This window comes from Apodemus sylvaticus, chromosome 9, assembly GCF_947179515.1.
Source record: "Apodemus sylvaticus chromosome 9, mApoSyl1.1, whole genome shotgun sequence".
Lineage (NCBI taxonomy): Eukaryota > Metazoa > Chordata > Mammalia > Rodentia > Muridae > Apodemus > Apodemus sylvaticus.
The window spans coordinates 6,261,063-6,333,151 of NC_067480.1; positions in this window are offsets into that span (position 1 = coordinate 6,261,063).

Below are 72,089 nucleotides of genomic sequence, written 5' to 3' on the forward strand. Positions count from 1 at the left end.
CCATGCACAAGCACACAAAATAAATGAATGCATTTAATTTTTAAAAGATCAGTTACCAAGTGTTCTATCAGTCTCACAGAATGGATGCAGACATACTCTGAGTCAGTATAATAAATATTTTTTTTTCTTTCCATCCTTTGATCTCTCTGGGTTCCTGCTGCCAGATCACTAGAGTCCTGTGCTGACCAAGTGTGTCAAAGTCCTAATCCCCCAGACTCAGGCCTTTGCTCTCCCAAGTTATTCCTTTTATCTGGAGCCCCTTCTCCCCAGAGAACAATGCAGGAGACACTCACAGCAAACCTTCCCAGAACCAGACAACAACAAAATGCTCCAAAATCTAGATGCTCATAGCATCCAGAACCTCGGGTCATGAGGCAGTGTTAGGAGACAGAAACATCTGCCTAGTGTCCTCTTGGTGAAGTGGCAGGAAGTATCCAATGTCTTTCATGGTCACAGAAGTGTCTCCCAGCTTGCTCATAATCATCATAAGAATTCTCATGAGGAGCATTCTGTGGGGACAGTGACTACCCATTCTCTGACTGAGGGTCCAATACCACATATCTACATAGGACATATGACCTTGAGACTCATCAGCTTCCTAACAGGGCAGAAGGACAGAGCAGTATTGCCCAACCCCTGCCTTTCTTCTCCCTCTGTCCTACCTAACATGGGACCTCAAACCCCAGAGAAGCTATAGCCGGACTCCTTTGATTTGAATACATTTCTGCAGCAAATAAAGCCAAGGCCTAGCACCAGGCGTTTGAATCAATTCTAAAACAGCTGCGGGCTTTGCTCTTGTTGTTGCTGTCCATTCAAGGTGGACCTTTAATATTCATACCCATTTCCCTCCTATGGCCAAAATATCTTCTTAATAAGGCCCCTGTGTCCATCTCCCACAATGCTGCTAATTCAATATTGCTAAGTACCAGGTTTAACAAAGCATTAGATGGCCCCCTGTTGCTTGCAGAATGCATTCTGATGTCTGCATCCCCGAGGCTCCAGGGACGGCCCTACCCCACCTGCTCCACAGCTACCTTTTAGCAGTTTACCTTCTGCCATCTTCAGCAGGAGCCGGCTCTGTGCTTCCATTCTTACCATGACTCTGTCCAGCATCCCCCCTACTCATCTTTCCCACATCTAACATGCTCTCCCTGCTTAATCACAACTCACCTCGGTCACTCAACAACTAGTATTCTAAATCGATACTTGCAATTGCCCAATTTTTTGTGTTTCTAACTCATAAGTAGCAGTGAGTTTCCATGGTGGTGGTAAGATGAAGTTGTTTGCTCAAGATGGGACTTCTAGGAAAAGCTTCCTGAAAAGTCAGCCACATGTGCCTGGCCATAAAATAGAAAAGATACTTTTGACATTTTACTATCTTTCTTCAAATTATGTATATATGAGTATTTCTGTATGTAGGTTTGAATAAGTGAGTACACTCACCACAGAGTCCAGAAGAGCGTGCCAAATACCCTGGAGCTGGAGTGAGGTGTGGTCATAGATGTGCGTGCTGGGAGTTGAACCTAGGTCTCAAGAGTAGCAGGAGCTTAGCGACCGAGCCGTCTCTTCAGTCTGGTTATACAGGATTTAGATACAAAGGGAAAGCAAGGGGAGCAGATGTGGTGTCTTCAAGACAGATCGTGTGTGTGGTCTGTTTTAAAGATGGGTCACTTCTGATTCTGTGGCACCACCTTTAAATGATGTCATATACACAGTTGGGGTGAGCCTGGGCCTGAGCTTGACTTTTCTGTGAAGCTGAGTGCCAATTCTTTCTCCCTTAGACTTTTTAGCAGTTAAATATTGAGGATGATGGGTGTACAGATGCCAGGAGGCATCAATAACAGTTATAGAACCTGATGTAATAAAAGGAATTAGAAACAAGCAAGAGAACATCCCAATGCAGGGGACAACTGGAGCTCCCAAGACAAAGAACCAAAGCCAACTAAGAGAGGTGGCTGGATGCACACTAAAGATTCTTTAAACACAGACATGGTGCTCTGTTGTGCAGCGGAATCCCCGATCCTGAACGCCACTGCCAAAGGGCCAAGTTTTCAAGGCAAGCTGTTAAGCTTCCATTAGCAACTTGACAGCTGAATCGTCTTCCCATGGGTAAAATAAAATGATACTTAAATACAGTTAAATTATTTTAAGATTACTTTGAATTAACTTTAAATTGAGTAGGGTTTCTGGGCTATTGTAGTGAGAATCACAATTATTTTTTTCCTATTGTTTCTAAGTGGAAATGTGTTTCGAATGGCAAACTACAAACTTAGAAGTAAACTTCTAGAACACACAAATCTGTTTTTAATTCTATATATTTCTGTTGTAATAGACTTAGAGGAGTGGTTCCCAAACTTCCTAATGCTATGACCTCTGGGTTCCTCAGATTGTGGTGACCCACAACCATAAAATTATTTGTGTTGCTACCTCGTAACTGTGTTTTGCTACTGTGAATCACAATGTAGATGCCTGTGGTTTCCCATTGTCTTAGGATATCCTTGTGAAAGGGTTGCTGGTCCCAAGGGGGTCACTACACACAGGTTGAGAACTGACGCTTTAGAGCCTGGAAGAAAATGATACCCAGAGAAAGAGGCTTGAGAGCTTCTGGTGAGCAAAATGAATGCATTCAGGTGCTAACCTCTGAATCCACTGGGTAAGCCAAGCAATGGTCTGTGTGCTTGACAGGAATTCTCCCAAGCATGAAGCAGACACTTAACACTGAAAATGACAAGCATTTCTTAACAGAGTATAGACGGTGGACCCATCACACGATCTTGGAAGCTACAGAAAGAGCATTCTGTGACAAAATATCAGAGAGAGATTTGGACCCAAGTGGGCTTAGGAGTCCACGAGTCTTTGGGAGACAGTAGATGACACTTCCCACTCAGAAAGGTCATGAACTACTGGCCCACACTGCAGTGCACAGTGCCACAAAGTTAGACACTGAAAGGGCACAGATGCCCTGTTAGTGACATTCACAAATATTTGAAGCCATCAAGGTATCAGGATATGACACGGGGCTCTTTATTGGAGCTTGGAAAGAATTTTTTGGAATCCCATTCAAGCTTTTGATATAAAGGAGGTCACTTCTCTCCAGGCTGCCAATATGAGCTCTGGCTGTCAGTGTGCCAGTTGTTGCCTATGGAACCCACAGCAGAACTCTGGTGCCCCCTCATATTTACAATCTTGTCACCTTTCTACTTGACAAATGACTTAGGAGTCAGCCCCATCTTAACCCCTAATCAAGGCCTCTAATCTTAACCACAGCTGCAAAGACCTTTTTGGCCCCTTGATATAATATAATCACAGATTCAGGCTGTCAGAGTATGACTTTCATTGGACGGTCATCCCCCTGCCAGACAATATGCACTATTCCTACAGAAACTTTATTTTAAAAATCAGCACTTAGTATAGATTGTATAAAAATGAAAACAAAACTGATCACTAGCTTTGATGAAATTTTATCAAACAGTATATGGCTGGTCATACAGACCAAACATAACGTGGTATTCAAATAAAACCAGTTCAACCCACATATTAACAGAGTGTGTTTTTATTATGGAGTCATGAATGGTATAGAAATTATATGTAAACACATAGCAGGAGTGTGACCTAGGTGACTAATTTATTGCTAAATGGTATAAGCTTTAAGGACGTGAGAATTCTTAGCACTGCTTTCTGCAGGGTGAACCTATAGGGAAGTCTTAAAATATGCATGTTCTTTGACACATAAATTGCCCTTCTAAGAATTCTCCTAAAGAAATAATAATGGAAATGGTTTAAGCTTTCATTACAAAGAACTTCCAGACGGCATAACATTTGACAGTAAAAGATTAATGCCATCTAAATATCCAAAAGAGAATGGTTAAATAAATTATACTTTATTCACACAGTGAAATGAGATTTGGGGTTCTGACTTGATAGGGGACCTGTGTCTCCCAGTGAATGCGGGGAGTGGGAATGACACATCTCAGAGCATCTCCATAGCCAGTGAACGGGAATCCAGGACAAACTCCCAGTGGTCCAGCTGCTTACAGAAAATATCATTTCCCCAGAGTAGAGCACAGATTTATTGAAAGACTCTAGACCACAAGAGGCTCCCAGAACCTAAGAGGAGTGTCAGTAGCTTGCCCCAAATTCCCAAAGAGCCAGACACTATAAGACTGTGGTTGGCATTCCTGCACAGATCAAGAACTGAAAACTAGGCAGATAGAAGAGCGAGTTCATACCATCTCCTGGGGACTTTTAGAGGAAATCCTAGAGAAGATGAAAAGCTATAGACAGGCTGGGATTTGTCCTTGCTAACAGTAGACAGAAGTAGACATTGACTAACAGATACAAATTATATTTTTGCATGAGTTTTTGTATTTAAGCACAAAAGGTTCACATGTTGAATAAGTGATTCAGAGACATGTACAACTGAGGTGGTAGTTACTGGGCAAATCTCTCTCTTACATTCTCAAAGAAAAGAATTCAGCTGAGACATAGTTTAAACAGAAGTTTATTTTGTATAGAAAAATAAAGCAAAGAAAACTGAATAGTTTGACAGAGAGAACACGAGAGAGAAATAGAGCTGATCTCTCTCTCTCTCTCTCTCTCTCTCTCTCTCTCTCTCTCTCTCTCTCTCTCTCTCTCTCTTCTCCACAGTTCATTGTTCTGTCATGGAGTGGATGTCATAAGTATCATGGAGTGGATGTCATAGTCAAATGGGTAATGTGGCCCTGGTTTCCCTCCCACATCATGGAGGACTATGTCTTCCTTTCAGAGTCTCTCTTTCCATGGTCTTCTTTCCAAGGCCCACAAAGGGGAAGGGAAGTAAGGTCACAAAGTCTATCATAATGAAGCCATAGTCTTCTGGGAAGCGGAACTTTGTTTGTTGCCCCCAGGTAGCAATTGGAAAGTGCCCTGGGGCCCTAGGTTCTGATGTAGTGGGAAGACCCTAACTATGGCACCAAGGGTGTCTAAGCACAAATGGCCACCAACAGATGCAGCTCTTCTTGTGGCTGTCATGTCTAACTGCCCTTTTACCCACTCTCAGTAATTGTAAGATATGTGACCTAAGGAAACTGTGTTTTGGGGGATGTGCTATTGAAGTAGATATTTGGGCCCTTCATTACCACCCAAAGACAAGCAGCTCTTCTCTGCCATGTGCTCCCCACCACAATTTTCTGCCATGCTCTAGGTTGAAAAGCCATAGAACCAATGGAAAATAGACTGACTCTTCTAAAGTCATGAGGCAGTATAAGCACCCTTCCTCCTTTATGTTTATTTATTGATGATAGAAATCTGATCAACACAGTCCACATCTGCAAATGACATTACTAGAGGCTCTGTAGAAGTATCTTCTTAGATTTGACCATCATGATCATAACTTTATGGAAATTACTCCTACTTTCCATTTATTAAAGAAGGAAGTAGTAGTTGAGTGTGGTCACACTTGCTATATCACAACATTTGGCTGTCAATGCAGGTCGATCAAATTCAAGGTTATCTTGGGCTTCATTGCAAGACCCTGCCCAAAAAATAGATGATAGATGGATGGATGACTAGATGATACATAAATAGATAGATGATAGATAGATAGATAGATAGATAGATGATACATAAACAGATAGATAATACACAGACAGATGATAGACAGATGATACATAAACAGATAACACACAGATAAATGATAGATAGATGATACACAGATAGATGATAGTGAGAGAGGATACATAAACAAATAGATGTTACAGATAGATGAAAGAGAGATAGACAACAGACAGACAGACATATAGATGATAGACACATAGATAAATGGAGCTGTTGAGTCTGATGTGTGAGAAACACTAGCTCTGTATAAGCAGGAGGCATAAGGCAGTTTCTAAGCAGCAACCCTGTCCAATGGAATCCCCTAGAAATTGAGCACTGTGATTCTATTCAAAGATTGGAGTATGTGCAGTCTGAATCCATGGGCTTATGCATGTAAGCTCCACTTTGCATTTGGTTGGTTGGGAACCCCACCTTATGGACACTGCTTCCCACATTCGGGGTGGCTTTTCCCCCACAGTTCATGCCATTGTATCTGGAAACACACCACCTACAAGTGTGTGTAGGCTAATTACTTTTCTTATTGTTGTGACCACACACCTGACAAGAAGTGCCTTTAAGGAAGAACAGCTTGTTTTGACTGGCAGTTTAAGTGGATATAGTCTGTTATTGCAAAGAAGCCAGGGCTTTCATAGCATGAAGCAGTAGGTCACAATGTATCACAGGAAACAGGAAGCAGACAGGAAGTGGAGCTCCCACTATCAAAGCTCAAAGACCACTCCAAGTAACCCATTTCTGAAGTAGTAGTTCTTAACTCGTGGGTCCTGCTCCCTTGGGGGTTCACCTATCAGATATTTACGTTATGATTCATAACAGGAAGAAAAGGATTTGATGTTTGGAGTTACCACAACATGGAATAGTATATTAAAGTATCACAGCACTGTGAAGGTTGAGAACCACTGTCTTAAAGGTTCCACAATTAACCAAAATAGGGCATAGGGTGGCCAGTGGGGAACCAAGTGTTGGAATACATGAGCAAGGGAGAAAGTTTGTATCTAAATCACATCATTGCTGTGACAGTTTGTATCCAAATCACATCATTGCTGTGACACTTTCCTAGCCTCTCTTGACTCAAGCTAGTTAATTCTTTTTCTTTTTGCTTCTCAGTTTCTTTTATTTCTGCTCTACTGTTTACTAGAGCCTTCCTTGTACATGTTTTGAATTTAGGGCTCTCCCTTCCTTCCTAGTTTCTTAAGGTAGGCGTTTAGCTTACTGATTTAAGACCTTATTTTGTTTTAATTATGTATGTTTATAGCTGCATTTCCCTGGAAGCACGGTTTCTGCTGCCTGCCATAAGTTTTGAATGCTGTGATTTAATTCTCTTTCAACTAAAAATATTTTCTAATTTCCCATATGATTCCTTTTTTGATCCATTGGTCATTTAGGATTGTGTAATTTTCACATATTTGTGATTTCCTTCTGTTACTGATTTTGCCTGTAATTCCACAGTAATTGGAAAATGTAATGTGTACTATATCAATATTGTTATATTTGTCAGAGCTTGTTTTATGCTCTAGTGCATGACCTATCCTAGAGAACAATGCAGTGAACTTGAGGAGGTGTGCCTTGCCTATTATTATCTGCCTTTCTATTAAATTATGCCAATTAATTCACATTATTTTGGTTCATTATGTTGGGCACATATCTTATTGTCCCCTATATTCTGTATCTTCGTGATATCATGAAACAAATTGCTTTCTCTAATGTAGCAATTTTAATATACTGTTTTGAATTTGCATGGTACGTATGTCTTGGAATATGTGTGGGCACATGTGTGTACCACTGCCTGCACATGCATGCATATGCATGGAATACATAAGTTCTGAACCCAGAGCTTGCCAGTTTGGTTAGTCTAGAAGCCAGACTACTCCAGGAACCCCAGTTCTGCCTCAGGCAGGCTGTGACTGCATGTATGTGTCCAGCAGTATTTAGTGCTAGGGGATTTGAACTTGGGTCCTCATGCTTGCCTAGCAAGCCCTTTTCCTGAGAAGTCAGCTCTCCAGCCTCATGCGACAGTTTTTAAAGTGCACTTTCTTTGCTCTGGGTGTAGATGGAGACACCCATATCCCTTTCATTGCTGTTTTTCTGGCAAATCTTTATTATTCATCCTGCTTGCTTATAATGTTGCATCTAAAATTCCAAGTTAAGCACGGTGGCAAGGGCTGTAATTCTGGTACTGAGACATTAGAAGAAAGATGACGGAAAGTTTGTAGTCAGCCTGAGCTATATAGTAAACCACAGCTCTGAAAGAATAACAAGTTAATTTTATATAAAATGTATCTATTGAGCAGCTTAGATTATGGTTTGTCATCTGTCAGTCACTAATTTTTACTTAACATATTTAATGTTAAGTGAACATCTATCTTCACTTACAACAGTCACTTACAGTCCTGCCATTTTACCACTTTTTTGTCCCTTTAATACTGCATTAATTGCATGCTTTCCTGTATATTTTAAGTTCCTTAGTAGTTGCTCATAAATTAGTATTCTAACTTAAACCAACGCAGTTCTACTTGATTTGAACTCAATCCGGATTCCACATAGTGCCCATGGATTCTGTTCTCCTTCCTTCATCTGTGGTAGAACTGTCACATAAATCATCTTTGTGCATTGTCACCGACGTGTGCATCCTCCTTTGAATCACAGGAGGTAAGGCGGAGTAACAAATTCAACATTTACATCATCATGTTATATACACCCATGTAGCCAGTTACCTTCAGCCACTCTCTTCGGAGTTTCCTATGGACTAGAGTAGCTACCTATATCCTCTCATTGTGTTTCCAAACTCATTGTCTTGTTTCTTATGGAGCAGGGCTTTGCTAGCCTCACAGTCTCCCTTCTCTACATCTGGTCACGACTTTCTCTCCCTCTTCCCTCTCCTCTCTTCTTGGACAACATTGTGCACACACTGGCCCATTTCCCCCATCTCGGGGTCTCCCCAGCTCTCTTCATGTTTGCTCCCCTTTTCCCTGAGCTGTGTAATCTCAGTGGACCAAAACAAAACCTTTGCTGCTTCCTTCTATTCTGATAGTTCAAAATTCGCTGCTGAGCCCTCGCATGAGGATCTTCACTCCATTTCCTGTACTTCTGGAGTGCAGGTCTTTGTCAGTTTCTGTGTGAGTGTGTGTCTGTGTGTCTGTCTATATGGATGTGTGCACAGGTGCTAGCTTTGTTGGTTTTCTCCATATATTAAGATGCCCGGTCATTTCTTTAATGATTTCTAGACAGTGATTTTTAGTTCTGTGGATGCAGCTCTTACTAATTTAGAGCCTGTCTTATCCAGCTGACATCCGGGACTCCTCTATAGCAAAAGAGAACAAAACAGCCCTCTTGATTGTTTTATTTCTGTGTGTAGCTGCTGTGGTTCTGGTTTATTTCTGTGTCTTGTATATTTCCTGAAAACTGCAAATTTCGATAATATAATATGATAGCTCTGGAAATAAGATTATCACCCCCATTGGGGATTAGCTTTTGCTGAGATTTTGTTTTGCCTTCCCAGACTTTCCTGGACTAATTCTGTAAGTCTTTATTCCTGTTTGTAATGAGCAGCCATTGAAATCTCTGCCTGATTAGTTTAGTGCCCAGCATATGTTGTGCAGAGAATTTCTTTAGTGGTTTGATCAAGTAAGCCATCTACCTTGTGCTAATGATCTCCTCCCAGATATACTGAATACTTATAAAATATGCCTGTGGGAATCAGTCATTCATTATTTATATACCAATTCAGATTTTAACAAATAATTAAGAAATCCTTTCTTATCATACCTATTCTGCTAGTATAGGACCTTGAGATCAGTCAGAGGCGAGAGGCAGTTGTCTTTCTTGGACACACACATACCCCCTTCTTGTGTGTTGCCTCTTGCATCATCAGAGTAAAATGGAACTTTTCAAAACTGAATTTTCAAAGCAGCATAGGAAATTGTGTTCTCTCAATTTGCTTTTTAAATTTCTGGCCAGGCTTTTGTCCATAACAACTGCAGTACAGCTGCTGACAGAGGTGATGCTCAAAAAAAGAAAAAGTAAGAAAAAAAAAAACACTACTGATTTTTTTTAACACACTGGGGTAAAATCATAACTGCCTTATGAATAAGAGTGGAGAGGCTAGTCAAACAGTGACCACATTAGAGAGAAGTCATCAAACTACCTCCTCTGGTGGTTTTTAAAGCCATTAGTGTTCTGAAGTGAGAAGATAAATGGGAGTAGGTCCTGTTTAAAAGACACAAACCTTACTCTTCTCAGCCTAAGTCTGAAGGTTCCATTGATTAGACAGGCCTGAGGAGGTGGAATAATTTCAGTAATCTCTCTATTGTTCCTATTGTTTCATAGAGGTGTGGGCTCTGTGAGTCCTCACTCCGCCCTCCGAGATATCTGTTCCCTGTGTCCCTTTGAGTCCAGCGTCTTTCTGTTTTAAGACCATCTGATGCTTGTTTTAATCGTGTGCAAACTCAGACTATCACAGAGGAAGACCTGGACTCTTGGAGAGACAGCAGATCATACACTAAGTAGGAAGCCAGGCGCTAGTCAGGGGACCAAGCGGGTAAGGCACGCTCCTGGCATTGGGCTACACTGTGATTTCCAAAGAAAGGAAGTAGTCAGGAAGGGCAAGGAGGCTTGCAATCTGCTAACTGCAATAATTCCAGAGTCCTTCATTATCCAGATTGTTCCTAGTTTCTGGCACTAGGAACCTAGAATGGAGGAATAGTAACCTAGCATATGGCAGGCCTCGGAAGCAGGGGAAGTGGGGTATGGACTATGGATCATCGGTTGATGGGTTTGCACAGGGGAAGTATTATTTCCAAGTGAATTTCTTCCTGTTGCTAGAAACTGACCAGCACTGAGAGGGTCAGCAAGTCTCTGACATGTCAAAGCATAGACATGTCATGTTTGCTACTCTATAATATCCATGTCTCTCTTGAGAAATCCAAGGAGCCAACGCCCTTAGAAATATCCCATAGCTTTTCTGGGGTCCCAGTCCATTCTCAAGGAGTAGCCAGAGCATGGGTAACAGGTCTGTTTGGTCTGAGTCCCCTGCACTTGTTTCTGTCTCCCCCTGCTTTCTGTCGGGTGCCAGTCTCCCTTATCCCCGCCCTTCCTCCTGCAGCAGCATCCAAGGCTGAGGGGCTGTGGTCTGGCATCTTGCCATTTGTGTTCTGCCCTGTCTATGCCTACAGAATGTAACTCAAATATCCCTGCCCATTCTTCACTCCCTCCCTCAGTTGCCAGCTTTAACTTTGTTTTTAATTCTGCCCTCCGTTGGTTTTACCTCCTGCATTTGCAGCTGTCATTGTCCAACAGCGCTTGGCCAATTCCCGGTCTTGTCACTGTTATTTGTAAGGATTTATAGGCCTTCTGTTGTAAAGCTCATCTTAAGCAAAGCTGTAATATTTGCACATGGACTGGGAACTAAGAGGAAAGAATCAAGTGGGCATCCCCGTTTCCAAAAGTAGTAACAGTCAGTAGCAAATGTAACCTGTGTGATTTGCCTTGATTTCATCATTTTAACAAAGATAAAGGGTTTGTTTCCCTTTGAAAATGCTACATAATTAAAAGATGAGGTCTGCATCTAATTGTGCCCACCATGAAGAAAGGCATCCAAGCCACACAGAAAAGGAGATGGAAAGAACCACGGGTGTCACATGAGGAAAACCTAACAGGCAGCAGATGCATGGGTTACCGGTCCCCTACCTGCACAGACCTTGAAGATGAGCTTGTCTCTAAGGAGAGATCATACCACAGCTGGGAGAATCCCAGCAAAGAAACAAAGACAAGCTGCTGCCAATCCCATAATTCCAAGCCTGTTTCAGTAACAATAAACACGAACTGAAAATCAGGAATGAAAGCTTGTGACAGAACATGTCTTTGATGGATATGATAGACTCAGAAACCAAGCTGACTCTCTTAATATTTAAAGTGAATAAGCGTGTCTCTGGCCCCATGGCCCTACTTGGGGAAATTTTCATAATGTTGCTCCTGACAATGTATAAGGGCTGCTAGTTTGTAGTTCTGATGGAGTGGCAGGGAATCAATCCTGAATTTGGGTGTAAAGGCTGCGTGGGCCATACACAGAATCACCAGCCTGGCTTAAAATTCCATGCCATGCTCCTTGAGCCCGGGACTTTTAGATTTGATTAAAAAAAAATCACAGAGAATGAATGGCTTGGATCCCTTCCTGAGGGGGTTGCTGGCTTTAGAGACCTCATTGACGAAACAAGAAAGATTAACTCTACTCCATTCCTGATATGTGGTTCTGACTTACGTTGGGTGAGCAATGAAGTCTGGATGTGTTTACATAGACCACTGATTGGGTTTCCTGAATGGAGACACCTGAAGAATGGCAAGAACACACTATGAAATGTATCTAATGTGTGCTTTCTCTATGCATAGTATTTTATAAAAATAACTATAAAAACATACCTATCAGAGTTGTCTTGAGATACAGCGGAACAAAATATGGGAAGAATCAAGTGATATTTGCTATAAAGGCTAGAAAGACATTTGTTAACATTTGAACTTTGAATGACCAATAAATTTACTACAACTATAATTTTCATAATACGATAATAAAATATAGAAACTAAATGTTTGCTACATTTTGGACCCTGTTATGCTCCGTGGCTGTCACTGGCTGCTCCACTCCCTATGTGACATGGTAGAAGGCTTCAGGAGACAGGGGTGCGAACATTTGCTACTGTAGAGCAGTCGAATGACGTCTATATGAACTAATCACTTCGATTAGCAGGGATCCATCCTCATCTGAGTCTTGCAGTTAGCTGATACTGCCCCTCTTGGCACCTAGCACAATCCCTTTTTGAGGCACTAGCATGACCCTATCCAGTTGAGAAGACAGCAGGCTAAGAAGACACCCCTCCCCCCCGGAGGCCTGTGATGCATCATTCATTCATGAGAAACAGACCTAAGTATTACACGTACTGTGTGCTGGCTCCTGCAGCACCAAGCTGTGCTGTGCTTTCTGTGTCCGTTTCTCTTTTAATCCCAAAGGAACTTAAGCTTTCCAGCATATTGTTAGAGGCATATTTTAGACCACTCCTAGAACAAAGTAACTAGGAATATTCCACCATCGCCTTATGCACAATTACATGTGAGTTCTAAACACTTGTGATTAGATTTGGAATGGTCCTACCTCCACGATATAAAGCATTTGAAAGACTTTCTCCTAAATCCACACTCGATCATCAGTGGGGACAACAGGCCCTCAGAAAAGCGGAGAGAAAATATTAAGAGCACACTCTTTAACCAACACCATTATTGGTTTCCATTACGTTAAGTCTGGGGTGACACAAAGTAAAAAGATGGCTTATTGCATGATTAATAAAAATAAATGATTAGTGAAAAGGTTCACGTGCTTCTTTCACAAAGTAAAGGCAACTGCATTTTTCTGTAAATATATGAACATTGAATTAAAGGGCTTTCTGCAGGGAGACTCTTCCAGGTTTAATCTACTAAAATACAATGCTAGACTTGTAATAGTCACGATTACTGCTTGTGAAAACTTTTCCTTTAAAAATGCTAATATAAATGTTTATATCATGAATGTGAACTTTCTTAAGTATAACATTTTAAAGAAATTTATTCTAAAAACAAACAAAAGTCATTCATAATCCCATCACGGTTGTGATTTAGAGTTCTGACAGATCTATTTCCAGAATGCAAGGCTCAAAACGGGTGGGTGGGGTCTCACAACAGTTGACAAGGTGTAAATTATACATACAAGGTAGGTAAAATTTCTCATAAAATAGTAAGATTCTTTTGTTTGAATTTTAGCAAATATTTAAATCATGACTATAAAATTCATCTCTCTGTATTTTATCACTGTGTCTCCCTAAGTCCCTCAAGCCTAGTTAAAAGGTATTTTAGATGTGAGCATACTGTTTGGAATAACAAATACCCAGAATAGAAGCAGATATTCATTAAATACCAAAGAGTGGTAATCAAATCCTATGAGGTTCCTGAATCTGAGTTCTAACATTTCCTGGCAGGGATGGGTATGTGCAAACCCTGAAGCCTGTCCTACCCAGCCATGGATTTCACACACATCCCCAAGGGTCCTAAAGCTGCTGTGGTGTGACTGAGTGCTCCAGAGGCATCTCAGTGATGGGAACGAGATGCTGGCTTGCAGAACTCCCAGCTAATGTGCTTTTAACAGGGTCCATACTTCCCTTTGGAGAAAACGAATGCCAGTTTCCCTTAACTCTCAGAAAAATGCCCTGAACAGAAAGCACGCCTGACTCATCCACTGGAGTTTTTGAGAACAAATACTGAACAGGCTAAGGGAATCTGGTGGCTCCAATTATGTGAACCTTCAAAACAAAATCCGACAGTTTCACAACAAAGGCAAGTAGATGAGGTGTCTTGGGTTAGGGAAACCAGTTGTGCTAGGTGGTCCAGTTTGGAACTAAATAAGCTCCCTTCAGGACTTACCTGAACAATATGCAAACGTCACAATGCTTCCTGCAGGGGAGAGAACACGTTAAACCCTTGACATCTGGCTTCTCTGGAAGTCCACATGGGGAACCAAATGGAAGCCACAAGTGGACCTCTGGAGCTCCAATTGCATCACTGGACAAGCTGAAGGAAGGAATAATGAGGAAACCTGTACCCATTGAACCATGAGTCAGTGTTAAAGCAATGCTGGTGTCTTTGTGCCAATCCTTTTGCTGTTTCCGCAAGTATTTATTGATAATTCCCAAAATGGATGCAGCAAAACCTTCCTTCCTATTATGGTATATGAAGAAATGGATATCTAGAAAATGTAAAAAGCTCTCAGAAGGAGCCGAGCCATCCTCGAACTCCATCTCCACCAGAACTGTGGAGAAAGCTCAGTGGGCCTTGTTCAGAGTGCTCTGGTCCCGTTGTTACTGCGGCGAACAGTGCTGAGGTCGTAATTTTAGGCATATTTGGGAAGAAAGGTTGAGAAATAACTGTCAGATGTTATCCTCTCCTAATTTAGTATAGTGCGTTTACATTTATAATAATATATGTGAGATACCTACGATTTTATCATGCTTTTCAGAAGTACGTGTGCTTTACACACTACGAATTGCTTATTTCTGGAATTTTATAGCCTTCTTTAAGGGGTTGGTGACTGAACCAATAGAAGTCAGGGCTTCACGAGTGTACAGCAGGGCTTCTTCACTGAGCTATGCCTTCAGTCTTTGCCTTATCCACTCTCCCAAGCAAGAAAGGTCTTGTGGAGGTCTTTTATTCTAGCTGTTTCCACTCTCACATTCCTCTGAGAGGACCCTCCTTTGGCTGTAACCCCTGCCGGCCTTGTCAACTGGCAGTGATTGGTTCAGACTTGGTCATATGATTCAGGTTTTGGCAAATCAGAATAATCCATATTATCCTGTATCTTGTGGCTGCTGAACACGTAACCAAACGCAACAGCAGGAAACAACTGAAATTCATTTTCTGGAGACCAGAAGTCTGTAATCCGTTCACTGACTCAGCCTAAGTTATGGTATCAGTGGCCGTGTTCACACTGGCGGCTTACGAGGCGTTTTCCACATCCCTAGCCACCTATCTCTGCCCCAGTGGCTAAATGAAGCCCTCTCATTTATATGTGGCCTCTATTTACCCCTCTTCTGAGGACACTGGTGTGGCTGCATGTGGGCCCTCTGGTATAATCCAGAGCAGTCTCTCATGTTAGGTTTCATAATGTAATCGATGACTGCAAAGATGCCCTTTCCTTAAAAAGCAGCATTTGCTGGCTCCAGGGACTACGGTCCACCATCTTTGGGGGATACCTCTCAGTTCATCCCACTTGGGCAGAATTATGAGCAGAAGTCTATGTGTTACACCATGACCAAATATGGCTTGCAGATGAACGAAGAAAGAATTTATTTTCTCCTGTGGCTCCAGAGAACATAATGCCGCGGGAGGCACGGGAGCAGGTGGCTGCAGCAGAAGCAGATAGGGTCCTGAGAGTGCGAACTGGTAAGTGGGGGGAGGCTCTAAGGTCCCCAACCCTATCCCCAAATGACAGACTTTCTTCAGCAAGCCCCACCTCTTACAGGTTCCACAGCCTCACCAAATAGCGCCCCCACCTGGGGACTAAGTATTCGAAGGCTGTGAGGTGCCATTTTCCATCCAAGTCACACTTGGCCTCTCATATTCTTTTTATTTATTTATTTATTGAAAAGGGAAGTAAAGGGAAGTAAAAATACTTTATGATAAAATTATAGATTTACATGGAAAATATTTCAGATAAACACGTTAAAATTGACAATTTTCATGGAAAGTTAAGGAGTAAAGTGGTAGACATGTAAAATATTGCTAAGTTAATTGAAATATGGGATAGAAACATTTTATGATAGTATTGAAGATTTACATGGAAAATATTTCTGATAAAATTGTAGAAAAATGTAGAAAAACATGTTAGAATTGAAGATTATCATGGAAATTTTTATATAGATATAATAATGGTAGGCATAAAAGTATTCCTAAATTGATTAAAAGTGAAATTATAAACATTTTCCGATAAACTTGAAGATTTACATGGAAAATATTTCTGATAAAATTGTAGAAATATATAGAAATATATGTTTATTTATTATATGTAAGTACATTGTAGCTGTCTTCAGACCAGAAGAGAACACCAGATCCCCATTACAGATGGTTGTGAGCCACCATGTGGTTGCTGGGATTTGAACCCAGGACCTCTGGAAGGAGCAGTCAGTGCTCCTAACCTCTGAGCCATCTTTCCAGCCCCAAAAAACATGTTAAAATTAAAGATTATCATAGAAATTATATAGATAAAATGATAGGCATAAAGATAAGTCTAAGTTGATTGAAGGTGGAATTATAAACTTTTCAGATAACATTGAAGATTTACATGGAAAATATTTCTGGTAAAAATATTTTACATGGTAAAATTCAAGAAATAAATAGACAAACACATTAAAATGGCTATTTCATGGAAATTTTTACATAAAAATGGTTGATGTAAAACCTCTAAATTAATTGAAGGTGGACTTAGAAACATTTGTGATAAAATCAAAGATTTACATTGGAAACATTTCTGATAAAATGGAGGAAGTATATAGAAAGACATTAAAATTGAAGATTATCACAAAAAATAATGCATAGACATAGAAGAATTATATGTAGAATAATGCATAGACATAGAATAATGGTAGACATAGAGGAAATTATTAAATTAATTAAAGAGGGAATTTCAAACATTTTCTGATAAAATTGAAGATTTACATGAGAAATATTCATTAGTCTATGTCTTTTTATTGGGGAGTTGAATCCATTGTTGTTAAGAGATATTAGCGCCCGTAGGATTTGCTGAAGAAGGCAGAGGCAGGAGGATTACGAGTTCGAGGCCAGCCTGGGCTACACATTTGCCTGGTGGTGGTGGCACACGCCCGTAATCCCAGCACTTGGGAGGCAGAGGCAGGCGGATTTCTGAGTTCGAGGCCAGTGTGGTCTGCAGAGTGAGTTCCAGGACAGCCAGGGCTACCCAGAGAAACCCTGTCTGGAAAAAAAAAAAAAAAAAAAAAAAAAAAGGATGTTCCTTGACTATGATCAAGGTCCGTGACATAAAAAAAGAGATATTAAGGAATAGTGATTGTTGCTTCCTGTTATTTTTGATGTTATTTTTATGTTTGTGTGGGTATCTTCTTTTGGGTTTGTTGGAAGAAGATTACTTTCTTGCTTTTTCTAGGGTATAGTTTCCCTCCTTGTATTGGCATTTTCCATCAATTATCCTTTGTAGGGCTGGATTTGTGGACAGATATTGTGCAAATTTGGTTTTATCATGGAATATCTTGGTTTCTCCATCTATGGTGATTGAGAGTTTTGCTAGGTATAGTAGTCTGGGCTGGCATTTGTGTTCTCTTAGGGTCTGTATGAGAGCTGCCCAGGATCTTCTACCTTTCATGGTCTCTGGTGAGAAGTCAGGTGTAATTCTGATAGGTCTGCCTTTATAAGTTACTTGCCCTTTTTCCCTTACTGCTTTTAATATTCTTTCTTTGTTTAGTGAACTTGGTGTTTTGATTCTTATGTGCCAGAAGGACTTTCTGTTCTGGTCCAGTCTGTTTGGACTTCTGAAGGCTTCTTGTATGTTCATGGGCATCTCTTTCTCTAGGTTAGGGAAGTTTTCTTCCTCAATTTTGTTGAAGATATTTACTGGGCCTTTAAGATGTAAATCCTCGCTCTTGTCTATACCTGCAATCCTTAGGTTTGGTCTTCACATTGTGTCCTGGATTTCCTGGATGGTTTGAGTTACCACCTTTATGCATTTTGCATTTTCTTTGACTGTTGAGTCAATGTTTTCTATGGTTTCTTCAGCACCTGAGGTTCTTTCTTCTATCTCTTGTATTCTGTTGTCGATGCTTGCATCTATGACTCCTGAATTCTTTCCAAGGTTTTCTGTCTCCAGAGATCAGAAATCACTTTGTGATTTCTTTATTGTTTCTACTTCCACTTTTAGATCCTGGATGGTTTTTGTTGAGTTCCTTCACTGGATTGTTTGTGTTTTCCTGTAATTCTTTAAGGGCTTTTTGTGTTTCTTCTTTAAGGGCTTCTGCCTGTTGACCCATGATCTCCTGTATTTCTTTAAGGGAATTTTGTGTTTATTCTTTAAGGGCTTTTACCTGTTGACTGATGTTCTCCTGTATTTCTTTTTTCTTTTCTTTTCTTTTCTTTTCTTTCTTTCTTTTTTTTGGGGGGGTTGGGGTTTTGGGGGTTTTTTTTGAGACAGGGTTTCTCTGTGTAGCCCTGGCTGTCCTGGAACTCACTTTTTAGACCAGGCTGGCCTCGAATTCAGAAATCCGCCTGCCTCTGCCTCCCAAATACTGGGAGTAAAGGCATGCACCACCACCGCCTGGCTTTGTATTTCTTTAAGGGAATTATTTAAGTCTTTCTTGAAGCCCTCTATCAGCATCATAAGATACGATTTTAAATCCAACTCTTGCTTTTCCGGTGTGTTGGTGTATCCTGGACTTGCTGTGGTGGGAGATCTGGGTTCTGATGTTGCCATGTGGCCTTGGTTTCTGTTGGTAGTTTTCTTGTGCTTGCCTTTTGCCATCTGGTACTAGTTGGTATTCTTGTCTCTGGCTGGAGTTTGTTCCTCCTGTGGGCCTGTAAGCCTGTGTCCTTATTCCTCTGAGCTCAAAAGTGAAAGCACTGCTGGGAGATCTCTCTCCTGGCGGGCTATGCACAGATGGTGGAGTTTCCTGGCTCCCTGGTGCAAATGGCAGTGGGCAGGAAGACTTCTGTCCCAGCTGCTCCACTGATCTTAGACCCTGTGTGCTCCTAGCTGATATCCTCCAGAGAGAAGGTAGAGATCTCACCTCTGTGCTCAAAAGTGAAAGCCTGCTGGGAGATCACTCCCTCCTGGTGGGCTATTCACAGAAAGCTATGGAGTCTCCAGGTTCCCTGGTGCAAGTGGTGGCAGAAAGACTTCTGTCCCAGCGGCTCTGCTGATCACAGAAGCTTGGTCTCTCATATTCATTGCCTAGGCTCTAGGGTGTGAATCTGTGTTCATCGTGCCCTGCAGAATGGAATCTCTGCCCATGAGTGGGACACACAAGAGAGAGTAGACCAGAACGAAATGATGCACAGTCCTGAGGGCATCATTGTAAGATGCAGACCCCAATGCTGAGCCCTCTCTAGGTTATAAATTATTGTATGCATCCTTTTTGTTTTTCCAGCAGAAAGATCAATATAAATTACCACCTACAGTTAGCATATTCTAGAAAGGCATATCACAGTGGAGGAGACTGAGTTCCATCGACTTAGTGAACTGGACATTCTCTGCTTGAACTTAACATGCAGGAATTCCTGTTATGGCCGTCTATGCTGAGTTGCGACAGTCGAGTTCTTTTTCTTTTTCTGCTTTCTTCCAGCCCTGAGATGTCTCTGACCATGGCTTCCCTCTGCTTGGCTTTCAGCACCACCTGGCTCCTGCTCTATTTCTTTTTCCTTTCTCACCTCAAAGGTCCCCTAATTGAAATGTGGCAAAGCAATTGAAATGTGGCACTTCAGAGAATTGCTGCCAGACACGGTGGCCTTCTGTCCAGCCAGAGTCTTGTTATAGAAGGAGACAGTGTGTGCTGGTCGACGCTCCTTTGAAGCGAATGGAGAGGAATCCTAAGACGTTGCACAGTTGTGTCTAAAAAATGAAATAAGGAATGGTACGCGGGGGAGTGCACCTTTTAGAACTAAATTTTTGGACATAAAAATATTCTGAGGTAAAATACATGCCGCAGATATATGGATTTGAGGTCGTGTGAACCGAAGAAGCTCCAAGCTCAGGCAAGAAGGCAGCTCTGATTGCCCTTTTCCTCACTGGCCTTTCTTAGCAAGGTGGAGATTCATGGGCTGAGCAGCCAGACACAGGAGGGCGCCTGCAGAGAAAGTCCTCAGGGCCTCTCCTCTCAGCTCCCTTCATTTCCTGTGTTTATTAGTGAACGGCAACTCCAGATCTGCTTGTTTTTCATATACACGTGTGGTGTGAGCCATGGACAGAGAGGAGATGCAGTTGGCTAGGACCACAGATGCTCCCGGCGACTTGGATCATGAACTGAGTCTAAAAATCCCAGCCTCAGATGTCTACCTTGAGGAGCTAACATCCAACTTCACAAGCCAAGACTGGGGAATTATGTGCTATTAGTACCTTCAGGATGAGTTCTAACAGTTGGTCAATAATAGATAACGAGAGGCCAAACCTGCCCTATCTTAGGACCAGCCTCTATCTTAAAAGAAAAAGAGCGTGAGAATTTGACCTGTAGCTGAACCCAAGCTACTCCCAAGTTCCAGGAAGGACCCCATGGCCCATACCCCAGAGTTACTCCCTAGATACTTCCTAGCAACAGTCAATCAAAGATTGGTCTGATTGTTTCAGATGTATTTCCAGCCCCTTTGTGATTGCTTGTGATTTTGCTTCAGAGCACTCACCTGTTGGATTAAACCCCTTGCTTAGTTGCCATTCCCTAGAAAATCTCATCCTGATGAGGTCCCGGGCTGCTCCACCTTCCGGTCCTGCTACGTCTGGGTTGGCAGAGAGCCCAAGCTCACACTTGTAATAGAGATCCTGATGCCATTACACAGGAGTCAGCTCCTTCGTGGTCTTTTGGGGTTCACAAATGCTTCCTGGCACAACAATAAAATATGAAGAAGTTTCTCAAACTACTATATGGTTTCATAGTCATCCAAAGAGTCTAGAACTTGAGAGAAGCGATGGCTCTCAGCTCCTTAACTAACCCCTGTGTTTCAATGTCAGGCGGGCAAACAGGACAATGCCCAGCTGGTAAATGACAGGAAGCAGCATCCAAGAAACCTGCAGGAGCTAGTCGAGTTGGGATGGAAGATGAAATCCCAACAGAGAGCCTCTTTGAAAAATTTTTTAAATATGAAGAGTCCCAGGCTCTGTCTCAGAAATCTAGCATCATCTGTGGTAGGAGAAGAAGCCACAGGAGATCTAGCAGTTGAGCTTTCAAAGTTTAATGACTTCTACACTCGATCAGTGTGATGGTTTGTATATCCTTGGCCCAGGGAGTGGTACTAGTAGAAGGTGTGACCCTATTGGAGTAGGTGTGTCTCTGTGGGTGTGGGTTTTAAGACACTCACCCTAGCTGCCTGGAAGCCATTATTCTACTAGCAGGCTTCAGATGAAGATGTAGAACTCTCAGCTCCTCCTGCATCATGCCTGCCTGGATACTGCCATGCTCCCACCTTGATGATAATGGACTGAACCTCTGTATCTGTAAGCCAGGTTCAATTCAATGCTGTCCTTATAAGAGCTGCCTTGTTCATGGTGTCTGTTCACTGCAGTAAAACCCTAAGACAATCAGCTTCCAAATCATCTTATGCTCCAAAGAGTATTCACTTTCCCTTTCTAAATGTGTGTTTGTGTGTATCTGTGCATGTGCATGTGTGTCCTCGAATACATTTGTGTGCATGTGATTGTGTGTGTATGTGTGCATGTGTGTGTGTTGCATATTCATGTATGTGTGTGTCTGTGTGTATTCCTGTCTGTGCATGTGCAAGTGTGTCCTCGAATGCTTTCCTCTGTATGTGCATGTGTGTGTATGTGTACATGTGTGTGTGACCGCTCGTGTGTATGAGTGTGCACATGTGATCATGCTTCCTTTAACAGCCCCATATGGTTATACCAACCATGGACATCATAGCCATGCTTTTAGGTGAACCCCGGTACCTTCACAATCAATGTTGCCTAATAACACATTTTACTCTTCCAGATTGTATCCTTTCATTGAGTAAATTTAAGAATACCTTAAAATTGACTCGTCCTTAAATGTATAGTCAAATTTCCAGGATAAGATGTGTCAAGCGTTTAACAACTGCTCTAATACAGGTGACATTGTAGGACGCTAAGATGCGAACAGTCTTCATTCTGACCCCAGGAAAGCTGGCCCCACCCCTAAACCAGCTTAGTTGTGTGACTGGGGGGAGAACAGGGCAGATAGAAACAAGAACCCACAAGCTAAGCCAAGCTGCAGGTTTCCCTCTGTTGCAGGTTTCCCTCTCCAGGTATGGAGGGTGTTAGGCGCATACGCGGGGCTGGGGAGACTCTGGAGTCGACTCAGACCTGTCTTCCTTTGTACCCATCGTGTTGTTCGTAGACTCCACAAACACCAGCTCCATTCTCTGAGAACCCTGGTATTCTGTGTTCACTGAATGCTTTGCCCTTTTGAGAAGGAATCTCGGCACCCTTATTAATCGCCCCTCATTTTGGTAATCACTGTTCTTTTGTCTGTGTGGGTATTTTAAAAAAACAGGAAAAGAACGTAAATTAGTATTATACGTTTTAAGGCCTGCATTTGTATCCATCATAAACTTTAATTTATACTTTGGCCAAATAATTTTAACAGTTGCTATAAAATCAGTTATTTAATAATAGTTTTTAGGGCCATGCTGAATGCAGCAGGAGACAGGCTTAATAGCCTCATGTCCACAACAAATTTCCAGCTATTATTCAGACATCCCACACGCCTTTGACAACTCTACAGACCAGTCAAATTCCTACTGATTGCATTATGTGAATCTCACTCACAGCTAGCCCACCACGTGCATGAGTGGGTTTTTATTGAATACATCTGTTTTCCCAACCACAATTTCTCTGGTTTTCTCAGATCCACATTATAAAAACTAGTTTTATTGTCAATAGAATGATTTCCATAATCACATTTGCACCCCTTCCGAGGACATCTGCAATCCAGTTCTAAAGCACCAAGAGGAAAATGTGTGTAAATGGAATCCTTTTAGCATTTACATGTGTGGTCATAAACGCCAGAGCAGATTTGCAGGGGAGCAAGCGTATTTCAGACATATACCAAGATAGTTAAGAAAACTTAAAATGGGCAATTTGAGAGACAATGCAAAATAAAATTGCACAAAAGGGTAACTTGCTCTCACTTTGTGAAGACTTGCTTTTCAAAATTATGTTCATTTTCTGAAAAGTATGAATGCGCCTTTAATTGGGTTATGTAAACTTGGCTAATTTTGATTATCTGAGTTTTAAGGGACTAAGATTATTAAATTCAGCTAAGCTGAAGACTCCAATTATCTCATTTATTTTTGTGTCCTCTGTAATAAGCAGTTACGGTACTTGGCACGTGGAAATAGAGGACCAACAGTGTGTGAATAGATAAATATAAGGAGTGGTTCTTTGTGCAGCTGTTGGCCATCAAAGGTCTCGGCATGCTAGACGACCACCCAGCCACTCTGCCTTTCCAAACCTCAAGAAACCATTCAGCTGTCTTAAACTTGGATTCTTGGGTTACCATGTGTTGCTGCTGAAAGCTGGGTCTTTGTGGAACTGGGAGACCAACTAGAGGAAAGGAGTTTCAGTCAGAGAGGAGCAGAAAATCTTGGCTGCAGCACGGAAGATACTGCAGGTTTTGTTCTGATTGGTGGCTGTTGGCATAGGTAGGCAGGACATCCTTTGTGATTGGCTAAAGAATTACATTTGGTTTTCTCTGATTGGAACCAAGTGAGAGGGCTGCTATTTATTAATCAAGTTCTGGGTCTTGAGGGCGGGATATACAGGAGTTTTGTGGAACTTCCTGAAGAAGTTGCTAGAGGAGAATAGTCAGATTTTCTTCAAACCTGACTCACTTCAGGTCGGCTTCGTAGACAGACTATTCTTCAAGGTGCCTTGATTCTTTGGCTGGGGCTGTGGATTGTGGATCTGAGTTCTATTTTGGTGAATAGTCTGAGCCATGTCCACGTGTGTATTTAGTATCTGCAACACCAGAAAAGAGATAAATTTTACCGTCTAATCAACAGGAACAAAAAATTAGAAGTGAAAAATTATCATTTGTCCCGCGGGGCAAAAATACAGCTTGGTAAAAATAGTTATAAGCAGTTATAGGGAATGAGTAAATTCCCTATACTTATTATAGGGAATACAATAAATATAATTACAGAGTAATGTAATTATATTGAAGTGACACAGGCAGGGGGACTCTTACAATGCATGTGCCACTTGCAACACAAATATGCACATACATTTCTGATGCCTAGAGGTGGTTCTTTGCAACTCACTTGGGTCATTCCTTCTAGTGTTAGGCTCCCACTCATGGCCGGTACTCAATGCCCCAACCATACCACGCCCCCAACCACACCACGCCCCCAACCACACCACGCCCCCAACAACACCACGCCCCCAACAACATCACGCCCCCAACCACACCACGCCCCCAAACACCTTGCATGACAGAGCCAACATATCACTGGCCTCCTGTCCTTTCAATTTTGTTCTGTCACATTTTGGGTGGACAGACATGTCAGTCGACGTCATTGTGACACTCAAATGGACACATGCTCCCTGTGATCATCCTGCCTCTGTTCACAGGGTTTGGAGTGACTAGTAGGATTGTCTTTCCATGGCTTTATATTTCTGATCCTTTATCATCAGTCTGTTTCAAACTGAATCAGCAAATATTTAACTCCTCTCGGTGTTTTTAAGCTAGTCGTGTCCCTGAAGTCACATTGTAAGCGATTTCCCTCATCAAAATCCCACGCTTATGTCCAGCTGTTATCCCGGGATTTTCCTCTACTGTGATCCTGTTAATTCTGTCTTTATTTATATTGAATCTCTCGTATCCCAAATTCTTGATTCTTTGTTTATTCCTTTGGGGTGCAGAATATCTATAGTGTTTTCCTTGGATGGAGTTAATTTTTTTCCCTGAAACTTGGCATATTTAAACGTGGCTTTATCTTACTGCCACATTTGCACTAAGACTAAGAACACAGTTCCCCAGAGGACAGTATTTTCTTTCAGGATTTTGAAGGCTGTGTTCCACTGTTTTCTGGTCTCCTCATGGTAGAGAGAAGTGTGAAGTCATTCTGTCTCACAATCGATTTTATGGGACTGTGCTTCATTTTTCTTGATAGGAGTCTGTGCTTTTGAAATGCCACAATGGCGTGCTATGATCTGGGGGGCATTCTCATATACTGTGTGGGCATTTGTAGAACCATTTAGATCTGGAGGCTTGGGCAGGGCTTTGGTCTGTGATTTTATTTTTTATTTTTTATTCTTTTTGGTTCATTTCCTTAATTACTTCTTTATTGTCTTCCCCTTTCTTTCCCACTCACAGTTGTAATATTCTAATCTCTCATATTTTCATCCTATTTTTCATCTCTTGCTTTCGTTGTTTTCCTTCTGGGTCAAATAGAATTTATCTATTTTGCTTTTTTTTTTTACCCTTTCAACTGAAGTGAAAAAAATTTTTTTTGCTATTGTAAATTTTAATATTTAAGAATGGATTTGTGTCTGAATATCCTTTTCTGGTGGCTTCCTTTTTTTTTATTTTAAAAAACTCTATCACATTGGTCTTGGGATATAAATGTTTTTTAACATTTCAAGTGTCTGTACAGTCTCACATGGCAGGGTTTATGGCTTTTGTCCTCAACAGTTTTCCCCAAATCCTAAAGGACACTGATTTTCCCGCAAATATTAACGTGAGAACTACTTAATCCTTAATAGTTATATCTTAGTATAGTATTAAGCAGATGAAAGTGAGGAAGTGTGGGGCATTATGGGATGGATATATTCTGCGTTGTGAGCAAGACTTGTCCCCTGTAGTAGCTGCTGGGTGTAGGGGTGTGTGTGTGTGTGTGACTCTCATACCCTGGTGTGAAAGTCAAGAACTTTGCTCCAGGGCTCCTAGGATAAATCAAGGAGAATCGGCATTTATCCAAAGGGGAAAGGTCTGGTGTGGGATCTGAATGGGGAGGGGGCTGGGCACTTCAGCATCCTTTTCAACTGTCAGTTCGGCCTATTTTCAAGATAGTGAACACAGCTGTGCCTTGTTCCCACCCTAATGTAGACAGCATCTTTCATACGTTGCCAGGCATTGAGCGCTAGTCTCCAGCCACAGTGCAGGTCAGGTTTTGGTTCTCCTCAGTGATGTGGAAGAGGGTGACTTGGGGAGAATTTTTGTTTCATTATAAGCATTCTTCAACAACCCTGTTACACAAAGCTTATCTTGGCCCCCTCTTCCTGGGTTCCAGCAACTTCTGAGGCACAGACCCAGATACTTCCTGGGTCTGATACACACTACCCATGAACTCATTACCCTGGGTTCCACTCAGTTCCTTCCCATTCCGCTCTGCCCCTGTGTTCCCTCCTTTATGCTGTTGCCCTCTGGGCTGGTCTTCATAGATTATTTAGCTTTTCTACTTTACATCTATTATGATTTTTTGGAACTCTGAGGAAGGGGCAGAGGGGGGGGGGAAATAAAGGAGTGGGTTTGATCTGCATCTCTAATCTGAAACCTTGATAAGTTATTTGTCTTTTCTGTTCTCGGCACGTTTTCCAATAAAAAGGGGATAACATGGAGCCTCCCAGGTGGATCGCCAGGTTGTTCCTAGAGATTTTAGGGTCAAGGCTGGGTCCTGACCGATAAGCGAACAAGCTAAGCTCAGCTGCTCATCCTCTATATGGCAATTAAAAGGGGACGGACGTGTTAGTGAGTCCCAGCAGAAGAAAACCTTTGCACTGTGGCGTCGATGGAAAGAGGAGGAAAGAAAGGGGTCCCAGGCCATCTCTGAGTTACTGCCCTGCTGCTGATGGTTGAGTAGAGGACAAGAGGTACACACAGCTAAGCGTCCCTGATCAAGGTGTGGGGTCGTGACCTCACTTGCCTGTCATTGTCTTGGCTCTGGTCTCTCCTGCATGATGGTCTGGTAAGTGGGAGGTTTCTCCTGAGCTGTCCCGCAGAACTCAAACCTTTCCCAGCCCTCAGGGTGAGACTTCCAGGCAAGTTCCCATCCCTTAAACTACATCATTTCAGGTAGTCTGCTGATCAATGGAGAAATGCGAGTCTCTTCACAATACCTCTCCACCTGCCAGGGCAAGTATACAGTACTACTTAGAAGACTCAAACTTGTCTCTCTGAAATTTTATAGTCCAAGGGGTACGTCCCTCATTCAAAATCTTTAAGTCAGAAATGCTTTAAATATGAGATTTCCTGTGTGTTGGCATGCTGGCTGAAAAGCACTGCCTTGGTTTTCAGAACAGCGACGCTCAGCTGCTGAAGTATATGCAAACATTCCCAAATGCGGAAAAACAGAAATCTAAATATTTTGGGTTCCAAGCACTTTAGTTACAGGGTACTTAACCTACGTGCAAAGTGTTTAATGTGTATCACGTTTATTGATGCTATTTCTTTTTAAAGGACTAAACCTGGGGTCCTACCCACTTTTTACTTTAATTTTGAAACGTCCGTATTAAGTTAACTGTGTTGGCCTTGAACACACTCCATTGCCCGAGCCGGCTTTGAGTTTGAACTGGTGTATTTCAACCTCATGCCTGAGCCCTGTTAGGTAGCTGAGGTTATAGGATCCACCTTTTGATTCGGAATGCCTTTGATTCTCAAGTTCAGCTACTCTGCAATATTGATAAACCATTTAACCTAAGTGGTTCTGGAAGCTTTGTGAAGGGTAATTCTGATGATCAACCAGCTGGGTAGATAGCTGCTTACGGGATTAGCGAAACCCAGTTTGGGTGAGTCTTGAGGGGCGTTTCCAGAGATGGTTAACTGAACAGCAGAGGTGAGGGGTGGGAGAGACCCCTACCTTGCATGTGGGCACCAACATCCCATGGGCTGGGGTCTGGCGCTGAATTAAAAGAGAAAAGGATAAATCCTGCAGAGTACTGGCATTTCTCCGATCTCTCCTCCCCATCTAGCTAAGAGGTCAAATAGCTTCCCTGCCATCATGGGCTGAACTCCTGGAAATCTGACCCCAGATTAACAGTTTCTTCCTGAGGGCTCTACTTACCCAGTGGTTGACCACAGAAATAGGAGAAGTAACTAATACAGAGCTCTTTTACCCTGAGCTCAGGAGGACACCTAGAGCCATCGGGACGCCCAGAGACCAGGTAGACTACCAGCGCTAGACTCAGTTCCGGTTGCTGATTAGAAGTTTGGGTCACTTGACAAAAATGACAAGGTCAGAGTGTGCGGTGGTTTGAATGAGAAACGTCCGCCACAGGCTTATGTGTTTAAAAACTCGGTCCGTAGGTGTTGGTGCTATTTGAGGTTATACAACCTTTAAGGAGGTGGAGCCTTGCTGGAGGAAGTACGTCACTGTGGGTTGGCTTTGCAGGTTGATAGATTTGGCAACCACTTCCTGTTCTCTTTCCTTTTGCTGTATGCAACCAGCTGCCCACCTACCTCTGCTGCCATGTATTTCCAGCCTGTTAAGGCCCCTTCCTAGCATGATGGGCTCTCCCTCTGGAACTGTAAATCCAACAAAATCCCGTTTCTCTCCCAATTACTTTTGGCCATGGCGTTTTATCATACCAACAGAGAAGTAATACTGGCAGAAATAAGAACCTAGTTTCCAGGACTCGGTCAGTTTGTATTCTTTTAATCTTTAAAGATCTGAGGGGCGTGGTGATACATACCCATAATCCCTAGCTCTTGGAAGGCCGAGGCAGGAGAATTTTGAGTTCAGAGTCATCCTGGTCCATAAATAAATAAACAAATAAATATTTAAAAAATAGGTTTCAAACTAACAAGGGACTATCTCAAAAAGAAATTGAAAAAAAAAATCGGTGCTGACCTACGAGTAAGGAGAAAAACCGAATCCTGTAAATTGAATCAAGATTTCAAGCCATCAGATTAGATTGCCTGTGACGATATAGCAAATACAGGTCATGACGGAAGCGCTAAGTGTTCTTTCTTAAAGTTCAATTCCGAATTTGCCTTGACTGTGCTCTGGGGTCTTGGGTGGCTCTGCTCTCATCCCAAGGAGCCTCCACAACGGCACAGACGAGAGGAGGCTATCAGAGCTGCTAGTCTTGGGACTGGGATTTTTTTTTTTTCTCTGATTCTCCCATTTTTATCTTTCTCCCTTTATTTTCATCAATTAGCAGGTACCATGAAGTGTTCTGGAAGGGGACCCAGAAAAGGGGTAGCCTCTTGCCTTGAAGATGTCTCCTCTACCTATTATGTTTTTGAGACTCTGTGTGCCCTAGGATGACCTTGAACTCCAGATCCACCTGCCTCAGGCTCCTAAGTGCCACCTTGCTGGAATTAAGTCATTATCTTTAAGAGGGAATAATGTCACATTGGCATATTGGAGTAAGACCCAGCTCCCCCAGCCCATCAGAATGGGAGTGCCCACACCACACGAAGGTGTATCTTCTAAAATCACATCTTTATTCTTTCAGCAAAATAAGCTGTCTATATTCTCTGTAGACCTGGTGAATGACCGTGGCCAGCCCTGTTAGGTCTGTATTGTGGGTCTGTATTGTGCTGAGTTACCATTACAGGTGTAAGCATCAAGGTCATCTTGAAAACAAGGTTGACACAGAGTGGGGCCAGAGAGTGGCAGCCTGGAGAATCTGGGGAAGAATCTATGGTATGAGAAGAGGCCATGAGGTTAAGCACGGGCCCTGGGACTGAGGGTATTCACCCTCAAGCCCTCACTCTGCCAGGTACTGCTGGGTGAGAGACAACGAAGACCTTATCGGATCACCTTATCTTGATAACTTCAATCTTTAAGCTTTTAAAGCCCCAGCTACCTCATCTTTGAAAGGGCACCATAACCTTTGGTTTTAATGCTGTAGCATAGCTCTGTACCCATAGGAAAAATTTCGTGAACAGTATCTTTAAAATGTAGGGGGCTGGAGGGATGGATCAGTGGATAAAGCCTTTGCCTTGCAAATGTGAGGACCTGAGCTTCACCCCAGCACTCACATAGAAAGACAGGCGTGACTGTATGGACATCTAATCCCTAAACTGGGGAGGCAGAGATAGGATCTCAGGGGATCAAAAGCTATCCAGGATAGCCTAATATATGAGCTCCCAGGCAAGGAGAGATCCTGAGGAAGAAGAGGTGGGTGGCATTCCTGGGGAGGAAACCAGAGGCTGTCTTCCCGCTTCCATGCACCCCTGTCAGAGGTGCCCCCTCCAAACATGCCAGAACACGTGCATATGCATAGGAACACATTTATACTGGGATAGGCTTGGGTGTCTCCTCTTAATAGAACTGTCTGTCTTTAGACTGCAACGCTGGGACACTTTAAAATATCCAAGATGAAGAGAAAGCACAGATGATCTTTCCTTTGATGTTCCTCACCCCCCAGCCACTTTCCCTATCTACCAAAAAGCCAGCCTTATTACAGATCACAGGACCCAGGACACATTATTGCAATAATTTAATCTGAAGTAGGAATGACATTGTTAGCATGGCGTTCCTTAATAGTATTAGTCAAGCTGAGCTCTAAGGAACATACCTATCGACTTCAAAGGGTTTGTTTTAAAGAAAGAGAAACAAAAAGGAAATAAGATTCCAGGAGAGCTCGGTAGAGGACCACAGTTTCCAGCCTGGAGTCCTGGATAATCTGACTAACCTCCAAACTGTGTTCTGAGAAAAACAGTTGTGTCATGCAAAAGCACAGGCACTAATCTAACACACGTGAGCTGAAAGCCTCTGGGCAAAGAGAGGGACACAAAGGCAGACCCGCTCTCCTTTAATGAACCCCCGCGTGGAGAGTAGCGACTGCTGGGTGAGCTGCTGCATCAGCCTTTGAACTGACTGGGATTCAAACAGGGAAATGTCATTTCACACTCCATGAGCAAGCAGAGACAGCAGATCTCTTGAAACTTCCCAGCTCCAAAAAGTTTGCAGAAAGCATTCTCTTCTGGGGATTCTGGGACTGGGAACAAAGGAAGTGGGATGTGGGGATGGAGATCACGTCTCCACAAGGCAACCTTTTTACTTTTCCCAGTCAGGATGAGCCATTCTAGAATCCCACGGCTGGCTGAGTGTGGGCGAGCGGTTGCTGCTTCTGTGCTGTGGCTGCTGCTACTGTTCAGTCATGACAGCGAGGCCCTGATTCTTGTCCTATCCACACTGAAGGCACCAGAGGGCATAGGTGGTTGTTTTCAGTAGTTCAGGATGCAGTGGCAGAAGGCCTGACTCCACAGGGGGACTCCTAGTATAAAGGCAGCATGGTATCCTGTCTGCGCTTAAACACAAAGTCACCAGGAGCCCTTGGGCAACGTCTATATAGATATTCTTGGAAGGAAATAGGATATCAGATGGGGCCGGTGTCTGTCTAGATGGTCATCATCCTTAGGGGCAAAGGTTCAAACATAGATGTAAAAATCACATTTTCTAGAATATTGAGATTACTTTGTTGAGTCCACTTGTTACTGATCTTATAACCATGCAGGGCATTTTAAGAACCTTATCAATCTACCCAGCTATTTTTCCTAAAATTGTAAGAAGATGAAAGTTGACACCAGAAAAAAAAAAAACACATGTTAGATTAAAAAAAAATCCTACTTGCAAATGGTAGGCTCCAGTCCCATCTGGGAAAAATTAAACAGAAGATCTTATCTTGGGTTGTTCTGTATTGCTATAACAACGTACCTGAGATGGGAGACCTTATCACAAAAAGAGATTATTGATCTCACAAATCTAGAGGTCTCTGGGCATGGTACTGCCACTTGCTCTGCCTAGTGTCTGACCCCATCATTTGAGAGGTTTGAGCAAAAGAGCAGCCACACCTTAAGAGAGAAAGTGAAACCAGGGAGTTAATGCCTTCCTGTCAGGCTCCCTACAGGTCGCTAGCTAGCAAAGAGGTACCTGGAATCAGCACAGGCTCTTTGTAGCTCACTTAATTATCAGCTCTGAAATCAGTACACTTACATTTGTTTTCCAGAAAGCAGTGCTTAAACAGAGAGTGCCTTACCCCGGGCTATCAAAGTCTAATGGTCAACACAGAGTCTGTAATCCTCCATCCCAGGGCCAGGAGAGCATGGTGCGACGTTTATTGGTATCTGAGGGAACCTCATGGGCAAAGCAGAGAGATAAAAACCCTTGCATGTCTGTGATTCTCCCTGGCTCTTTGAAGACTCGGAAACAGTGGTTTTGAACTCAGCCCTGATGGACGTTGCTTTTGTCAATGGCAGGCTCTGACCTTGGCAGGATGTGACCACCCAAGGAAAAGGTGTTCTCGTGTTCAGGTGCGAGTAGGCCTTCCATGGAGAGAGTCGAGGTGACCCGGTTTCTTCTTGCCCTGTGAAAAGTCGATGATATCTTTCTTACTCCCTGCCTCGTTGGTTCCACACAGACATGTTTGATGTGGGCTGAATAAGGGTTGTTCCCTCTGCCTGAGGATGCTCTCTCTGAAGAGTTTAATCTCTCTTAGCAGAGTAAAAGAGGGTAGAATCACTGTGGTTCACAGCAGTGTCCCTGCACAGCTCATCAGTGGCCATACCCACTAATCTACCAAAAGAGAGGGTCTCCTTTCTGCCCTGGGCCTTGGAGGCCCCGAGTGTCACACAGCTATACAAGCACATGCAGAGCATTCTCAAAGCCCTGCGGTCAGTCCCTACCAAGGTCCTTGTCAATGTGTGTGTATATATACACATACACACATACACATACACACATAAACACACACATACACACATATACATACACACATAAACATATACATGTATACACATACATATATACACATACATACACATACATACACACATAAACACATACATATATACACATACACATGTACATATACACGCATACATGTAAACACGTACATATAAACATACACATACACACACATGCACACATGCATATACACACATACACACACATGCACATGCACAGATACACATAAACATACACACACCTATACACACACATACATACACACATATACACATACACACATATAGACACACATACACACATACACACACATATAGACACACATACACACACATACACACATACATATAGACACACATACACACACATACACACATATAGACACACATACACACACATATAGACACACATACACACATAAATACACACACATAAACACACATACACACACACAATGTCATGTTTGTAGAACGGGATGTTGCCAAGTAAGTAAGCTAGAGAAGGGCCATGGGGCCTCTCCTTCCCTGTCTCTTGCCAGCAAGCAGGTAAAATCTCCAGATACGACCCTTGACCTTCTTCCTCAGAAAAAAGCTGTCACAACCTCCTTTTCAACTGCCCGACTTGTGGTGTTGTGGCTGCAGAAAATGGAGCAAGACCACATTCCATTTACCAAACACAGGTGAGGCCCTGGTTTTGATCCCCAGCAATCTAATAAACAAACAGCCCACCCCGAGTGAAGCAAAAGGCATTGCATACACCAAGTGTGTGTGAGCCTAAGGACCTGCATGTCACACGGTGAAGTCCCCTCTGCCACTCCTGGACTCACACAGTCCCTGATGTGAAGAAGAGATGGGATCTAGGAGCCTGGGTCCCAGATATACTACTGGTGCTTAACCCCTCCTCCCCAGAGACCCTCATATCTGCTCACTGTCTGAGTCCACACAGGCGGTTCTAGCAGAACGCCCCACTGTGCAAACCAGGCAGCTATTTTTTTTTTCTTTAGAAAACGTGATACAGTGAGTTTCTGTAGAGGGTGGTTCTTCTGATGCTTTGACCAAGAGTCTGTGTGAAGGTCCTTACTTCCAACTCGATTTTTATCTATCAATAGAGATTCCAGTGGCCAATGTCTGAGTGCCAGGGCAGGACACTGAGGGCTGAGCTGGTAGGATGCAGAGAGAATGGGGACTGAGAGAGGAGAAGGGACTGACACAGTAGCAGGGGAGGTAAAACCAGCAAGCCATGGAAGTTTTGGGAGAAGGGGCCTCCTGACTGGGCCTGGGGGACATTTAGGAGGCAGCCAAGGCATTTTAAAAATAACTGGTGTGTGTGTGTGTGTGTGTGTGTGTGTGTGTATTTTCTATTCGAGGATAGCTCCTGGGTGGGTGCACACATGGGACCGGCCAGGAACACAAAGCAGTGTAGACAAAACTATGAGCTACAAGTTTCAAATTCTGAGCTACCTCCTCCCACCTTCCTTTACATACTTCAATCAAGAGAACATATCGCTATATAACCTATACAGTACATATCTCCAACTTCCATCCATATATATATATATATATATATATATATATATATATCCCAAGCAAGTATTTAAAAATGGGAAGTTATTTATTTCAGGAAGGCTGAAAGAATAAAAGAAGATCCATGAAAACAACAGACATCTCTTTTCCTTCGGATCACACCTAAATGGCCGGAGACGCAGAGCCATCCCTCTGGGGTAACTGGCGAGTCTTAGAAACTTTCTTCCTGTGGTTAACCTCCAAAGTCAGTGTATCTGACATTCAGGGTATGTGGGGGTGGGCTGTGGCCAGATTAGTTTCCATTCATACTTTGGCTTTCACAGATGTGAAACAAAATTAGAAACAGAGTCATCGTGGTCCACAGCAGTGTCCCTGCACAGCTCAGCAGCGGCCCTACCCACTAATCTATGGAGAGAGAGGGGCGTGTCTCCTTTCCGTCCTGGGCCTTGGAGTGCCCCGAGTGTCACACAGCTATACAAACACGAGCAGGGCATTCACAAAGCCCTGAGGTCAATCCCTACCAATGCCCTTGTCGATTTGTGTGTGTACACACATATATACACACACACATACACAGTAACACATACATACACACATACACACATGCACACACATAAATACACATATACATACATGTACACATACACTCATACAAACACATGTACATACACATATACACTCATACATACACTCATATACATAAACACACATACACACACACACACACACACACATATATATATATATAGAGAGAGAGAGAGAGAGAGAGAGAGAAGGAAGAGGAGGAAAAGAAAAGGAAAGGAAAAGAAAAAGAAAAGAAAAGGGAAAAGGAAAAGGAAAAGGAAAAGAAAGAAGAAGCTTCCCACAGCTGGTCTGTTCTCTTCCTTAGGAAGGCCCCTTTGCCTGCCTGATCAGTCTCTGGTAACCCAGACACTGACTGGGCTTATTTTCCCAGAACCCACTCATCTTAGAAACTGGCCTGACAGCACTCCTCACTCTGGCCAACCATTCTACAAAATGTCACCTTTGTCCCCAGAGAGGCAGGAGTGACAGTGGTTAGGCTGAACAGAGAATTCTCTACAGCTGAAAACACAAGTCAAAGACAAGTTCCCTGGGGAGACTCCCGCAGGGGACCCCTCCCCCCCAGGCCCAGTACTGGTTTTCTCTCTATTTAGACCAAAGGTGGCTTTGAGCAGTCGCCTGCAAGGGGCAGTAAGTAGACAGTGCTCCCTAGGAATCAGGGGGTGCACAGCCGCACCCCGCACTCTTCAGGGAACGGACTGCAGGGAACTAATGCAGTTAGCTCAGAACTGTCACCCCAGTAAGGACAGAGGGACATCTGACGCTCACAGAGCCCCCAGGAGGCTTTAAGTCCTGCAGGAAGAAATGCTTTCTGTGGAGAAGTAGGGTAACTGTGGTGACAGCAGCTAGATCCCTAAATCCAGGGACTGAGCCGGCACCCTGTTCTCAAGTGCACCAGACACCGTCTTCATTCCCTTCTCCAGTCTCTCTTCTCTCCTTGTTGGAAATCACCTCCTCAAGTTAAAGTTCTGTGGCCCAGGGTCTGTTCCTGGAGGAGCCACCAGCCTAAACCAGCCTTCAGCAGTCAGCACAGTGCCTCCTCTGTGACTTGCAGTAATTGTATTGTTGAAGTGGCGGGGGTGGGGCAGGGGTGGGGGTGGGGGAGGAATTGGAATGTAAAATAAAATTATTAATTAAAGAAAGAATTGACACAAAATTAATTAATAATTGACACAGGTGATGAGTGAAGCGTTGCCTGATATCAGTCTCTTCATCCGATGTAAAGACGTGACAGGGAAGCCATGAGACCACAGTTGGTTTTTACCTTTTTTACGGATGCTCCCACAAGCATCAAAATGTGTGTGTGGGGGGGGGGAGGGGGGCATGTCTGTCACCATTCGCTTTAAAAAAGCAAATCTCAATTATCTTATAAGATATAATTTCATCAAGAAAGTCAGGTGGCAGATTAGACCCACTGTCACTTGTTGATCCTTTTGAATTAAGTATGAGACTTTAAAAACTCCCCTCCAAGTTCAGGATAAGCCCAGCAGGCTCTTTTTTCTGGATAAAGGCAAGTGGAGGTATAATGGCAAGTGAATGGTTAACGCGGAGACTTATGAACAGAAGGCCTCATGAGGTCCTCCTGCCTGAAAAACAAGCTGGTTATGTGTTTGGTCTGGCAGACATAAAAGTACTGGGTCATATATGTCCCAGGAGATGATCGCAAAAGTCGTCTTTGTCTGGTTCTGGGGCCATCAGAGAGCCTTCAAGCGCCCAGGAGTGGGAGGGTCATTTATTTCTTTGGTCTTTAAAGCACCGAAAAGCAGCACCTGGAGGAGCAGGTCCTCCAGGGGAAGCAATGTGAGAGCTCTGGGATCCTCGCCTTGAGCTCTAACCTACTTGCCTGCATCAGAGCACAAACTGGGATCTCAGTTTAACCAGCATGGCCCGCAGTTAGCTTGGTAAATAGCCTACAGGTGCCCTAATGGAGGTACTCCGAGCAAGATGAAGAACAGCTTTAAAAAATATAAAATAAAAACTTGAATTTGACTTTTAATTTAACCTTTGATAGCATTTGTGTTCACTTAATAAAATAGTCATCTCAGACCCCCAAATGGCAAATTAAAATATTTCAAGACCCTGTTTGATTCACTCTCCATTTGCACCAGCTGCAGAAATCGCCGGTTCTGCCCAATCCCTGATTCCATGCGACTGTTGCCTTCCGAGCTCCGGGCCACACTAGCGGCGACACCACGCAGTGGAGCGGCAGAAGCGCGTCCCGCTTCCCCAGGCGCGGAGCTCGGGCACAGAGGCTTGCGTGTCCCTTGCAAGCTGCAGATCGAGCTGCCCTGGGCGCTGACGGCTCCGGCTTCTTCCTGGCCCATGCTCGCAAGCCAGCTGCCATCGTCAACACCGCCACCGCCAGGGTCACTGCCGCCCCGTGCCTGGCGCGCTCCAACTCCTCGCAACCCGTGACCCGGGACAAACTTCTGGCTGGGGCGCGGTCCCTGTCCCCGAGGCCAGCGTGGGAAACCCGAGGCGCTGCTGGGGCGAGCTGGGGTCGAGGGTGGCGCCCCGGGCGGTTGCTCCTGCCCGCCGGGTCCCGCCCGCATCTTGCTGGTGGCCGCCCCAAGGAGCCCGCAGGCGCCGCGCAGGCCGAGCTGGCCCCGGGCCGGGGACACAGGCGCTCGCGCCCTCTAGCGGGCCGCGGCGGCTCCGGCCCGGCCGTGACGTGGGCTCCTTCCAGCCGGCCTGCGGGGCATCGCCAGTCAGTCGCGGAGCAGGAGCCCCGCGCGCAGCCGGCGCGGGCTCGGCCATCAGCGCGCCGCTGCCCGAGGTGGCTGGGGCTGTGGGAGAGCCGGCGGGCTGCAAGCGCGCGATCACAGCTACCGCCACGGCCACGGCCACGGCGCCGCGGGCGGCTCGATCCCGATCAGGGGCAGCGCTTAGGCGGGCTCAGCACCGGATCCCAGCGAGGATTTGGGCTCCGCGGGCGCGCCCTCCGCTCCCTCTCCCGGCGGCGCCAGACTCTAAGCAGGGGCCAGCGGGAGGGCAAGAGGATCCAGGACGCTGTCCCCACGCCCTGGAGCCGCGGGACTTCGGACTTGTGCAACTGTTGCCACTTTGGGGTCTGGTGTTTCGCTGCTGTCGCGTCTACCCTGGCAGCCTGCAGCTTAGGCTCGCGTCTCCCTTGGCTTTCCGAGGCTACTGGCCGCCGCCGCCCCGAGGCGGCCCGGCGCGCACTCAGCACCATGAGGACACTTGGGACTTGCCTGGTGACTTTAGCTGGACTTTTGTTAACTGCGGCCGGGGAGACATTTTCAGGTAAGCGGGACGCCACTACCGTTCCCGGGGTGCCTGGGACATAGGCGACACCCGGGTGGGAGAGTCGGGGCCGAGCTTTAGGGCCGGGCAGGGGCAGGCAGGACCCGACATCGCGTAGCGGGTGAGCCGTGCTGGCGGATGGCTGGAGGGAAAGAGCTGCGGAGCCCCGGGGCCCGCACAGCGTACGCAGAGCCCACAGGACAAGCACAGGCGCAGGAATAGGGACCTCCATCTCGGCCCCTGTCCCACAGGGCCTGGCCTTGTGCATGGGGATCCGTATTCTTGGGCGGCCTGGACAGGAAAGGCAGAAAACTTTGCCTGAAGTTCCCAGCTGTAGCCGCCGGGAGTAGGCGCTGCGCGGGCCTCCCGACCCCGGTGGCAGCCGGCTTGGGCTGACAGTGCTCCGCTGAGCCTGTGGCGATCTTCAAACCTAGTGGTGTAGCTGGCGACCTCCCCAAACTTGACCTCCTTGCCGCCCCCAGCCCGGCGGTGGGCGACCTCAGCGGTCCCCGCGGTTGCGCAGCTTCACTGTGACCGCGTTCCCTTTCTGCACCGCGGGAGGTCTCCGAGACCCTAGACGAATCTGCTGCTCCCCAAGCCCTGGCCATTGTGGCTGGGCGCTTGGACCCCACCCTCGGCAACCCTAACGGTGTGCAGCTGGGGTCGTGGCAACTTGCTAACCGAGCTGGGCTACTGGGGGGAGGCGTCCCAGCTGAAGGGGGGGGGGGCGGACTGGCTGTATGCACCAAGCCAACTGGAGGCTGTGCTCGGCCAGGCTTCCCGAGCCTTGAGGAGCTCTTGATGGAGACAGAGGGATGTGGGCACAAGTCAGGGATCAGGAGCAAGACCGCAGGTGGTGCAGAGTACCAGGGCTTCTAGGATCTTCTGTCCCAGGAGGAGGCACGTGTATGCTTGGCAAACGCTGACAACACGCGCACACTTCCTCATGTTTGTTAGTTTCATGAATGTCCACACACAATGGTGGCAGTGGAGTTTTACCTTTCTCTTTTAATCAAAAGGCCGTATTTAACCTTGAACAAGAATTGCAAAATGGGGTTTTATGTGTTTTCGGGAAAGCTGAATAAATTGGGTTTTTAAAGAATATTGGTGAAGGGAACTTTCATTAAAGTAAGGCGTACTGTTTACGGACATTAAAGCTGCACAGGCCTCTGGCCAGTGAAAGCATCAGGTTGACTTTTTGGGCATCCCGGGATGCAGGTCCTTTGTATTCATAGGCACAGAAGGTTACATCAGGCTTGGTGCTGGGCAGTAAGACCCTTGAGCATCGCTGGTGATAGAGAGGGAGCGGAGCTGATACTCAGCTGTGCAGTGCGTTGAAAGAAACCCAGACCTCCAACTTCGATACAGAAACGCATTTCCTCTAGCTTGGCATCTCCCTAGCAGTGTGGAAATTGCCCTGCTGAAGAGGCATTGATGCGGGCATGCACAGCTGTCTGATATAAAGTGGATACAGATTTTGGCTGTGTGTTATTAGTGAAAAATAAAGTAATGTGTGTCAGTTTGGAAGCCTCGTAACTCAGTGTTAAAAGCTAAGTTTGAAGGCCTTAGCGATGTTTTCTCTTTATTAACATGCCTAAGTCTCTTAGATGGAGTTTGTTTAAATTTAAGCTGTGTCGAGTGTCATTGTGACAGAGTTTTAAATTGTGTCAAAGGAGGTGGGCAAACGTATTTATATGTTTCAGTGGTAGTCTTCTTAAAGATCCTTAAAGGATCCTTTGAACTAGCAAAACAAAGTTTTGCTAACATTTACCCTTATTTTTCTTTTGGGAAAAAAAAAAGTCATTTCTATCTGTGTTTTGGTATGGATGGAAACACCTTTCCTTTTCTATTTGGAAAGCAGGAATTATCCTTGTCTGTCAGTGGGGAGAAGGGAAATGAAAGGCCGTGCGCAAAGAATTGTTTAAAAATGTTGAAATTTTAAAACTTTGAAGTTGGCAAGATTCCTGTTTGCAAAAATCAGACTTGTTGCTGGCCCGCCAGTGGCCCCTCCCTGTGGTGCTGGGTTTTGGAAAGCAGAGGCCAGGCGCTTACTGCCCTGGGAGACTAAGGGTTGTAGAGTTTATTTCCTGCATGTTGAGAAGATTAATTCTGATGCTGTGACAGCAGCAGCCATCTCCCTTTCACGCAATTCTGTGGTACCTGGCTGCCTTTTACTGGTTCCGAAACACAGGGAAGCCTCCACTGAAAGGTCTCTGAGGGCTGAGCCTCTCCCCACCCTCACTCACCTTTTTCCGACAGAACACTTCATTTAGAGTCCTGGACCTAACACTGGGCACTCACTGTTTATTTGATAAGTTACTAGTATGAGTCACTTGCCTTTGGCAAGCTTTGAAATTGTGTATGAATTGACTGGCCTGACAGGGAGGGAAGGAGGGAAGGAGGGAAGGAGGGAAGGAGGGAGGAATCCCTGACAGGCAGGCAGTTTTCCCTTGCAGCTCAGTGGCAAAGGCCTTGACTTGGGTACTCAAAGCCCAGGGTTCCATCCCCAGCCCCCTTCTCTCCTCCACTCTCAGCTGACCTGACCTTTCCCTCTTCGGGTGCACCTCATGGATGAATCTTTGCCGCTCTCCCTCCTCCATAGCGGTCCTGCCTCTTACAAAGGGTGTGGAGTTAAGACTCATTAGCAGTCATTTATAGAAGTGAGCTAGGCTCTCCACCCCCCCCCACCTCCCACCTCCCCCCCCCCCCCGCCAGATTTTCAAAATGGACTCAGTATAAGGAAAAAGAATTAAGATTTGGGCCCACATGGATTTTATAATCCATAAGTGTTTCACTTAAACATATTTTCCAATTTTTTTTTACCCTATCAAGTTGTTAGGCAGAATAGCAAAGTTAACTGTCTTTCTATAGGCTTAGGTTATTTAAAAAAAAAAACAACAAACCTTCTGTAAAAAGACATATAATAAAGGCAAAAGGACAGGTAAATAGCACTGCTTAAGCAACTCTCTTCCGTGATGAGGAGCCAGGGAGTTGGCCAGCCATTCCTCTTTGACCTGTTTTAAAAAGCCAGCTTGTAATAAGGTTGGGCAGTGGAGCACTTAGCTCTCTACACAGACTGATTGTGAAGTTTAGAAAGCCCTGGCTTGCAGAAACAAGACAGAGTCAGCCCTTTGTTTCCACTCTAGAACTTGGAATATCACTAAACCAGCACAACTTTGGGAGCCCGCCGGCCCTCCATGGAAATTTGGTTTTGAATCTCACAGGGATGTTAGGGGGAAACTGTGGGGATCTGCTGAAGTGTGTGTTGAGAGGCCGCTGTGCTGCCTACTGCTCTTTTGTTGACATGCGTAATTTTCCCGTTATGTAAGGCATAACGCTGAGGGGAGGGAAGGGGGCCCTTGCGCTCTCTGTTCAGTGTCTGCAGTCCTCTGTAAGTATAAGATGATTTCAAAACTCAGCCTTGCAGAGGTCTGTTTAAGGAGCGGCAGCGGGTCTGTTCAGCAGGCCGATGCTTTGTATGTTTTGGGTAACTTCTGTCGTGACAGTTTTACATTTTTGTGCTACATTCACTGGATAATTGATGGGAAGAAATACTTCAAGTATCAATCGGTGAGCTGGAAAAGAATGTACCGGGAAATTACTATAGCGTTATATGTTATATCCTCGGTGTTATGTGCTTGTGAAGAATTGCTTGAGCATAATAAATTGTTCTGATATAGAAAACTGCAGGTTTTAGTCTGTGTTGTGTGGGGTTATTTTATGAGTCTTCAGATCGGAAGCTCCTGACATATATAGTGAAATATTGATACTTGGATACGTAACTGGAATACTTCTAACTGATTTTTCTTTAAGGAACTACTGACTTTAATTATGTCTTCAGATTACGTGAGCCCTTTATGAATGAATCACAGTCTTCAGATTTGGGAGAAGTTGGTTTTGGAATATCAACATGTCTGAGACATTTGTCTACTAAAATCCATGGCTATATTTAAGTTTTCCACACACATGAGTGATTTCCTGGCATTATTAGGGTGCCCTAGCCATTCTGGTGGAGTAACTGTGTATTAGATAAATATTTGTTTTCTTTGATATTATGGTTTAAATTCCATTACACTTCCTAAGATGCTACATTATTTAAATATTTGAAGTATACTTTTCATTTCAGAAGGATAGGCAGGAATTTTAAGTGAGTTAAATGTGTTTTTGTTGATATTAAGTCAGCGATGTACATGCTGATACCTGAGGAGACCAGTAGAGGGAGCCACATCTCCTAGGAGCTGAAGTTATGGAGATAATAAACCAAGCCAATAGGTGCTAGGAACCAAATTCAGTTCCTCTCTGTTCAGCAAGTGCTCATTACCTCTGAGCCATTTTTCTAACTCTGAGTTAAATAGATTTTAAAAACAGCTTTCCAAATGTAAAATATTCTTAGGTAACATTTACCACATCTTTTTCTTTCATTCTAAGATTCTTTTTTTTTTTTTTTTGAAAACCAACTCATCCACCAATTTTCTCCGTTTCATGTCTTTCTGTCTTCCTATCTCTATGAATACAACACGGTCCTGCTAATGGGCTTATCTTATATGCCAGAGAAGGTTTAATTGTGGCCGTCTTTCCAACTCACTAATGGAACATTTTTAAAAGATACAAAATAGCTGCAAACCTGCTATTGTAAGGAGACATGGCATCTCTGATTCTTAAAATATTGTAGAGGTCTTAGGTTTAGTCATTGGAAATCCGGAATTCACCCTTTAATCAGAGGGAGGTGGGTGTGGAATAAGTAAGGCTGTCTGCTTTGGGTGGGGGGACGGAAGGGTGTAGTCAAGAAGCTTCCTGTTCCACAAGGCACCACATTTCCCTTCGGTGGGGCAGCTGGCGAGTCCAGAGTGTTGCAAGGGAAGGGCCTGGGAGAGAGAGAGACAGAGGGACAGACAGAGGGACAGAGACATACAAAGAGACAGAGAGATAGTCGGAGACAGACAGAGACAGAGATGGACAGACAGAAAGACATAGATGTGAGCCAGCCAGCCAGAGAGATGGAGAGACAGAGATGGAGAGACAGAGATGGAGAGATAGAGATGGAGAAACAGAAAGATAGACAGACAGACAGACAAGACAGACACACACACACACACACAGAGAGAGAGAGAGAGAGAGAGAGAGAGAGAGAGAGAGAGAGAGAGAGAAGCAAAAACAGGAGGGCACTGTTTACTAAGATAGATGGGCCCTGGGGACAGCATTTAGCTCTGCTACTGTTACCGAAGACAAGTGGGTTCCTGAGAGTGTTACCATGCCAATGGTAAACATCACTTCTGCAAGAGGAACCCTGCAAGAGGTCCTGGTTTCCACGTCTCTGCATTGGGTAGGACTACCTGGACCTATCATTTCCAGCCCGGTGATGTGATTCTGATGGCCTGGAGCATCTCTAGGTGCACAGTCTTGTGGCCACAGTTTGAGACGAGGTGTTTCAGAAGAGTGCAACCTAAAGTGTGGTTCATGGACCACCACCACCACCAGCCGCAGCAGCAGCAGCATTCAGAAGGATGGGAAATTTGCAGATTTTTATCTCTTTAGCCAGAACCTCTGGGGTCAGGGCCCAGCATTCTGTTAGAACAAATACTCCAGGGGATTCTGATGGGCCTGAGGATCTAAAAAACAACACAGGCAAAGACTCAAAATGATCAGACTCCTCTAACTGGAGCTGAGAGGGAACTGGGGTAGGAACATAAAGAGCTTTGACTCCTTCCTTAGATACCCTGTTTGCCTCATTGGCACCCGGATATGAAGTGACCATGGTAACTGTTAAATGGGACCACGGGTGAGGACCACTTCAGATAGCAGCAGGAAAGATGCAAGACCTGGCCAGCAGGGGTTAAAGACAGAAAAGGGCTGGGGAGATGGCTCAAATGATTGTTACATTTTTGCTTAATGTAACATTTGAATTAAACTGTAGTGTCCAGTCATCAGAAACCTCCCCAGGTTGGAAGTGTATAGAAGATGCTATCATTTCTAAGAAGGGGCCACCCCTTTGTGCTTATTAAAACAGTGCCCTTAACTGGAGTACTCATCACACACTTGCTGTTCCCACAGCCCCTTGATAGGGTCGGATAAGGACGAGTAGTTGTCAGGATTTTCAAATCCACCAAAAATTAAAGAGGTGTCTAGATATTTCTCTGGGATGACCCAGAGACTCATTGTGTAACAGTCAGAACTTTAGCTCAGAACCTTGGGTTTTGGTAAATATACTTTTCTTCCAAAGAGAAATGAAAAGGTTTCTGTCTTCTGTTTGAAGTGTAACCATTTGTGTCTGAAATCAGAGCCTGGCTTTCTGGTTGGCCACTGAAGACAATCGCTGTGTCTCTGGCATTTCACACTCCAGGTAAAGGAAAGGGATTGTGTAGCCACCTTAGATTGACTTGAACACATTCAGTGGGTGTTTTCTCAGAAACAGAGGACTTGTCAGAGCTGGTATCCTGCTGCCTCTTCTCTTGCCCTGATCCACCACTAATCACTAGTTCTAGCTGTGTCCCCAAACCCACCTGCCTGAGCCAGGAAGAACATCCTGGGCTCATTAATTTACAGCCAAAGAAGGAGATGACGGCTAGCAGATCTCCACCTGCTTCCTATGTTACGAGCTAACTCGTTATTAAAGAATTAAGCTCTTCTGTGTAAGCTGCGGATTCTTCAGTGTGGCTTCCCCTGTACTTTTGACTCCACAGTGACCAATAGACAACTTTACGATGGTCTGGGACAATCATTCCAATTTTCCCCCTTGCCTCTGTTTTTGTGTGATACACTGACTTAGTCTCTGTAGAGAGAGGGAATTGAGCAGTCGTAGTTACTTGCAAACCAAACCAGAGTTCCTGCTAAGGCTTTGGAGCACAGCAGATTCTGCGCTGTGCAATCTGGCATATAGTTGCTTGGACAGCCCTTGGGCAGGAACTTATATCTGGATTGTGGGTTTAGGTACAGAAGTCTGGAAGTCACTAAAACTTGCTTTGCAATCTGATCCAGCCATTGTCCTGCTTACCACTCAGAGTGGTAATTACCAATGAGTCATTTCTGACTTTTTACCGGAAGCACAAGCAAGGGGAGGTAGAGGGACGGGAGGACACTGCAGCTTCCTGTAGATGCAGGGATCTGAGCAGGAGACATGGCCTCACAGCCAGGGTGAACGGTGATGTCAGGACATCAGGAGCAAATGAATGAGGACTGAGGAGACAGAGACCTGCTCGAGTAAAAGGCCCCAGAACCTTCCTTGGCTGAACAGGCCACTGCATAATAATGATTATGTCAATGTGCCACAGCCTGAGTGAAGGGGAAACTTTCACCTCTCTTTGAGTTGCACGACATCTATTTGTCTTCTAAGGGGTGAACATGTTTAATCACTTGTTCACATAGGCAAAAGGCAAATTTGTTGCAAACAATCAAAAAGAAGTTTCAGCCTGGCCTCCTGAGGCCATATGTGGCTATCCAGTTTCCCAGCTTCCCTCTGTAGAATCCCAGCGGCATCATGAGTGGGTTTGCATGGGATTGGAAGGAAATGGACCCATCTCAGTGCAAGAAATGCACCCCTCCCAGTGCAACGGAGTCCTCCTCATCTCTCTTGTAATAATTGCGTGTCTGAAATGCACCTACTATACACTAGATACACAGTTACAAAGCACCCCTTTAAAATGAATGCTGTCAATGCAGAAGGCTGAGTTTCACTCACTTAACTGTGTTCATGGAGTAGTTGCTCAGTAAATGTCTGTTGTAGTGCCCCTGAGAAGAGAAAGCCAGCTCATTTCAGCTTGTGTCTCTGCCCACCCACACCTTTCCTGGTCCTGTCAGTTTGACATTTTTAAGCCTTTGGGATATAACCTTAATAGAAGAACCAAGTGTGGGTTTAGGGCTTCACACTCTTATCAGTTGATGAGTGTAGAAAGATTCTGGTCTCTAAATGAAATCTAAAAAGTGCCACCTTTGTTTGGTAATTAAATATACAAAAGTGAGCCTGGAATCTTACTGTATATAATAACTTATGATTCAGTTGTTGCTTTAAAGTAGGATTTTGGTATAATACAGATCACTTAAAAATGAAATTTATCATGCAGTAGATTTATCGTTTGTATCTTTGCAGAAGGATATGACTTACGTGGCAGTCTATAAAATGAACAACGGGCTGGCCAAGGCGATACTGTCAGAAAAGTGCTTGCCTTGTAAATGCAAGGACCCAGATTTGAACCCTAGAACTCATGGGAAATGGCAGGCTTAGTAATGCCCAGTACTGGGGAGACAGAAACTGAGGAATCCCAGGGCTCACTGGTTATCTGGTCTGGCCCCATGGGTGATCTCCAGGCCCATGACAGATCGTGTCTCAAAGGAAGCATTCCCAAGAACACCTAAGGCTGTTCTCTGGCCTACACACACACACATACATACCACACATATATACCACACACACATACACACACCACACACATATACATACGTACCACACACACACAACACACATACCACAAATACCACACACATATACATACCACACACACATACACACACCACAGAGCACACAAATACCACACATACACTCACCAGAAACACACACCCCATATACATACCACATACCACACATACATGCACCACACATATACCATATACACACATACCACACACACCACACACACATACCATAACCACCAAGCACATACCATACACACACATACCACACACACATATACACACATACACCACACACATACACACACACCACACACACATACCACAAACACCACACACACATACCACACACACATATACATATATACCACACATATACATACCACACACATAAATACCACACACATACATCACACACACATACTATACACACATATACCACACACATACCACATACACATATACCACACACGTACACACACCACATACATACCACACATATACATACCACACACACAAGAGAGAGAACTAACACTTGCCCATGCACTTGCATCAGTAGACACACATGCACATATTTGCACCTGTAGACAGACATGCACATATTTGCACCAGTAGACACACATGCACATGTTTGTAAACAAAAAGAATCCATGGTATCACCTGTCAAAGGTGCCACAGTAGGGAACATGGACACTGCCTTTTGTCTTTCCTTTCAGTTGTGGGAGTTTCCTAGGTTGAGTTCCGTCTCTGTGGCAAACAACATCTCCAAAAGCAACTTGGACAGGAAAAGAATCAGTCAGCTTAAGGTCGCAGTCAATCATCCAGGGAAGTCAGGGCCGGAACCCAAGATGGGAATTGAATCAGAGGCATGCAGGAACAATGCTCACTGGCTTGCAAAGCCAGTGTTTTCTTTTCACCCAGTTCCCTCCACCCTGCGATGACATCACACACAGCGGTCTGGGCCCTTCGACATCAATTAGTAATCAGAAAGCACCTCATAACCAGGGATACAAGCCAGTTCCTGTATAGGACCCTCTTGCTGTGAGACCCTGGCAACCAGAAGAGCCTTCACAAGGATGAGCTTGATTTTACCCCGCAGATCTCTGAGTGGATCAGGCTTCTTTAGTCTTCACAGGTATACTCTATTCCTCTCCCTTCAGTGTCCTGCCTTCTCAAGTAATAAAATGTCATAAACTGGCCACCACGTCAACAATAACCCCAGTGATGTATTTTCTACTTCTTGAGAAGAATGCGTACTGAGTAGGGTGTAATTCCACGTGGGTGCTGCCATCCATGTGTGTTATGTGTGTGGTGTGTGTGTGTGTGGTGTCTGGGTCTACTGTAAAGCACAGAGGAGCGACACTTTCTCACATCCGCCATGATGGGTATAGACAGGCTAGCAAGAGGAGAGCATAGCACATTTGTTGAATTAAAGTTTGCAGACGCACAAGAACCCTCAGCCATTAAGATCTAAAGATGCCAGGGAGCCTTCTCATTTCCATCTAAAATTCGGAGAAGATGGACTGCTATGCAGAAAGGATAGTAAAATATGATCAAGGGACATCCAGCAAAGTCCATCTGTCTGTATTTTTTTTAGTCTTGGTATGAGGCAGGGTTCCTCTGGGCAGTAAGGGGGGTATGGCTGCCCAGGATGGGTGGAAGGTGAGGGGGGGTGGCATTTCCTTGGGGCTAAGGTAAGGACCAAAGCTCCTGACCCCTCCTCACATGGCATTATTCTTTATTTCAAATTACCTGCTGTACCAGCTGGTTTTGTGTGTCAACTTGACATAAGCTGGAGTTACTACAGAGAAAGGAGCCTCCTTTGAGGAAATGCCTCCATGAGATCCAGCTGTGAGGCATTTTCTCAATTAGTGATCCAGGGTGGAGGGCCCCTTGTGGGTGGTGCCATCCCTGGGCTGGTGTTCTTGGGTTCTATAAGAAATCAAGCTTAGCAAGCCAGGGGAAGCAAGCCAGTAAGAAACATCCCTCCATGGCTTCTGCATCAGCTCCTGCCTCCTGACCACGCATGTGTGCACACACACATGCATACCACACACATACACCACACACACACACACACACACACCTGTGCACAACAAGAAAGCTCCCACTTTCTTGTGTTAATGGAGAAAATGAATCTAGAAACAAGTTGTTTCATAGAAACAATATTCCATGCCATGCCTCCAGGTTGATATCTCTGTAATGAATGTCGCATCACTCTGGAATGTGGGAGACCTAGTCAGAAGGGAAAAGGCAGTCCAGGGTCCTCAGAACCCTGCAGTTTTAGCTCTCTCCATTTCCAGATCTGAGCTCTTTGGAGATGACTCATTCAAAGATAATCAGGAGACAAGATAATCTCTGAAGTATTTTGGGATGATTACTTCCCTGCACATACTTCGGCATCTCATGCTCACTGAAACATATGGACAGTGAGGAATAATTTGCCATAGGGGGTCCCCTAAGCAAAGGCAGAGGCTTGACATTTTCAGTTCCTCCCTGGCCTGTTCAGACACTTGAACCTTTCACTTCTTTGTCATTTCGGTGAGGGAAGAAAGGCGCTTGTCAAAACGTGTCTCCAGCAGAGGTGGCTCATTAAGCTATCTTTCATATGACATGTCTGATAGGACGTCATCTTGATAAGCTGGTCTCTTTGCCTTCAGACGTATCATTTGCAAAATGAAGGCGGCATGCGATCCAAGTACCTATAAGGTCTCTCCAGCTTCTTACAGAGCGGGAGGGTTAGCTTGTCTGGAAGTGCAGCATTGGGAGAATGGCCAGAGGTCCCCGCTCTTCACTGAGGTTGCTCCTAACATTGGGATCATGGAGACGCATCAGAGGGGTGTGAGATGGACCCTGAGGTAGCTGGTGAAGAGAGGTGGTGCCGTGTGGGGGAGTGGTGTGGGGGAGTGTGGGAGTGCGTGTCCGCCACAGGCGGGAGATGCTCAGGCTAAGATGCATTGCTGTCTCTCTCCCTGCACTGGACAGCACAGTTGTCAGCCTCAGGTGCCACCTGTGGCTCTGCAGCAGCTGCCTGTTTAGGGCTGTGATTTTCCATGTAAAAAATGACAACGCAGATGAACCTTGGTTCAGAGGCTAATGATGATCGATCACCATAGACTAAACCCCAATTATGGGCAAGTGTTGTGTGGCAAAACCTTTCCTGGGGTGATGAAGGACACTTCTCTGCTCACCCCAGGTAGGGAGCACACGACAAAGTCCGGATACCACTGCAGTCCAGTGTGGTGAACCAGTGACTTACTTTCAGGAATACGGGGTCATTTACAGGAGCAGACATGACTCCCGGACAGCTGCGTCACCAAGGTCCGCTCCGTCGTGGGTGGCAGGTCAGGAAAGCAGGGAACCTGGAGCACACTGCAGAGCCTGCAGGGAGCTGCACAGGGAGGAGAGCATCCTTTCCTGGTGCCTCAGCTGGTCCGACCCTCCGCAGGCAGCACTGCTGGTCTCAGAGTCTTCGTTGCGGCTTTTCTTCTGGTTTTGTTGCTATTGGGTTGGTTGGTTGGTTGGTTTTTTGTTGTTGGTGGTAGTTTTTTGTTTGGTTCTTTGTTTTTTTTGTTTGTTTGTTTTTTTGTGCAGCTCAGGCCTTTTCTTCTGAGAGGGTCTCTGTCTTCATCGTTTTCTTTGGCAGGGAGTGGCCTAGTGAATCTGGTCAGTTTCACCAACGCCCCTCCTTTAGAACTCCCCAATAAAATGAACTGTTTCGATGATGGCACCATCAAAAACGGGTGCTGGAGGGAGCTGTTACAGTACAGCGAGGTGCCATATTGTGGGGATATGAGACTCTCAGATTTATTGGGGCTCTGAAGCTAGGGGGGCTGTGCTGAGAGAACCCAGAGGGGAAGTTTCCACCCATGACCAACCTGAGTCATATGAGCTGAGAGCCTCATACCTCAGGCCCCATGAGGAGAGTTGCCTTTTCCTGAGTATGCGAGCTGTAACAAAACACGTGGCAAATGTAGTATGGCTGGGATGATGTTGTGTGGGACTATGTTAGAGAGCTGTGTGAGGGTGTGTTACAGTCTGTGGGGGTGTGTTACAGAGCTGTGTGGGGGTGTGTTACAGTCTGTGTGGGGGTGTGTTACAGTCTGTGTGGGGTGTGTTACAGAGCTATGTGGGGGTGTGTTACAGAGCTGTGTGGGGTGTGTTATAAAGCTGTGTGGGGGTGTTACAGAGCTGTGTGGGGGTGTGTTGAGTTGAATTGTGCTGTATTATGTGGTAAATTTCTATGACCTGCTGGGGAGACTTTCTTCTGCACCTTAGATGCAAGAGAAGGGGCAATTCCTCTGAGCAGTTAGTTCCTTCTTGGCAAGCCGTTGCCTGACCTAACCCCCCACTGTCCTCCTGTTGGGCATCAGAACACATTCAAATGTCTATTCTACTGTGCAAGAGCCATTTTCAGACTGAGAGGAAGATCCAGCCAAGCAGTCCCTCGTCAGCAAGAAATCAAGGGGTTTGTTGGCTCTTCTCACTGAGGAGGTCACATGAACAGGGCTGCCTCAGAGTCTACGTCTTCTCAGAGGATCGTTTCTCTCTGTGATATTCCTAAGGAGTTACAGGCAAAGTCCCTCCGACTCCAGTAGAAAGATAGATTCCACTCCCTGGAGGCACAGTCGGGCCCTGTGATTGGGCTTCGAGGAGAAATAGACTGTTCCCAGTGGAAGAGAGCATACGCCATCCGAGCCAAAGCAACTAACACCCGATCTGTCCTCTGTCTATTGATCCTGGTTTCTGGATCCTTTCCTTGGCCCAGTTCCTAGCCTCCTCTTGGTTTTTCTCAACTTATTTTAATAGGTTTTCCTTGTTTTAATCTCATTATACTTATTATAAATGCAGTAAATCTTTTGGGAACTGGGCGGAGGTGGCAGAAAAGGAGTTCAAGCCTTGTCATTTATTTGAATCATTATTCTAAATGTAACTCCTGAGCTCCCCTCCCCTCCTCCCCCTTGTTGGCAGGCACCTCGTTTCCTTGTTTTGTGTTGCTTTAAAATCAGAATCTCAAGCTATAACCCTAGCCAGCTTAGAATTTGCTGCACAGATCAGGGTGGCTCTGAACTTGTGGCAATTCTCCTGCCTCTTCCTGTTAGGTGCACATTTATAGCTTAGCAGAGGGGGAACACTGGAGCAGAAGTTATTACAGCCACAGTCGCTCTCAGATGTATCCTGTGATTGATTTCGGTCTCCGGGGACTGGGCATGTAGCTCAGTGACAGGGAACTTGAGGACCGTGTGCACGTCCCTAACTCTCAGCATCGAAGGGAAGGTATCGAAGCTTTTGGTTACGTTTATAGAGTGGAAAGGGTTAAGGAATAATCTGATTAAACATTCTATGCTGACACAGTAAAGAAATTAAAGACTCTCTAAATTGGGACAGTAGTACATTGATTCGTTATCAATGAGAAACAAATAATCCATAGACTTAGCAGCCTAACACAGTCAGTGAAATAACTCATCAGTGAAATAACTCATTCGCCTGACATAATTGTCATCGTGAAGGCTTACTGCCTCAGCCTGCTAACTTTGGCCTGATCCTGGACGCTTCTAACTTCTGTACAGTCATCTATAGGCCTTGAATGTTTTTGGCCTCTGAGACTTGTTGCTGAGTAAGCTCACCCTTCCTAGTTCTTTCTGATCACTGGCTGTCTTCTCTGACTCAGCTGTTCTGCCCCAAACTCCTCTCAAATCTTACTGATCTGGATCTGGTGTCTCTTAGCTGGCCATATTCAAGTTTTAAAAAGAAAGTTGAGGTTGAAAGACTGGAAAGAAAGGGTCAACCCTACTGCCCTATGTCTTCTGAAGAAGAAAGTTGCTAACCCCAGTGGACCCAGCTGGAAATAGGGTCACTCCATGCCCTTGTGGTTCATGAATTTGCTTTAGATAGCAAATGACAGCCCCCCCCCCCCGCCTCCGCCCAATCCTTGTCTCTGAAGCATCAAGCAGGTAAAATAGCCCTGTTGAAATGCCCACTAAAGCCCTGTGAGAGCTCACCCTGGCCGGGCCAAACATGTGGTCCTTCTAGGATGCTTGGTTCCTAGGTTAAGGGGAGAGATGATCCTGTACAGGACACAGTGCTTGTCTGAATGGCTGCAGCCCCTGGAGCCCTGGGACCATCACAATAACCTGCAGACCCCGGAGGGTGAGGCTTTCCCAGTCCCCGCGGCTCTTCTGTTTGAGATTCTGACTCAGAAACTAACCACCAACTTCCCCAGCTCTTCCTAGTTGCATGGTAAAGGATGTATGACATTTGTGCCATGCCTGGCTCTCTGAGGTTGTTTTCCAAGGTGCATTTTTTAATCCCCTTGGTTTTATGGAATATAGGGCATTGATGCCCCGAGTATTTCAGGATGTTACACCGACAGTGGGGACAGCTAATTTGGGATCCTTTCCTTCTGGCCTCTTGGGTCCAAATCCCCTATTTTCCTCTCCTCTTATGTGTATCATATTTTTAAGCTGTGTTTAGTATAGTCTTCATGTTGATGTTAAAAATAATTCTACAATTGTTGTAGCCCAATGCCACAATGTACTCACTGCTACTTTACAGCCCCTGAAATAGCAAATCAGAAAGACACTTAGCTCTAAGCAAATGGAATAAAATTAATTAGAGATTTCTTCATCTTTTCCCCCGAGCAAAGGGCAGAATGCTGTCTGTTCTGTAGCTTCTTGGTTTCCTAGTCTACGTAGAACTGTGGTTTTCTAAATTCTGTGCTTTCATCTGACTATCTGATTAAAGCAAAAGGTTTGGTCCTTTTTTTAATATTTGCTGTGATAAAATACTCTGACAAATTCAACTTAAAGAGAAGAGTTATTCTGGCTCATGGTTTAAGTGTGTAGTCTGTCATTTCGGGTATGCAAGGCCAAAGAGCTTGAAGCTGCCCCGGGGATCTGCAATCAGGAACACAGACAGAAAAATGCCTGACGCTCAACTCCTTTTCCTTACGTGCTTGGTTCAGGATCCTAACCAAGGAATGGTACTGCCCACGGCGGGTGGGAAATCAAGATTCTCCCTTCAACCCCTTACCACACGCCAAGAGTTCATCTCCAGGTGATTCAAGATTCTACCTAGTTAAATGTTGAAACTGTCTCAAGTGTAAAATATGGGAGCAAAATGCTTTATGGAGATAAGGAGACAGCCTAGTCATAAAGCCCTTGATGCTCAAGAGTCAGGATGTTGAATTAGATTCCCAAAGCTCACCTAAAACCTCCAAGTGTGGATAGGCAGAGAAGAGAGATCCTCGGTCTCTCTAAGGAGCCAGCCTAGCCTTGGAAAGTTCAAGGTTAGTGAAAGACTCTGGCTTAAAAAGCAAGATGAATGGTACCTAAGAAATAACACTTAAACTTGTCTCACATATACATGCAATGCATATACACACATGCAGATACATATAGATACATACACACATGCATGTACATACACAAATACATGCACATTCGCATAGATACATACACACATACATATATAGATACATACACACATATGCACATACACATGCATATAGATACATACATGCACATACACACATATAGATGATACACACATACACATACATATAGATACATACATGCACATACACACATATAGATAGATACACACATACATACACATATACACATACATACATATAGATATATACATAATGCACATACACACACCCATAGATAGATACACACATACATACACATAGATACATACATGCACATACACACATATAGATGATACACACATACACATACATATAGATACATACATGCACATACACGCACCTATAGATAGATATACACATACATACACATATACACATACATATAGATACATACACACACATATGCACATACACATAGATACATACATGCACATACACATAGATACATACATGCACATACACACATATGGGTAGATACACACATACATACACATATACACATACATATAGATACACACATATATATATGCACATATACATTTAGATACATATACATGCACATACACATACATATAGATACATACATGCACATGCACACATGCATATAGATACATACACACATACATACACACATGGAGCACATGGTATAATTTAAGTATATTTTAAGAATTTTAGTGCAGGCTGAGCAAGCCTTAGGTGTGGCCGAATACTTCACCTCTAACAGCCTTTGATAAAATAGAAGTGTGTATTTGTATTCGAGAGTCTCTGGTTCTGGGAAACAATCTGCTACAAGAATTTAAAAACATATGCTTCGTTCCTTTGAGTTTGTCTTTTGCAGACTTTTTGAGAGCATCACATCACAATAAACTGGATTAGTAAAAGTGACTATTAAGCAAGTATTAGCATTCTAGGATAAATTTACAAGTTCTTACTAACACATACTAATTGGGCATGTAAAATGGGGTTCAGTGTGCTAATTCCATACTCAGTTATGCCTTGCATTGATCAGGTCCGCAATGAATTAACAAAATGTGCTTGGGCTTTTACTAAAGGGACTTGACCGTAATAATCATCCACCACTGTAGTCAAGCACAAGTGCTTACTCCTAAGCCAGTGGGAACAAAACACACGGTGTCTTCCTGCCAAGGATGACCATTTGCCAAGAGTCCTATTTGGTTCTGTTATCAAAGAGCATATAACTTGTTTCAGATATTCTGGTAGTAGACAAAGTAAAAGAAAAATAGATATTCTCATGTCCTGAGTATCCGAAAACATGAGGTTGAGAAGGGTAAAACTGAAAGGTGGAGTTTTCACCCATGTGCATCCACATTAACATTGAGGTCTCTCAGAGTCCTAGTTCCTTGGGGTTTCATCTCTGAATCACATCTGGGTCTTCTACCATCTTTCCAGGCCTGTTTTTACTTCAAATAAACAAGCCAAGAGTCGTTGCTGTCTATTTATTTATGAACAAGAAATCGCTATTTGTTTGGCTTATTTTCTCCCTGGGATAAATTTTGAAAGCCCATTGTGCTGCTTTCTGAGCAATCCTGACCCACGGTTCCTTCCTCACTTTAATACCCTGCAATTGAAGGAATGAAGTGGGAAGAACTGACTGCCCTGAGGCATGAGGAGATAGACTATTTGAGAATATTCCAGAATTGTTCACAAGGCATGGGCTCTTCCCCCAAACGGTACTTATCCAGGATTAAATATGCAATGACACAGGATGGTGGCTTTCTGTCCCATAGCCAGGGTCCCTTCTGAGTGTCCTCATTTGTGATTCTGTCTCTCCTCAGGATTGAGGATCTGGGTGTCTTAGATGAGGGTTTGCCCGAAGAGTTTATAGTAATAGTAAAACTCAAGAGGCATGCAGAGCACAAGCCTCTTCCAATAGTGTAGAAATGAGAGGGGGAGAGGGGAAGAGAGAGGGGAAGGGAGAGGGAGAGGGAAAGGGAAGGAAGGGGGAGGGGAGGGAGAGGGAGAGGAGCAGAACCAACTCCTTCTCTGGTGATGATATAGCAGAAAGCTGGCAGAAGCACCCCTCAGAGTTTAGGGAACACCCTGTGGTCCTTGCTCAGAGGTTGGCCAGTGAGGCACCCATGCATATTCAACACTGTTCACAGAATTGGTAGAATAAATCCTCACCTAGACTCCTTATTTATTCTTTTTTTTTTAATTAGATGCTTCCTCTGCTAGAGAGTCTTTGAAAGTGTCTTTCAGCTTAGAGGTGTGTGTCAGAAGGGAAGTCTCCAAAAAAAAAAAAAAAAAAAAAAAAAACCTGAAGGAAGAAGAAGCAAGCTTTGAATATTTATTTTCCAGTTTTAAAAAACAGAACATGGTGGTGCTGGTGGCTTGGCACCCGTTCCCTGTGTTTCCTTCTTAAGAACACATCTTCAGCTCAGATACCCTTTCATCCTTGATGCCCAGCATATTCCCACGTGGGTATCTTGGCTGCTGTGTTCCAGGATGGCTTTGGGAGGAACTGGGGTGTGGTTAGAAGCTGGGAAGTGCCTGGTGGCTGGTTTTGTGTCTGTTTGGACAGTGCTGGGGTTTGTGTCTGTTCCCCTCCCATGGCTGAGAACCGGGTCCCTTCCTCCTATGTCTTGCCATTTCTTTGTCGCCTTCCCGTAGCTTTTGGTTTTTGTAATGCATTTTGGAGAAAGTGATGAGGACCCCACTGAGGTCACCCCCAGTCTTTGCTGGTCCTCTTTGGAAGCATCGTTGGGTCCTGTCTTTCTCTTCTGCAGTTTGTGACTAGGATAGTGAGATTTGGTCCAAATGGAATGAGCTAGTGAGTTTACATAGTGAGTGCCCACCTCACAGTGCTGGCCACTGCTCCTGATGCTCCCAATGCATCTGCAGCATGATCTGAGCAGTACTGCAGACAAACACATCAGGACTAATGCATGCTTACAGGATGCTTACCACATCATTGTCTAAAGTGGGTTTGTATTGCCCCCCCACACACACCCCATTTCAGAAACCTGGATACATGTTCAAATGTCACTGAACAGAATTGTCCATGCTGCATGGGACAAAGTTGAGGTTTGAACTGATAACTCAGCTCCGAAGATACTGAACTCTAGCACCTGCTGAGTGTTCGTGATCCAAGCAACCCAAACCTGAAATGCTCCGAATGCTTTCCTTTAGCACTGGTGCAATGCCAAGCAGACCGGTGTTTGCTGCCTGTGGTAAGTGGGTGTTGTGATGCTAACAGTACTGTGTGAGGCCACCTACAAGACCTTGTGTATAAGACATTTAGGAAACAAGTGAGCTTTGTGTTAGACTCAGGCCCCATCCCCAAGGTAGCTTATTGTATGTGCCTGAAAATATTCTTAAATATAAAAATATTTGAAATCTAAAGCACTCCTGTCTTGGGATTTTGGATAAGGATTCTCAGAGACTCGTCTACAGTATTTATGCTTATTAGCCAGAGTTAGCTTCACGACGCACATTTGCTTTTTGAGGATCCTGCATCATTTTGTATGTTTCCCTGTTCATTGATGAGTCAAGGGTCCTGTTAAGATGTGTGGACGCTTAGACAACAAAGGGTACTGTCACCTGGGTAGCAGGTATAAAGAGCTGAGAGGACACCAGTTGTCATCCTCTTACTCAGAAGGGCCTCTCCACTGTGCATGACAACCTGCAGGTTCTACCACAGGTTTCTTGATCCAGGAGACCACAGAGCAACATGGTCGACACACCTGCTCTGGTCAGGAACAAAATGGAGTAGATAGTGCAGGAGGGATCTTGCTTTGGTGAAGTGGTTTTTCACAGTCAGGATCCCCCATGTTGAATTCTGGGTTCTGCGTTTCAGTGGCTGTGTGTGGTCTCTTGGGTTCATTCCTGTTCATTCAGAAGATATTCTCTTGCATGCTGGTAAGTTCACCTCCAGAGTTGTCCTCATGTTTGTCCAATTCAGCAGGAGACAAGTTATACCGTGTTGTAAACATTGATATAAAAAGATTTGGGGAAGGTTTATAGAGACATCCTCTAGAGAGGGATATCTGTTACCAAAGGCTCTGATGCGCATTCTTGTCCATTTGAACTACATGAATAGAATGAGCTTTTATTTAACTGATAGAAAATATACCTCATTAATTTCTCTCCTCAAGCTGGCTTTTCATTACATTTCTCCACAGAGTTGTATCCTATTACAATATGTTTAGGCTCAAACATATATTTCTGCTTACTTAGAAAGCTACTCTGCAGATACATATATTTGAAGTTTTAGCTTCATCTTTAATTTTATGGAAGCATAAAACTTTAAGTGATAAATTTTATTCAACTGAGACATCACTAAATTTATTAGTATACAGTCGAATTATTGTTAAGTTTATTAGGAAACTATTTCAGAAATCAATTGAGCTTTCAAAGAATTAGCTTACTTCTCTGTGGATGGTTTTATTTACTGCTGGAGTTAAACTGGATTTAGTGCCGATTCTATTTCCAGTTTTACTTTTATAAGCATGTCTGAGAAATTTTGCTGGTGTTCACAGACAGGGAGACGAGGTCTCCTTTCAGGGTGGCACCTCCCCTTTTAATTCTTTTTAGGTTGTATACTAACATTCACATTTTTTCGAGCACCAATAATTGCGTCTTTATCTTTTGTGTGTGCATATGTGTGTGCACATGCAGTGTATTCATTTGTATGTGCACATGAATGTTTGGGTGTGTCTGCCTGTGTCTGTGTGTATGTGTTTGTGCATGTGTGTAATGTGTGTGCCTGTATGTATGTATGTATGTATGTGTCTATGTGTATGTATGTCTGTGTGTATGTATGTGTATGTGGTTTTTGTGTGTGTGCATGTTCTTGCATGTGGTATGTGGTGTATGTGTGTGCTTGCTCATGCATGTGTATGTGTGTGTGTTTATGTGTGTATATGTGTGTGTGTATGTGTTTGTGTGTGTGTCTGTGTCAGTATGTATATGTTTATGTGTGTATGTGCACGTGCTTGTATGTGTCTGTATGTGTGTGTATGTGTATATGGTGTGTGTTTGTGTGCCTGTTGATGCACAAGTGTATGTGTATATGTATGCATGTTTGTGTATATGTGGTGTGTGTGTCTGTGTGTTTGTGTGCCTGTTCATACACGTGTATGTGTGTATGTGTGCATGTGCATGTGTTTGTGTGTGTGTGAGAGAGAGGGAGAGGGAGGGGGGAGAGGGAGAGAGAGAGAGAGAGAGAGAGAGAGAGAGAGAGAGAGCGCGCTATAAGTGAACTCTGGGTATCTTCCTCCATTGCTCTTAATTCTGTTTTATTCTTTTTTTGGCTGGAGTCTCACTGAACAGGAACTCACTATTTCAGCCATTCTGGCTGTGCCCTGAGCTCCCCAAGGTGGCAGTGCTTGTGTTACAGATACATGCTACTTCATTTCACTTTTGTGTGGATGCTGGAGATGAAAGCCAGACTCTGCAGCTTGTACAACAGGCACAGGCACCTTACCCACTGACCCAGCTTCCCATTCACAAGAATTGCTCAGAGTGGCCTGCATGCTGACCTTTGATTGGGTTCATTATCAGAATTCTTAAAATGAGACTCCTTGGAAACTAAGTGTTTGTCCTAGGGATTGCTTGTCTAAGAATGCAAGCCTTATCATTTACAGTGGCCTGGACCAGGAGCTTTGCCAAGCTCTATCAATGGCTGTTAATTACACCTGCTGGGTTTTAACTTCAGCACACCTTGTTTAATGCAGATATGTCTAGAAATGGTCGTGAAAACAAAAACTGTTAATTTCCTTAGTCAATGAGTATTTTAGATATGCATATGAAATATCTATTTATTATTCTGTGCTATTTATACTATATATATGAAGAGAAGATTTAGGCTAATCAGTGACTAAGAGCTATCTGTCACATGACCTGCTGAGAAAAGCAGTTTGCATCAAAGCTGTCAATCAAAGAAGGCCTGCTGTCTACTGGAAAAGGCCCAGCTTAGTTTTTAATTTCAAATAATTTCAGTTTGCATTTTTGAGGGAATAATTTTAAATGCTAAAAAATTGACAGATTATTTAAAGCAGGTTAGTCGGTTTTAAAGTAGTGTGGTTTTGTGTGGATTATATTTTGTAAATTATATTTTGTAATGACTTAATAAAAAGGACAAACTTACTATTTCTCTTTCATTCTTATGAACTCAATGCTGTGAGCGCCTCGGCATGGCGGAGGTGTGAGCGAGAGGCTTAGTGCTTCCTGTGGAATGTCTGAGAACCTGAGCTCTGGTGTCTGGGAGAAATTAGGGAATCATCGTGCTCATGGCCAAGAGAGACAACTAAGTAGGTGAAGGTACTTGCCTCCAAGGATGGCATTCTGGTTTCAGGGACCATGAGGTTGTCTTAGGAACCTCCATGACGAGAGATGAAAGAGAGAACCAACTGCCAGGCTGTGACATCTTCCACCAAGTACCATATCACGTATGCACCCTCCAAAGATTAATGAAAACAAGAATCATGTTTATAATTGTAGAAATAACTACATTAGCTTTTACAGACTTAAGGATTCGGTTATATGTGTAATTCCTATGTATTTAGGGTGTGTGTGTGTGTGTGTGTGTGTGTATGGGCATGCACATTCAGGCCAATGGTTGGCACTAAGCAGTGCCCTCAATCATTCCCACTCTGTATTTTATTTTTTGAGATAGGGTCCCAGTATATAGACATGCTGGCCTGGGAGGCACAGGGACCGGCCTGCCTCTGCTTCCCCGGTGTAGAATTAAAGACTTGGGTTCTAGCATCTGGTCTGCCTTCTACTTTATTTGTGGGGAAGGAAGTTTGTCAGTGAAGCTTGGACTGACAGGCTGTCCAGGAGAGGCCCAGGGTGTTCTCCAGCACCAGGTTTCCATGCATGTGCTGCCATCACATCTGACAGTTTATATGAGTGCCAGTGATCCAAACTTGGACCCTTATGCATGCTTTGCTGGATAAGTCATTTCCTCAGCCTCCAGTTGCATATATATTTAATTTGTATATGCCACCCAAACTTGCCATAGCAGCTAGAATCTTTTGTTTAATCTTTTTTACTTATTAGTAAAAAAAGAAAGAAAGAAAAAAAGAAAGGAAGGAAGGGAGGGAGGGAGGGAGGGAGGGAGGGAGGGAGGAAGGAAGGAAGGAAGGAAGGAAGGAAGGAAGGAAGGAAGGAAGGAATTAAGCTTTTTACAAGGGTGGACTGGCCATCAGAAAAATTCTGTGTTTGAAAACTAGATTCTTACCATCATTGGGAGTAATATTTATTAAATCTACATTATTTTTAGTTTAGCTTTCTTGGGTACTTTGAAGATTTTCAGAAGCATCCCAGTTGGAGTCAGTGGTAGACATCTCCAACCTGATAGCCAGAAGGTCTTCTCTTTCTAGCTAATGGCATATTTAAAGATAGGTATATATGCTCACAAAAAGAGCCATTGCATCACTTAAGAATATTTTACGTTCACTAAATATTTACTAACCTTATTCCTTTTAACATTAACAGTTCTGCTATGAGACATACCCTTTGACTTTAGTCATGGCAAGGATAAGTGGTTATTACATTATATATCAATGGATCTAAATGGCACTAAAATATAATCTAGTACAATGTGCTAACTTTTAGTGACCCCACCCCCACCCCCAGCAAGCTTACAGATTGGCTTCGTTCTTTGTTTGTTTGTTTTTTCTTTTTATTTTATTGAGACAGGGGTTCTCTGTGTAGCCCTGGATGTCCTGGAACTCACTCTGTAGACCAGGCTGGCTTCATTCTTGACCAGCTCCTTCAGCACAGGGCTTCATGGGTAGAAATCATGGACGTGTTACACTAGGAGCTCAACTTCCTTTTGGGAGACTGGAGAAGCACTGGTGCCCTTTGACCTTTCAGCATCATGAATCCCACAGATATTCCTGCCTCAGGGTAGCGTGGCTCTGTGGAACTCTCACACTCACCCTGGAAGAGACAGGGCAGACCCTGCGGCTGTAAAGTCTGTAGCCATGACTGTTTTCCAAAGAGACCTTAGTGTGTTTAAAGTATGAGGAGCCAAGGAGAACTCTGGTTTTGAGTAATTTAGTTCTTGGTCCGGGCCCTTCATAATTCTGCCTCAACTTCCTCTTCTAATAGAAAAACAGGCAATTATGTTTTAAAAAACTTTGCTGATATCAGATATAAACTCATGACTCTTCAATCCAGTGGTTTCACAGTAATGTTGGGGAATTGGCTGCAGGTCCTCTGTAGACAGCAAGCCTGTGGGTGGTCAAGTAACCGTCATGAGAAGGCATATCATTTACACATTGTCTTCTCCTGCACTCTTTGAGCTGTCTCTAACACAAAACACACAATAGACATGGCTGTCAGGTTTATTGTTTGGGAAATGGTGGACAGAAAGTTTGTCCACTTGCCTGATTTTTTTCCTCAGTGTTTGCAAGCTGAGGAGTATAGGCACAGAACCCCCGGCTGTAGAGAGCCAGCTGTAATCAGGTGAACAGAAACCACTGGTTGGATGGGAAAGGATCTTATAGCATGATTACTTCCCATTATATAAATGAGTCTTTTGACCAGCTGACAGTTTCTAATTGAATCCTTACTTCGTGTCAGGAAACAGAACTTCAAGTGGGGAACACAAGGATTGGGTGGGTGGTCAGACGCTGTGCCATTGCGCCATGAATTGCTGGGGATTTACCACATCGAATTTGGTCTTCCTGGTGTTTCTCTGGCGTGGAACTGTCCTTGCAGAGGACCTGGAACAGAAGTAACATGGATTGTGGGGTTTCCGATAGGGACTGCAGAGTGACGGAACTTTGTCTGTCAGAGGAAAGTGGCAGTGGTGTTTCTTTGAATCGACATGAAGCTTTCTTTCTCCTCTGTCTTTTAGGAAGTACCAGGGTAACTCTTGGCAGGTATCCTAGTAGATTTTGTGTAGAAGAATATTCTAGTGTACTTGGAGTGGCCCAAAGAGGACAGGAAGGTGACGGCTCACTGTGGTCAGTCCGTTGATCAGTAACTGTTTCCAAGGTGATGGGTTCTACAACAGAGTCCCTCCCCATGGCATCCCTGGAGGTGCAAAGATGATTCATCAGGCTACTTAAGGAGCATAGGAGGTCTTTACTCAAAAGTGATAGGTTTGTTGTATGGAAATAAGAAGGAAGATACACAGTGATGCCTGAAGCGTCTTCATTGCCAAATTATCTCTAGAGGCTAAAGGGGGGGGGTGGGGAGGCTGCGCAAGGGTAGGGGCAGAGAAAGCTCAGAGTACTTTCATGTCCCCACTGTTGAGGACAAAGGTTATGGAAAGCTGTCAGTGACCAGGACATATGACCTGGGACAGACCCTAATGGCAAAGGTCATGTATTTTGAATAATCCCACTTTGATTAAATTAGAACATTATTGATAAGTCTCTGGAAATGCATAGACTATAAACCAGAATGCCCATGCTTTATGTGTGCAATGCACTGTGCATATGTGTACATGTGCATCTGGGGGTGCAGAGGCCAGAGGGAAGATGTCCCTGCTCTGTCAGTTGCCACATGATGCCCTTGATGCAGATCTTTTGCTGAACCCAGAGCTCTCCCTTGGGGAGCTAGGCTGATAGGCAGCAAACCCCAGGGATTCTCCTGAGTTCCCCCAAACTCCCCAGTGTTGAGATTACAGATGTGTGTGGCCACACCTGGTTTCTTCCCTGGATACTGGGGATCAGAACTTGGGTCTCTGTGTTAGTGTCGCAAGTATTCTTAACCCACTCAGCCATCTCTAGCCCATAAACCCATGTAAGATGGCGGGTATTTGCACAGTGCACCTAGGGGGCCTTGCCACCGTCTGTCTAGTGTGCTGTGCTTTCTAGGCATCCTTTAATATGTTTGTCCATCTTACAATGAAGTTATTCACGATGGCTCCTGAGGAGGGTTGTTGGGTCTGTGACTATTTGCCAGGAGAGCTCTGGTGGGCATGCACTTACCAACAAACATACTTCTTCCTCCCATTTTCTTAGCAGCTGAGTGGCAGAAAAGACTTCCTGGTGTCAAAATTCACCTCGATCTTTTTTTCAGTGCTAAGATGTAGAAAGCCCAAGGCATGGAGATGCAGGCGAGAACGGCAGGGCGGAGCACTGCGTGAGGAAAGGATCGCACCCTTACCGCTGCTCTTCTCATCCTCACGGCCCTGTTTTCTCTGGAATTGTTTCCTTGCAGGAGTGTTAATGGATTGGCTAATTTGTGAACAACACTCCTAATTGTATTAAATCTCTACAACCTTATTAAGCATTTGGTGCAGAATTAGATCTGAGTGCTGGGGAAATCAGCGTGCCAGTGATTTGAGGGAGGGAAGGGGAGGGGGCGGTGTGTATGCGAATCTTGAGGATAACAAGTACCTGGGCACTAATTAAGACCCTCTGGTCCACCCCAATAAAACAACATGGGTTGGAAACCTCATGGCTGAAGGTTCTGAAACATCTGGAAGCACAGGAGGCTGCTTTCTAAATGCTACTAAGGAAGAAGAACATGCCAGCCTGCCTGATGTTTTACGGTCTGTTTGGGTTTTACTTTTATTTGTGGGGAAAAAAGAAATAAGCAAAAATTAGCATCTCAAGAGCACTAGTTCTTTTTCTTCTGGTTGCTTGGGATTGTATTTTTCGACACCAGGCTAGAGGTATTCGGTGCTTTGAGACAGAGAGGGAAACGGTTGCAGAAAATATAATTGGACCATGTCTATTTTGAAAACTAAAGATAATAGCCTAGAATATACTGATGTTTAAAAACCGTGCTTGACAGCTGCTTTCTTCTGCAAGCAAGAGGAATAAATTCAGCCTCTGAGGATGTTGTTTACTGTGCCTTTGAGCTGAGGCAGGGCGGGAGAAAGGGATGGTGAGACATTGCTGGCCACCTCTGCGTGCCCTTCCTGTGTCCCCAAGGCTTGTCTGCCTGTCCTCTGGTCTCTGCCGCACCTGTTCCTCAGCCCACAAATCATGGAGATTAGTATTCCAAGTTTAGTATTCAAGATCATGGCGGCAGTAATGGGACTCTCTTAGGCCACCTACCTGCTGGATTTAAAGTTATATATTCATTGCATTTGTAAAGTGAGAAATACTAAAGTACTGTTAAGAATGCAAACTAGCTAAAGTCCTGTCTTGATAGCTCCTACAGACTCTAGTTACCTGCAGTGTTTCTTGTCAACATTATTTTGGATGCCATTAATGTAGGTCTCAAGGGACCTGGTTATACCTTGTGATTTTAGGTTGTAAAAAGAGCTGGCGTGACTTGAGCCCGCCTGGCTTCTTTATCACCACAGGGCCACTGGACTCATTTCCTTTCCTTCTTGCCTCTCTACCACGCTGTGAGGCAGCCGCGGTTCCCTCCTGAGAGTAGACCAGATGAGCCCACTGGATGCTGGGTTTTTTCAGCTTCTACAACTGTGAGCTAAACAATCGCCATTCTTCTAAAAGTATCCCACCACAGGTATTTTGTTATAGCAACAGAAAACTGACTAATACAGTGGTAAAAACATACATAGAACAAAACCAGAATGAGAGGAGACATTACCCTCACTGTTTTCTGAGAATGCTAACCCATCACAAACTCACCCACAGGGACAGGGGACAGCTAGAAATACTACAAAGGAGATCCTAAATGTGTTCTTCCCCCCCCCCCCCCCCCCCCGCCCCACCCATGAGACCTCTCTAGGCAGCTGGTCCTGCTCCTGAGCTAAGCCCACTGCTTGCCTGCAGTTTTGTGACAGAGTTCCTGCTGTCCATACATAACAAAAGAAGTGGCTCCTAGGTCACTAGTAACTTATAATAACAAGGTGGCGGACTCATTATTACACTGCTGTGGCTATGGAGTGCGTGGTCTACAAACTGGAGCGTTAAAATATTGGGATGTATTATTTGTATTGATATTGATGGTATTGATGATGAGAGTGATATCGATGGAGAGAAGTATAAAGAGCAAGGTTGAATCGGTAGGACCAGAAGTAGTGAAGTGTGCATGTCAGTCAGTTTTCCCTTAGTAATAGCAGGCTCCAAACAATTTACTTCAAAATAAAAAAGGGCCTGGGAATATGGCACACACTTTTAATCCTAGCACTTGAGGGCAGAGGCTGTAAGATCCCTGAGTTGGAGTTACCCTGGTCTACTAAAGCAAGTACCAGGGCTACATGTTTCAGCCCATGGTTTTGAGAGGTTTCATTGCATGGCTAGCTGACATTGACTGCTTTCATCTGTGATGGGGTAGCATATCATAATGGAAGAAATTTTGGAGGAACTATTTGCCACATAGCTTTGATACAGAGGAGAAAGAAAGGTTCTGGCTTCCACTTTAAAGACTTGTTACCAGTACCCTAATGTCTCCTACATGCCCTGGCCTAAAGGAGTCTACTGCTTCCAAACAGTGCTATGCACTGGGATGAAGCCTATAACCAAGGAGACATAATCCAACCCACAGAATTGGGCCTTTGGGAGGCACTTATCCAAATAGGGGTGGCACATACCTTTAATACCAGCACTGGGGAGGCAGATCCATCAGATCTAAGTTCAAGGCCTGTCTGGGCTACATAGCAAGTTTCAGGACAGACAGAGCTACATAGTGAGATACTGTCTTAGAAAAAAACAAACAACAAACAAAACAAAACAAAACATGAGAAAAACAAAAAGACCAAATCAAACCAAACAACCAAAAACAAAGTAACCATGGCACCCACCAGGACCCACCGGGACCCACCAGGAGCTGAAGGGGAAGGTCTGCTGCGCTCTGTGTTTCCCAGACCTCCTGCAGGGGCCTGGGGGTGCTCCTGCGAGCTCTCCCTGCCTGTGAGAGAGCTAAGGTTTCCCCTAGAACTTGGATTTGAAATGAACCAGGCCTGCACGGCTCTCCTTTAGTTTTCCCGTGCCCTTGTAACTGTTCAATCACGTTTCCCATGGCTCTCCGGCCAGGTAAATATATAGGATGCAACCCTGAGTAAAATCGTACGGCGAGGAAAGTGTGCAAACGGATGGTTTAGTTAATAATTGCCAGTGCGGGCATTCTCTTCCTCCGCCTCCCCCGCCCCCCTCTTAATTGGTTGAGTATTAATAAACTCATGGTTTGTTTCAAGGGCACGGCTAGTTTTTAATGGTCTTACAGGAATCTCGGGAAGAAAGCTAAAGAATTAGCATAACAAATAATTATTGCTTGCAGCATTTTTTGTTGTTAAGATAATAAAATGTTAAAAAGCAAGCCACTTGAGCAGAAAGTAATTGCCCTGACAAGGCACACAGGCGGTGTTCACAATGCAGGAGCACTCCCCTCCTGTGCCGGCTAGACCCGCACCTCACATGCGCACTGCCCCCCCCCCCCCCCCCACTATGGAAATACACCTTTTCTATCAACAGGGTAGAACGAAACCCCGGGCTTCTAATTAATCTTAGCTGACGTTTGATTTCCTCCCCAAGCTCGAGGCATGGGGCTGTACGGCGGCCCCTTTCCCTGAGCACATGGCCACAGGCAAATCTCTCCATTAGTGTCACTTTGCATCTGTGTGTCTCCTGGCGGCTGCCACATGCCAGTCATTAGTGTGTGATCGATCACACATGTCCACTTTCCACCCGCCGCTTCCCTGTTTGAGAAGACAGCACGAGGAGAGAAGGATTTCTACTTTGTAAGCCTTTAACCTTGAACCTCTGGATTAACGACATAAAGAGGACGCTCTGCAGATTTTCAACTTGCCTTTCCCTGCCAGTTCCTTACCTATTGTGGATCTCAGCACCTTACTGAGAAAGGCCATTCACTCACGGTTCACCAGTGTATCCCTGTAAGAAGCAGAGAAGGAAGATGCCCCTATAAGGATTAGGGGAAGGGAGTGATTGAGCTGAGATTTGAACCTAGAACTTCTTAATAATTTTTTTTCTAGAGGTAGAGAAGTTTTTGAAAATAGAATTAAGAGATTTTGTATCTACTGCCTTGGCGTCTACTCCAGTTCCAAACCTGGAAATGTTAGGGGCATCATAGATATTTTTATTGTGTGGGGAGGGTCAGGTGTACATGTACGCTTAAATTTACAGAGTGGATATTGATATCAGTTCCACTTAGCCTAAGGAGAGTGATAGGGTATAGGAAATGCACATTCATGTAGGTTACAGGGCTGCAGAGGGTAAGAGCATGTGCTGTGTGTGAACCTAAGCTCAGATCTTCAGATCCCATGTAAAAAGCAGGGCATGGTACACATATGCTGTAACCACTAGGCTTCCTGACCACTAGCCTAGCTCCAGCCAGGCTCAGTGAGAAAACCCCATCTGAAAGTGACAGGATACCTGTTGAGATGCTGTTCTTTTCTGACTTCTGAGCTTATACATAGGGACACGCCCCCACCCCCACCCCTGCACCACCTCCCCCCTCCCCCTCCCCCCAGCTTTCCCTGTGGACTTCCAATCTAGAGATGCAGGAAGTCTGTGTGAGAGAGAAGTCTCCTTGACACTCCGAGGTCCGCACAGGTATCGCAGTGAACAATGCTCTCTTGCTCTCGCCTCTGCAGCAGGGTGACAGCAATGTGCCAGCCTTTTTATCTCTTCTAAATTGAATTGAAAGCAATTCTATCAGAGCTGAAGATGTTTCATGGCCTTTTTTCACTCCAGGACCAGAATCTGTGTATAAAGCAAGGTTAAAAAATGGTCATCCCGTAAGACCACCCCTCTGCCCCAGGTCTTCATAGATCATAGCAGCTCCTGCCATTTGTGAGGTTAATAGTAAACGAGGGGCTGTGTGCAAACGTCATGATGTTGACTTCATTTATTGCCCGTTCACTGATGTCTCCCAGACCTTTTTCCAAGGGTGTAGACGGCCTGGTTTAGATCCAGAGTCATCTTCTGTATATGATAACAGGGGTAGGTTTTACCCTGTGTGGAGCAGGTGTGGTCCAGTGGCTCACTATGCCTATCAAATCTCAGAAAAGGAATCTCCCTACATGCTTCAGAGAGGGAACTGACCCCACAGCGCCCTCTAGGCAATGGAACTGGTTGACCCCGGGAACAAATGAGTTTTTAACAGTTTTTGACTTTAGGTATTATGGGGTACCCTTTAGGCAGTTGTCTACTCATAGTACAATATTTAGCCACTATAGGGGTTGGGGCAATCATTAGATAAAGGTTGTTTAAGAACAGAGTATTGTGATAATGACATCCCAGGAGACCCAGTGTGACCCAGTGTGCAGGAGATGACCGGCAGGTCCCATGCATCTTGCAGGGGGAGAGCCAGATGACCTGCATTAGAAACAAGTGGGACATACAGACCTCACTGGTGGTGTAGCTAGCCTGTCTGTATCATCTCACGGACAGTAATAGCTGGTGATCTTCTGATTGTTCATATAATCAGTATTTGGCTTCCCTTTCCAACTTTTACCTGTTAACTGAATATTTGGATTTGCACAGACTTTGTGTGCTAAAGAGAGTGGATTCCTCTCTCACCAACATGATAAGCAAACTGAACATTTTTGTAGCCCCCCCCTTTTTGTCCTGAGTATAAAACTTATTGGGTTCTCAAATACCTTGATAATAGCTTCCACAGTTTAGAGACAGAGATGGGCCAGAGGTGGCTACTGCAAACCCTGCATGTGAATCCTGGCGAGCCTTTGGGGCCCTTGACCTATGTTCTCTACAGCACCAAGGCACCTCCCATCTGAAAGCCTTTGTGCCCTGGACTGCATCAATGGGGCTTTGGGTTTCTAAACCATCCTTGAGAGCAGTTACCATATAATTAGCCTGTGGTTTTAATAAGCTGCATCTGAACATTTTAATAGTGGCATTATAGCTTTTACTTAACTGATGCTTTAGTCCATAGTGGTAATTCTGTAGTAGATATAAGGAATGGAGAAATGAGCCAAACAGACCCGGCCTATGTTTTCAGGGTTTGCTCTCTATTGCTGAGGGGTAACATTGTTTCTAGAAAGTATGGATGATGGCTTGACCTCATCAGGGAGATCTTTCTGGAAGAAGTCTTCCATCCTCTTTTCTCTCATAGGTAAATAATAAATATCTATATATGTCTGTCCATCTGTCTATCTATCCATCATCTATCTATCTATCCATCTATCATCTATCTATCTTCTATCTATCTATTATCTATCTATCTATCTATCTATCTATCTATCTATCTATCTATCTCCTTGTATTGGCAACTGGACTCAGAGCCTGCCACTGAGCTGTGGCCCCAGCTCTTAACAGATGAGTTTTGAGACCATCATGTTTGGTGCAACAGGTAGACTGAGTCAAAGACAATATTACAGAAAAGGCTCCCCCTACATGACTGGTACAAACTAGGAGAGTGAATACTTGCATGTTAAAATGTCGGGTGCAGCTGCTGAGCTCCAGAAGCATTAAAGATATTGCAACAGTGGATGGAGAGGGAACCAAGCACACTGGAATATAGTATGATCAGGGTCACAGTTGCCCGTACATTATCATATTTTCTTTCTGTACTTCTGTTGACATTTTTCACTATATATATAAACCACTGGGTTTAAGTAGACATACTGAGGCTGCCAAACTTATTAAAACAAACTAACCTGACAAGCAAAAAGTACTAATTACTGTCTCAGTGAAAATCTTCCTTGCCGTTGTTGAGAATATGAGCTACTTTGTCTTTCTTTCTAGTCAAACACTCATTATTGTGCCTTTTTTTCTTTCTCCTCCACAATCAAGGGTGCTGTGATAGGGTGGTGGTACATATCTGTAGTCCCAGCATGTGAGAGGCTGAAGCAGGAGAGTTGCTATGAGTTTGAGGCCAACCTTGGCTACACTGTGAGTCTCAGGACAACCAGGATGACATAGTGAGACCCAGCCCCTCCCCACTCCTCCAGGATCACATGACCATCCCAATGACAGCATCCCAGTAGATATTTTACACCATATACATCTCAGGTTCAATTGAATTCCACCTGAACTGAATGACCTGTGTACATATTAGACACTTATTTCTTCAACCAAGTCACGAATTCCACAGGTTATAGTTGGGAAATGTCCTTTACCCTTGAAAACTGTTAGCAATGATTTCATTATGTGAGTAACCCTTTTAAAAGGGATTTATATATTTGTCTTGAATGCAACTGTTTCAGAAATAATTTGGTTGAAATATGTCTTTATATTACAATCCATTACCTTGAATTATGCTATTTCTTTGTCTAGGAATTTTGTTTGTTATTAAATAGCACCACATTTGATAATTTGAGAAAAATAGAAAAAGTCTGCAAGCCTCCCAGTTAGTATTAACACGTTGTTCAATTATTTCCTCCCAGCTTGTCCAACATTTATGTGTTTTTTAAAAATTACACTCATAAAATCTGCATCTTTCTGTCAGTTTAACCTTAAATTGTGATGCTTTGTTATGTTACTCATACACTACGCTTTCTCCATCCTGGGAGCCCCAGGAGCACATCCCCCAGGCTGCTCTTTGTCTTTGTGCTGCCGTGCTAGGGCCTGGTTTGTGCTATCACTGCAGTCTTTAAGCGTGTACCAGCCTTTTGCACAGTTGTGAGCCGCTCTGATCCAGATCATCATTAATATCTTACAAGCTGAGCATCTTGTATCAAGAACTGTCTGAAACAGAACCAAACCTTAGACTCTGGGATCCATATTGGTCATCAAGAATGTGGGCTTTTCAGGTTAGGGATGTATGAATGAAACCTATTCAGATGTCCTCCTCAAATTCACAGAACTCTCAGACCTGAAAACAGTTTATCCCTAAGCATTCTAAAAGGACTCCCCACCTCAGAGTGACATTCTCATAAACCCCACCCAAACTGTTATCATTCCCAGTCAAAGCCTTAAGATATAACAGAGATATTTCAGTATTTTCCAGAGTTATACAAAGAAATGGTGTATCTGAAGTTATATCAAAAGCTATAGGGTCTCTGCCTTCCATATTTGTGTATTGACTAGTCCTGTTTCTTCTACCGGGGTTTTCATCCCACATTTGTTTGTCAGAATGTCAGTAAGCCATTCCTTCCTTTTAGAACATTTTCCTCATCTTCTGGGGTTGTTTTTATTGCATGGTAGTTTCCTGATACAGATGTGCTTACCTGTGAGTGGAAAGTGGAATGGATAACTGCTTCTGTGACCAGAGGTGGAGCCCAGAGAGCTGTAGATGGAGAGCCACAGAGAGGGGCTGGAAGGAAACTCTTTTCCCATCTCCCTAGTGCTGCTGCCCTATCTTGGGCTTAGAATCTCAGGGCTAATGATAGTCTATCTGTGGGTCCACAGATGTGTAACTCAAGTATCCATGGATGGCCTGTGTGGCCAAGTTAGTGTAAAATGCTACATCGGACATACATGAGCATGATACCTATATGCAAAGGCTTTGGTACTCAAGAACACTATTTAAAGGAGAAAGTGAGTTTGTAAAGAGAACATAAATATAGATTATAGATGGGAAGGTTCTGCCTGGCACCCATGCAAATGCGATGG